Source organism: Myxocyprinus asiaticus, chromosome 6, assembly GCF_019703515.2.
Source record: "Myxocyprinus asiaticus isolate MX2 ecotype Aquarium Trade chromosome 6, UBuf_Myxa_2, whole genome shotgun sequence".
Classification (NCBI taxonomy): Eukaryota; Metazoa; Chordata; class Actinopteri; order Cypriniformes; family Catostomidae; genus Myxocyprinus; species Myxocyprinus asiaticus.
In genome coordinates this window covers 13332975-13404217 of record NC_059349.1, presented here as the reverse complement: position 1 = coordinate 13404217, position 71243 = coordinate 13332975, and the positions used below count along the sequence as shown (strand labels likewise).

General features: G+C 39.2%; 5 protein-coding genes across 15 annotated transcripts in view; 4 read left to right on the top strand and 1 right to left on the bottom strand.

Annotated features, from left to right (window-relative positions):
- Nucleotides 1-4374, top strand: part of LOC127442471 (cAMP-specific 3',5'-cyclic phosphodiesterase 4B-like) — a 99697-nt gene extending 95323 nt beyond the window's left edge. For all 3 annotated transcript variants that reach the window (XM_051700529.1, XM_051700532.1, XM_051700531.1), the window contains 5 exons: nt 113-212; nt 378-532; nt 791-913; nt 1489-1671; nt 1799-4374. In XM_051700529.1, the coding sequence (XP_051556489.1) occupies nt 113-212; nt 378-532; nt 791-913; nt 1489-1671; nt 1799-2080 (843 nt within the window). In that variant the 3' untranslated portion in view covers nt 2081-4374. The remainder of the gene's footprint in view (nt 1-112; nt 213-377; nt 533-790; nt 914-1488; nt 1672-1798) is intronic.
- A 24422-nt stretch (nt 4375-28796) lies between these two features.
- On the top strand, nt 28797-35613 carry LOC127442473 (zinc finger protein with KRAB and SCAN domains 2-like). 2 transcript variants are annotated; one of them, XM_051700534.1, is made up of 5 exons: nt 28797-29231; nt 31743-32249; nt 33867-34370; nt 34969-35085; nt 35183-35613. In XM_051700534.1, exons 1-5 carry the CDS (start codon nt 28859-28861, stop codon nt 35461-35463), a joined length of 1782 nt encoding a protein of 593 aa, XP_051556494.1. In that variant the 5' UTR covers nt 28797-28858; the 3' UTR covers nt 35464-35613. The 2 variants fall into 2 exon arrangements, with proteins under 2 accessions (XP_051556494.1, XP_051556495.1); XM_051700535.1 differs by lacking the exon at nt 28797-29231 and adding an exon at nt 29240-30272.
- A 1916-nt stretch (nt 35614-37529) lies between these two features.
- LOC127442481 (uncharacterized) lies at nt 37530-39967 on the bottom strand. Its single transcript, XM_051700548.1, has 2 exons — nt 39509-39967; nt 37530-39436 (listed from the first exon to the last, which is right to left on the bottom strand). Exons 1-2 carry the CDS (start codon nt 39731-39733, stop codon nt 38345-38347), a joined length of 1317 nt encoding a protein of 438 aa, XP_051556508.1. The 5' UTR covers nt 39734-39967; the 3' UTR covers nt 37530-38344.
- Nucleotides 39968-42414: 2447 nt separating this feature from the next.
- LOC127442469 (SH3-containing GRB2-like protein 3-interacting protein 1) lies at nt 42415-67357 on the top strand. 5 transcript variants are annotated; one of them, XM_051700528.1, is made up of 23 exons: nt 42415-42652; nt 47465-47528; nt 48305-48329; nt 48431-48487; nt 48575-48632; nt 50348-50529; nt 50649-50660; nt 51436-51447; nt 52898-52922; nt 53077-53152; nt 53291-53355; nt 53787-53867; nt 54366-54440; nt 57683-58360; nt 60546-60667; nt 60894-61047; nt 61220-61331; nt 61455-61610; nt 61827-61959; nt 62287-62489; nt 62583-62647; nt 64471-64635; nt 65214-67357. In XM_051700528.1, exons 1-23 carry the CDS (start codon nt 42643-42645, stop codon nt 65234-65236), a joined length of 2553 nt encoding a protein of 850 aa, XP_051556488.1. In that variant the 5' UTR covers nt 42415-42642; the 3' UTR covers nt 65237-67357. The 5 variants fall into 5 exon arrangements, with proteins under 5 accessions (XP_051556488.1, XP_051556486.1, XP_051556484.1 ...); XM_051700526.1 differs by lacking the exons at nt 42415-42652; nt 47465-47528; nt 48305-48329; ... (2 more) ...; nt 50348-50529; nt 50649-50660 and having other exon boundaries at nt 51426-51447; nt 64471-64586; XM_051700524.1 differs by lacking the exons at nt 42415-42652; nt 47465-47528; nt 48305-48329; ... (2 more) ...; nt 50348-50529; nt 50649-50660 and having other exon boundaries at nt 51426-51447; nt 53766-53867; nt 64471-64586.
- A 402-nt stretch (nt 67358-67759) lies between these two features.
- dynlt5 (dynein light chain Tctex-type family member 5) lies at nt 67760-71026 on the top strand. 4 transcript variants are annotated; one of them, XM_051700574.1, is made up of 6 exons: nt 67760-68465; nt 68773-68959; nt 69366-69485; nt 69674-69765; nt 69883-70007; nt 70188-71026. In XM_051700574.1, exons 3-6 carry the CDS (start codon nt 69373-69375, stop codon nt 70389-70391), a joined length of 534 nt encoding a protein of 177 aa, XP_051556534.1. In that variant the 5' UTR covers nt 67760-68465; nt 68773-68959; nt 69366-69372; the 3' UTR covers nt 70392-71026. The 4 variants fall into 4 exon arrangements, with proteins under 4 accessions (XP_051556534.1, XP_051556535.1, XP_051556536.1 ...); XM_051700575.1 differs by having other exon boundaries at nt 68770-68959; XM_051700576.1 differs by lacking the exon at nt 67760-68465 and having other exon boundaries at nt 68635-68959; nt 69369-69485.
- Nucleotides 71027-71243: the final 217 nt, after the last annotated feature.

The following is a 71243-nucleotide window of genomic DNA, read 5'->3' as shown; positions in this document are numbered from 1 at the left end:
AAGATAAAGTTGTGTTGTATTAGCAACTTGTCTTTTATCTGTAGACTATTTTATTGGGTGAAACCTACGATCATATAACTATAACACTGGCCTTCAACTTTATTTTTCACAGGCAGTCTTCACAGATCTGGAGATTCTGGCAGCTATTTTTGCAGCAGCCATCCATGATGTGGACCACCCAGGGGTCTCAAACCAATTCCTAATTAATACCAGTGAGTGTGGGCTTGTTTTCCTCCTCCCTGTACTTATTGAGAAATATGAATCCCTATGAATTCAAACTGCTGCAGTTATTGAAATTCAGACCAGATGGAAGAGCAAAGCTTCAACCCTATGACTGTTTCATGTCTCTTATAAACACGTGCCTGTCTTTACTGCAGATTCAGAACTGGCCCTCATGTACAATGATGAGTCTGTTCTTGAGAATCATCACCTAGCTGTCGGATTCAAGCTTTTGCAAGGGGAAAACTGTGACATCTTCCAGAACCTCACCAAGAAGCAGCGACAGAATCTCAGAAAAATGGTCATTGATATGGTAGGCAAAATTTTTGCTGATCGACTAACAATTGACTCTCCTGTTTACTGTTGCCAGTGCTAGGGAGTAATTAACTAAAAATGGTGAAATCTGAAGTGTGTGAGGGGCACAAGGGCAATCTGAGGGTGCAATGCCCCCACCCCTAACCCAAGCCTCCCAGACTTCATTTAAAAATAAGTGTAGCTTATAGCTGCATTTTAAAGTAGCTTCCACATCACTGTTACATGTTTAATCTGAAGTTCCCATCTCTCTCAATAGGTACTAGCAACAGACATGTCAAAGCACATGAGCTTACTGGCTGAACTAAAGACAATGGTTGAGACCAAGAAAGTGACCAGTTTGGGAGTGTTGTTGCTTGACAACTATACAGACAGGATTCAGGTGAGTCCCTGCTTGTGTCCTATTATCAATTTCTTCTTGTGCCCTTAATGCCAATTTATACTTCTGCGTCGAACCTACGCCATAGGCTATGCATAGCTTCGGTGGTTGCAGCATAGCCTACGACATAGCCTGCCGTGCACCTCTACAAAAATGTAACAACGCGTCGCATCAACGGAGAACTCAACAGCTCCGATTAATCCGCTTTGAAACAAGAGAATTTCTCCCAGGATGATGAAAACGATATCTTAGGTAGCATTGCATCTATGCATCATATCACATTGTATTTGGACTAGTATTTGGTTTTAACCATGAGCAGCTGCTTTTTAAAATCTGTTTATAATAATTTTCTAAATACTTTTTAATCCACACATTACATTGCTTTTGTTTATTTTTTAAATGAAGGCATTTCAATATGCTAACAATACGCAGGAAAACCAGCGTAGAACTATAAATGCAAACCACTGTGTTGTCCATACGGTGTACGTTCAGAGCAGAAGTATAAATTGGTCTTTAGCTATAGCTCTTGTTCCTTAAAAACCTTCAGTCTTTAATGTCCTATTTCACAATGTCCACAGGTCTTACGCAATATGGTTCACTGCGCTGATCTCAGCAACCCCACCAAGTCCTTAGATCTCTACAGACAGTGGACGAACTGCATTATGGAAGAGTTCTTCCACCAAGGTGACAGAGAAAGAGAGCGTGGCATGGAGATCAGCCCCATGTGTGACAAACATACTGCTTCAGTGGAGAAATCTCAGGTGGGAATCCAAATAATCCATTACCTTCATGTCAAATCTATAGGTCAAGCCAGAAACCAAGGATGTCTTGGTTTGCTAACAACCTACATAACAATGTTATCTTATGGTGTGTTTGCTTTCTTTTTAGGTTGGTTTCATTGACTACATTGTTCACCCACTTTGGGAGACATGGGCAGACCTGGTGCATCCAGATGCACAGGATATATTGGACACTTTAGAAGACAACCGGAACTGGTACCACAGTATGATACCGCAAAGTCCCTCGCCGCCCTTCTACGAGACGGGAACTGATGGCAAAGACAAGTTTCAGTTTGAATTGGAGGTTGAGGAAGAAGCTAAGCAAGAGACAGAGAAACTCTTAGACACAGACTGCGTAGAGATACATTTGCCTTCATCTGCTGAGACGTAGCACCTCACTATAATGGCTGCTGTATTGGCCACATTTGACTGGAGAAATATTATTCTCATGCTTACTGAGAATCCCTCAGAGAAGCACTCTGTCTTGGGACTTTGCTGTTGTTACAGAGCCCAAAAGGGGAAGAGAACGTCCTCTGGAATCAAGTTGGAATTTTCTGGAATCCATTCAAGTTGGACATTGCCAAAATTTGATGGTCGTACCAAAAGTGCCCATCTGCTTGAACAATTCCCTAAGCTGTAATTTTATAATCAGAGGTTTACAGTCTGATCTGAATGTGGGAGTGGGTTTCTGTGAAGGAGAATTACTGACCCTCGTATAAGAGGGGTTTGTACTACAATGTCAAAGTGACTTTTTATACTTTTTTGTATTTGTGTGTTTTGTGACTTTTTTTGGTGTCACATAAAACTACCCTTTTTTACATGTCAAATGAGAGGAATGTTACAGTGCTGAAAGCAAAAAAAATGGAAATCCCAGGCATGTATTGGGAATGCAGTCTTCCTAAGTTTTGGACAATAGCATAATCTAATACTTGTGCCAGAATACTTCATTCAAATAATACAAAATCTTTGTACTTTGTAACAAATTGTTTCACTTTTTAAAGGTGTTCTTATAAACCGATTCTTCTGGTACAAATAAAGGTACGTTTTTTGGATTTATTAAAAGTAGGATCCAAAGAGTCCAGCATTTTAGTTGTGGACAAACACCAGGAATGTTCCGGGTTCAATACAAGTTAGGTTCTATCGACAGCATTTGTGGCAATTATGTCAGTTACCACAAAAAATTTCAACTAATAATTTAGATCCCTCTGTTTAAAAAATAAAAATATCAGTTACAGTAGTGTAGATAAGGTTGAATATGGACACGGACAAAAATAGCAGTTATATTAAGACATTTACATTACATTTATTCATTTAGCAGATGCTTTTACCTAAAGCGACATACAAATGAGGAATATAGCAAAAGCAATTCATCCTAAGGAGGTAATAATAAAAAAAAGTGCTCATATTATTGCCTATATTATTATATGCCATTATTCTATTATTATTGCCTAAGACACTTGCAATGGAAGTAAACAGGACATGCACTGAAGATTTAAAAGCAGAAATGTGAATCTCAGATTGCTGTTAAAGAAATTGCTTAAAACTTGCACTTCCTTAAAAATCTGTTGTATTGGAGCTATAAAGTTGCCTAAATTGACCTTTTAGCATTGGGACTACTGTTTTAGCTGGAAGAACTTCTTGTTATTTGCACTAACATGGTCATAAAAATGTAGTTCTTTATTTCCATTGTAAGTGCATCACTGTTTGTTTGTTTGTTTGTTTGTTTTACAAACTGAGGGTCAAGTTGAAAAGATTTTCTGTGGTAATCAATATTATGCCAATCAATGACAAATGCTATCAAGAGAACCCCAAAACTTTCTTTAAACCACTTTAATAAGGGAGACAAATATCCCAACACTTAATAGTGATATTTAAACGATTTCTAACTAATTGTTTTTTTTTAAAACATTTACGAATTACCTCTTTGTCTCGTTAAATGTCATTAGTATACTGTCATCTCAAATTAACAAAAAAGACTTTAAACACTTAAATCCTTTTTCATAAGAGCAAAAAATTTCTCTTTACATGTGTTATTCGTTCATATCTAATTTCCTAGAAGCTAACCTTTTAACCGTATTCACAGAACGCAGCCAACAATAAACCTCAATTACACAATCACTGATGTCAAACAATTCAGTTCCTCCTGATGTTTGTGCTTACTGGTCAGGAACTGGATGTGGTAAATGCACGTCACTCAAACTGAGATTAGCCTTTAAATCGCTTAATTCTAACTGATCTGAATCTCCATTTCATAATGATATGTATGCTGTTTTTTTTTTTTTGTTGTTGTTTTTTTTTGTTGTTTTTTTGCTTACCCTTTGTGTCAATGCATTTTTTCTCAACCTTTACCAACAGAGGACTATTAGTCAAAGAAGCCTCAATACAACTGACCACAGTTTAAGTGACATTTAGTATGTATAATTTGCCCAAATCCCATTTATGGTTATGGTATGAAGCTGGATATAACTGCAGACATTGTCTGTTTTTTACTTATGTTTGTATCATTACAAAGCTGATTTACATGGACACTGTAGAACATTTGTGATTTCACTGGTGGAATCACTATTATATTTCCTATTATATTTATTATTATACTATCATTTTTAGTAGTAAACTTACATAAAGGTTGTGTTGCACTTTTCTTGTTCCAAAAAGAGATTAAAATGAGAAATAAATGAAAATGTTGCTTTCAGTTTATAATTGTTCAATTGCTGTAACTTGGATATTCCATGTGTAGGGTAGGATAGGATATTTTTTTACAAGAGTGTCAGAGGGTGAGGGGAGACAAGGGGAACCAAACGCAGAGGGAAACAGTCAATGAGTTTATTAACAATTGTAACGAGACAGGAGAGAATGGAGGATCTAAATGCAGCGTCTTTAATAGAAACAAAAGATGAACAAAGTAACTCAGAATAAAAACGAAAGCAAAACACAGGGAACCCGGTACAGAACATGACAATACATGTAAAGGCTGACAAAGGAAACAGGGAAAACAAGGGCTTAAATACACAGGGGCAAACAAGGGAATGAGGAACACCTGTGGAAACAATCAAGGGAAAACCAACCATAAAATGAAACTACAATAGGACTACAAACTAACAGGAAACAGAAACATGGGAACTAAACAAGAATTTTAACATAAAAGTCAATACAAAAAAACAAGGAATTTGACAGAGCCCCCCTTTTAAGGAGCGGATTCCAGACACTCAACAAAAACAAATTGTCCATGGGGTGTGGGGGAAAACAGGTAGTTCAGGGGGGCACAAGGGGTAAACAGGCAGTTCCAGTGGGCACAAGGAGCAAGGGGAGCAGAGGAATAAGGCAAAGTCAGGGAGGCTTGAAACCAAGGCGGAGCCAGAGGGATGGAGAGCCAGGGTGACGCTGCAGGTTCGGAGGACCAAGTAGACCAGAGCAGATCAAGCGGGCGGCCGGGAGACCAGGAAGACCAGAGCAGATCAGGTGGATGACCAGGAGACCAAGGAGACCAGAGCAGATCAGGCAGATGGCTAGGAGACCAGGGAGACCAGAGCAGATCAGGCAGACGGCCAGGAGACCAAGGAGACCAGAACAGATCAGGCGGACGGCCAGGAGACCAGGGAGACCAGAGCAGATCAGGCGGACGGCCAGGAGACCAGGGAGACCAGAGCAGATCAGGCGGGCGGCCAGGAGACCAGGAAGACCAGAGCAGATCAGGCAGATGGCTAGGAGGCCAGGGAGACCAGAGCAGATCAGGCGGATGGCCAGGAGACCAGAGCAGATCAGGCGGACGGCCAGGAGACCAGGGAGACCAGAGCAGATCAGGTGGATGGCCAGGAGACCAAGGAGATCAGAGCAGATCAGGAGACCAGGGAGACCAGAGCAGATCAGGCGGGTGGCCAGGAGACCAGGAAGACCAGAGCAGATCAGGCAGATGGCCAGGAGACCAAGGAGACCAGAGCAGATCAGGCGGATGGCCAGGAGACCAGGGAGACCAAAGCAGATCAGGCGGATGGCCAGGAGACCAAGGAGACCAGAGCAGATCAGGTGGACAGCCAGGAGACCAGGGAGACCAGAGCAGATCAGGCAGATGGCCAGGAGACCAAGGAGACCAGAGCATATCAGGCGAACGGCCAGGAGACCAGGGAGACCAGAGCAGATCAGGTAGACAGCCAGGAGACCAAGGAGATCAGAGCAGATCAGATGGCTGGCCAGAAGACCAAGGAAACCCGAGCAGATCAGACAGACAGCCAGGAGACCAAGGAGATGACCTCAAGGTGGCGACTCATTCAGGAGTCCTGGGAGGTGGCCGCAGGACCGAGACAGGGTCAGGAGGCCTGGGAGGTGGCCGCAGGACAGGGACTGGTTCAGGCTGTAGGAGGAGTCTCTGGGGGAGCGGGTGGAGCCGCTGGAGGAATAGTCTCTGGGGGAGCGGGCAGAGCCGCTGGAGGAATAGTCTCTGGAGCGGGCGGAGCTGCTGGAGGAATAGTCTCTGGGGGAGGGGGCGGAGCCATGGAAGACTTTGGGGGTGGAGCCATGGGAGGCTCAAGGGGCCAAGCCGTGGAAGGCAGAGCCATGGGAGGCTCAAGACAAAGAGTCCTGGATGAATGGGAAATGACCTCCATGGTCGCAAACATGAGAAGAGGCTTGGGCACAACCTCTGTGGTCGTGGGCATGGGAGGAGACTCGGGAACGACCCCTGTGGTCATGGGCATGGGAAGAGACTTGGAAACGACCTCCGTGGTCGTGTACATGGGAAGGGACGTGGGAACAGAAACTTTTCTTCTCTTCCTCCTCCTCTGGATGGCCGAAGTTGGCAATGCCGGCTCTGGGATGGATGAGGCTGGCAACACCGGCTCTGGGACGGACGAGGCTAGCAATTTGTTGGCCACGGCAGGTGTGGGCATTGGCTCGTTGACCATGGCAGGCGTGAGTGCTGGCTTGTTGACCGTGGCAGGCGCGGGCGCTGGCTTGTTGACCGTGGCAGGCGTGGGCGCTGGCTTGTTGACCGTGGCAGGCCTGGGACAATTTTTGAGGTAGGGTCTTCATGGAACTATGCACCGACATCAGTGGCGGATCATACAACTTGGAGACAATGGCCATGGAAGGCTTCGAGACAGGGGCTGTGGAAGTCTTCGAGACAGGGGCCGTGGAAGGCTTCATGACAGGGGCCGTGGAAGGCTTCATGACAGGGGCCGTGGAAGGCTTCGAGAAGGGAGCCGAAGACGCAGGTTTTGGCCCAGGGTTCCCACCATAATCCACTTTATAAAAGGAACCGCAAAGTCCAGAGCCTTCTCCACATATTCACTGAGCGTCTAGTGAGGATCAGCCAGAGGCATCAGTTCCCTCAGTGCACTATTCAGACCAGCCCAGAAGAAAACCACCAGAGAGCGATCTGGATAGTGCACTACATTTGCCAGCTCTAAAAACTCACGGACGTGATCCTCAACTGGATGGTCCCCTTGTTGAAGGAGCAGAATTCTGACAGCCACTAGATCCATTTTTTGAGGTCAATCTTTCTGTAATGAGACAGGAGAGAATGGAGGATCTAAATGCAGCATCTTTAATAGAAACAAAAGATGAACAAAGTAACTCGGAATAAAAGCGAAAACAAAACACAGGGAACCTGGTACAGAACATGACAATACATGTAAAGACTGACAAAGGAAACAGGGAAAACAAGGGCTTAAATACACAGGGGCAAACAAGGGAATGAGGAACACCTGTGGAAACAATCAGGGGAAAACCAACCATAAAATGAAACTACAAAAGGACTACAAACTAACAGGAAACAGAAATGTAACAAATTAGCTTAAAAAGGGAATCATTTATAATTAATTATAACTGGTTATAATTAATAATAAATATTTAGATTGGATCTTAGAATTAACTGTAGCAGAATTGATATTACAATTACTTGATCTGTCCGTCCACCGAGCAGACAATATAATTATTTATCAATTCTAGGAAGATTACTTTCCTGGCCAAGGAACAATAGCCTTCCTACTTATACAGTGCTAGCAGTAGTTTAGCTTGTAGCAAGGAGCAACATTCAGTGACTTTGAATTGTGAGCGGAACACAGAGACAATCAATTGTGAATATAAGGGATTTAATAAATGAAACTATAACTAACATACAAACAAACTAAGCAAAACATACATATATAGAATGAAGGAAAGGAGAGAGAGAGAGAGCAAAGAAGGCAGTATTTCACATCAGTTAACCACAACCTAAATGAGAATCATCAGAGGCACAATTCACCTTAAAAGGGGTTCAAACTTAAACACGCATCTAATCAGTTGTAAATGGTTACTTGCATTGGTTTGTTGCTGAATAAGAGTCTTGATGCGGTAGACGAGGTTCTCGACGATTTCTTTAGGATTGAGTTGAAGAAGTCCACAGGAAATCCACAAAGTTACTTGAAGGTAAACACTGCCAGAAGGTTAAACTCAAGAGGAGAGTTTTTGGAGTGGGTTGGTCTCAAGAAGAAGAGTTTTGAGCGATGATTAGTCTGCGTTCTGGAGTTTTGATAGTTCATTGCCGCACACATTTTGTGGGTGGAGTGGCCAATCAGAGGCATGCATTTTGAGCGGGAGAGACATCCTTTGTCTCCATTTATGGCCCATTCGCATTTTATTGCTGATCTGGACCGCTAGTGCAGCTTTTAATTCAAAACATAGTAAGAATTGTTCGATGCATTTCACGATCACATGGTGTACATTATTGTGTGAGAAATAAAGAGAAGATCATTTTGATACCAAGAAGGTAACCTCCAGACGATATTAAAGCAGAGATACACTCATACACTTGAATATAGGCATTTAACGTCTAACTAATACAAGTAAAGGGTTTTAACTAAGTTAATATGATAGGGGAATATACATACAACACATGCATATAGCAGATACATTTATAACTGCTTACTATGGCCTAAATAGAGAAAATGTCTTTAGGTGTGTGTGTGACGTGTATTGGAATTACTGGAGACAGACAACTGCTCTGGTGCCTGGCACGGGGGTCACCCATTATGGTGTGAGAAATAAAGAGAAGATCATTTCGATACCAAGAAGGTAACCTCCAGACGATATTTAAGCAGAGATACACTCATACACTTGAATATAGGCATTTAACGTCTAACTAATACAAGTAAAGGGTTTTAACTAAGTTAATATGATAGGGGAATATACATACAACACATGCATATAGCAGATACATTTATAACTGCTTACTATGGCCTAAATAGAGAAAATGTCTTTAGGTGTGTGTGTGACGTGTATTGGAATTACTGGAGACAGACAACTGCTCTGGTGCCTGGCACGGGGGGGTCACCCCCCTTTCTGTGGAATGTGTTTGAAGCTTGATGGAGACACTCCAGAAGCGACCTGTTTTAGCATCCTTTTGATAGTGATAAAGACCATCTGCAATTTAGCACCCATATAAATGTAAACGCGGAGGCCAGGTCAGTAATTTATATGCAAATGTCAAAAGGCTAAAAGGGTTTTTTTTTAAACAAAGTGTAATTAACCATCACTGATCTTACACAGACGTTACAGAAACATGGGAACTAAACAAGAATTTCAACATAAAAGTCAATACAAAAAACAGGGAATGTGACAACAACAACGTTAGTAAACAAGGACAGGCGCACCCGGCACCGGCTGCAGTGATGAGCAGAGTCAAAAGCTATAGCCACTCAGCAGGCTAAGAAATTAGTGTGTTAGTATGATGAGTGCGTGTGTTGTGGAAGTCAGGAGCAATCCGAAGAGAGTCCGTTGAAGCTGGTGTGGTGCGAAGTAAAGCCCAGGCAAGTTTCTCCCCTGTCACGTGGGCAGAGACCGAGGAATCCTCCTCCAAGGGAACTAGGTGACAATACAGGCGAAGGCAATGGTGAACAGGAAGGTAACCACACCTCTAGATACAGGAAACCAACAGACACACGAGCAATCTCTAACTCAACAAGAGAGCACGGTTATCACTTGACAGCAAACAATAAACTGGCAAAGAAAGAGAGAAAACTCAAGGAATAAGTAGGGAGTGCAATCAGTGAGAAGCAGGTTGACTGTGCGAATAAATCATTGCCATGATCAGCGTCTTCCCAGGAACGATCAGCGTTCCCATGGAAACGCTGATCACGCGTGCCAGCTCCACCTGTGAGACACAAGGGAGAGAGAAAAACAAACAACAGTATGAGCTGGTACAAATGCTGGAACCATGATAATATCCCCCCAGGGGCGCCTCCTGGCATCCCCAGAAAAGTTACCTTGCTGACGATGGAAGCGATCGATGAGGGCGTGGTCCAGGATATCCAGTGCTGGGACCCAACACCTCTCCTCAGGTTCTTAACCCTCCCAGTCAACCAAATACTGTTACCCTCTGCCCCTACACCTAGCCTCGATCAGTCTCCTGACCAAATATGCCGGAGAGCCCTCAACCAGATGCGGGGGGTGGGGGGGTAGTGATTGGATGCAAATTAGAATGCAAAACGGATTTATTTTTGGAAACGTGAAAGACGGGATGAATGCAACAGAGGTGAGGAGGTAATTTGAGGCGGACCGCCACTGGACTAATGACCTTGGCAATAGGAAATGGTCCGATAAACTTGGGACCCAGCTTACTTGAGGGGAGATGGAGTGGAATGTCCTGGGAGGACAACCAAACCTGCTGCCCGCACATGTAAGTGGGGGGCTTAGACCGGTGTCAGTCCACTGACCTCTTAACACAATTGCCAGTCCGTAAGAGGGCTTCTCTGGCGACGAGCAAGTTGTCGATGGCAACGAGTTACGGGCATACTCAACCCAAACTAAACATTTGCTCCAAGAAGAAGGGTTATGGGAGGCCATACATCGCAGGATCTTTTCCAGTTCTTGGTTAACTTGCTCCACTTGCCCATTTGTCTGGGGGTAAACCCAGAGGACAAACTCACTTTAGTCCCCAGCTGTCAACAGAACTCTGCCCAAAAACCTGACACAAACTGGGGGCCTCTGTCAGAAACCGTGGCGACCAGGAGGCCATGGATGCAGAAGACATGATTAATGACCACTACCGCTGTCTCCCTTGCTGAGGGGAATTTGGGGAGGGGAATGAAATGAGCTGCCTTTGAGAACCGGTCCACTACAGTCAAAACGACTGTGTTGCTATGGGAGGGGGGAGACCAGTTAGAAAGTCCATGGCTATGTGCGACCAGGATCTCGAAGGGACTGACAGCGGATGGAAGAGCGCGGCCGGGGGGTTACAGGAGGTCTTATTAGTCACACAAACTGGACAAGCGGCAACAAACTGACAAACGTCCCATGCAAGCGATGGCCACCAGAAACCCTGTCTAATGAGCATCTGGGTACGAGTAGCCCCTGGGTGGCAGGTGACGTTAGACGAGTGACCCCACTGAAGGACGTGCGTTCAAACTGATTGAGGAACAAGCAGCTTACCCATTGGGTGAAATCAAAACGTGTGAAATACAATGCCCAGCGAGCCTGCCTAGTTAAGACATTTAGCGCTATGGATGTACTCTAGGTTCTTGTGATTAGTCCAAACCACGAAAGGTATCCCCAAACCCTCTAACCAATGACGCCACTAGCCCAAGGCCAACTGGAAAGCCAATAATTCCTGGTTATCGACGTCGTAATTCCATTCTGCCAGTGTTAAGCGGTGCGAAGAGAACGCACACCGATGCATCTTTCCATCCGAAGGAGAGCGCTGCGAGAGGACCGCTCCAACACCAATCTCAGATGCATCCACCTCCACCACGAACTGACTAGCAGGGTCAGGGGTAATTAAAATAGGTGCAGTGGAAAACCACTCTTTAAATTTAGAAAACACGGCTTCAGCATGCAGAGACCAACAAAAGTCAGTGTGCACAGAGGTGAGATCTGTCAGGGGCATGGCAAGTTGGCTGTAATTTCTTCTAAACCTCTGATAAAAGTTGGCAAACCCCAGAAACCTTGCAAGAATCTGGGGTTGGCCACTCAGAGACAGCTTTAACCTTGGCCGCTTCCATACACACTCCCTCGGATGAAACGATGAACCCCAAGAACAGAATCGACTTTGCATGAAAAGTGCACTTCTCCGCCTTGACAAACAGCTGATTCTCCAACAGCTGCTGAAGCACCTGCCTGACGTGCTGCATATTGTCCTGCATATTCTGGGAGAAGATCAGAATATCATCAAGATAAACAAAAACAAAAACTAAACAATCGACCATGTCTCTAAACACGTCATTCACAAGCCCCTGGAAGATGGTGGGTGCATTGACCAATCTGAAAGACACAACCAAATATTCAATGTGCCCCCTATGGGTGTTAAATGCCATCTTCCACTCATCCCCCTTCCTGATATGGACCAGGTGATAAGCGTTGCATAGGTCCATCTTCGTAAAGACGGACGCCCCCTGCAAGAGTTTGAAGGCTGAGGACATCAACGGCAAAGGATAAAGGTTCTTCACCGTGATGTCATTCAGCCCCCGATAATCCATGCAGGGTCTAAGCGAGCCATCCTTCTTCTCCATGAAGAAGAACCCCGCCCCTGCGGGTGAAGAGGAAGGGTGGATGAGACCGCTGCTAAAGACTCATTTATATACCTGTTCATGGCCTCCCTCTCAGGAGCCGAGAGTGAATACAGCCATCCTTGAGGAGGAGGGATGCCAGGAAGCAATTCTATAGCACAGTCATACGGGTGATGAGGAGGAAGGATCACGGCATGGGACCAGCTGAACACCGTCCTCAAGTCATGGTACACCAACGGTACTCCAGACAAATCTGCCGGCTCATCCTGCAACGAAACAAAAGACTGGACAGGGGAGACAGCAGAGTTAAGACAATGTGAAGAACAAAAAGAGCTCCAAACAGGGACTGTGTTGGTTGCCCAATCTATGTGTGGGTTGCACGTTACGAACCAGGGATGTCCCAGCATGACTGGGGTCGATGGGGACTGGATGAGATAGAAGGACAACTGTTCAGAGTGGTTGCCAGAGACAAAGGTGACTGGTTTCGTGGAATGGGTGATGACTGACAGGGGTGTTCCACTATGTGTGTGGGCAGTGATGGGCTCATCCAATCGGACCCTGGGGAGCCGCTATTTGGAAGCCAAGTCTGTGTCAATGAAATTCCCTTCGACACCAGAATCTACCAAAGCCAATATCGTATGACTGTCCGTTCTATTCTGCAGCCGGGCCGGGAGAAGCGTGCAATGTTCGGGGGCTTTGTCCAAGGGTGTCGCGCTCACCAGTAACCCCCTTACTACTGACGAACGTTGTCTTTTACCTGGCATGTTGCAGAGAGGTGGCCCAATCGGCCACAAGAAAATCATAACCCCTTAAGAAGCTGCCGCTGCCTTTCCTTATGTCACACAGGAAATCTATCCACCTGCATGGGCTCAGAGTAGAGGCGAGAGTCAGGTGATCTGGTAGAAGGAGCAGGTCGTGGGTAAAGATCAGCTGCCCGAGCAGGCGAAGAGCGGTGTCAACGATGATCACAACGCTGAGTCAGGCGTTGATCGACTTGGATGGCCAGGTCCACCAAATCATCGAATCGAGGGGGAAGATCCAAAGGATAAGTCTCATCCTGGATAGTATCAGAAAATCCCTGCAAGAACAGGTCCCACATAACGTGATTGTTCCAGTCACTGGAAGCAGACAGGGTGTGAAACTCTATCGCATAATCAGCTACTGATCAATTACCCTGGGACAGTCCTGATAAAATCCTCCCAGCCTCCTGACCTTAAGCTGCATGGTCAAACACTCTGCGAAGTTATGAGGAGAGAGCTTCATAGGTGGAGCAGCACGGATGTCGGTTATCCCACATTGCTGTTCCCCATTCTCCAGCCCTTCCAGAGAGGAGCGTGATTACACATGCAGTCTTCATCGTGTCTTAGGAAAATGTGGAGAGCTGCAAGGAGAAGAACAGTGAGCATCGCGAGAGAAAAAATCTCTAACAGATCCCTCATCTGAGAACGGAGCTGGAGGGAGGATGCATGCCTCTGGGAACCATGGGGCGTGGGAAGCTGCCGAAGAAGATAGGGGTGTGTCCTGCGTGGGACTGGGATTGAGAGGAGGGCGGAGCTGCTGGACCACCGCATTGAATTCCGCAAGCTGCGAAGCCATCAGCGGTTAGGGGCAGAGATTTGATCTTGGTGTCGTCCAAGCAGAGCTCCTTGTTGTTAAAAATTGGATTGAATAGGATTGGATTGGATTGGATAGGATAGGATAGGATAGGATAGGAAAGGATTATATTGTATTGTATTGAATAGTATAGGATAGGATTGGATAGGATAGGATAGGATAGGATAGGATAGGAAAGGATTGTATTGTATTGTATTGAATAGTATAGGATAGGATTGTGTAGAATAGGATATTATAGGATTGGATAGGATAGGATAGGATAGGATTGGATATGATAGGACTGGATATGATGGGATAGGATAGGATTGGATTGGATTGGATTGGATTGGATTGGTTTGGATTGGATAGGATAGGATTGTATTGGATTGTATTGGATAGTATTTTATAGAATAGCATATGATAGGATAGGATAGGATGGGATAGGATTGGACTGGATTGGATTGGATTGAATAGGATAGGATTGGATATGATGGGATAGGATAGAATAGGATATGATTGGATTGGATTGAATAGGATAGGATTGGATATGATAGGATAGGATAGGATAGGATAGAATGGGATAGGATAGGATAGGATAGGATGGGATAGGATTGGACTGGATTGGATTGGATTGAATAGGATAGGATTGGATATGATGGGATAGGATAGAATAGGATATGATTGGATTGGATTGAATAGGATAGGATTGGATATGGTGGGATAGGGTAGGATAGGATTGTATTGGTTAAGATAGGATAGGATTGTATAGAATAGGATAGGATATAATTGGATAGGATAGGATTGGATGGTGTGGCAGGGTGAGCAAGAGACAGACACAGTGGGTGTGGTGTCAAGCCTCGGAGAGGCATTTATTGGAAACAATAATAAATGTAAAAATGTCCAAAAGGGGTAATAAAGTGGGTCATCCCCTCCCCCCCAGCATCACCCCATTGGCACCTCCTCCCACGCTCACATCCAATCATGGAATACAGAGCCGGAGGTGCACACTCTTTAGCTGCCCACACGGGAATGCTACTTCCTCAACCAGGCCTACAGTCGGAGTGGACGTATGGGGGATACCTGTCCGGGCCAACTCCTCCTCTCACTCGCACCCAGGTGGGAACAGAGAAAAAACACGAATTAATATGACAGCCTCAGCCAGCTAAAGGGAAAATGCTTATTAAGTGCGGGGTAGTGTTCATAGGAAAGCCCAGGCACGGGCTGGGTCAGTCGGCTGCTCACGCTCCCCTGCAAAGTCCAAGGCACGTGGGGCGGCGGCGTCACTGGCAGTCTGTCTTCCCAAGCCCACGGCAAGTGTGAGGGGAAGGTGGCCTGGCATCTAGCCTGTCGGTGGCAACGTGAGCAGTTCAACCCCGGCGACTCATTACGGCATCCGGGGATCCGAAGAACGGGTCCGGCAGTGTGTCCACTTGTTTGATCCCTCCCAGCTCTGGTCTTGGGCGTGCGAGGATGCCAGTGTGTGCACACATGGAGATTTGAAGCCGGCTCCCTGAGAAGAGGTGCGCACTGCGTTATAAAGACAGCAGTGATGAAGAATTATCCCCATCAGGTGTGCTTATTATGAGGCTTATTAATTATGCACCTCTTCTCGCTCTCCCGCCCAACTCCATCATGAGCCTGGCTGAAGGGAGGCCCTAAGAGGTGGGGCGACGATGACGAGCCAGAGGGGCAGATCATTCCGCCACAATGGATAGCACAGGATAGAATAGGATAGGACTGGATTGGATTGGATTGGATTGGATTGGATAGATAGGATAGGACTGGACTGGACTGGACTAGACTGGATTTGATTGGACAGGATTGGATTGAATAGGATTGGATTGAATAGGATAGGATAGGATTGGATATGATTAGATAGGATAGGATAGGATAGGATAGGATAGGATAGGATTGAATAGGATAGGATAGGATAGGATAGGATAGGATTGGATTGGTTAGGATAGGATAGGATAGGATAGGAATGGATTGAATAGGATTGGATTGAATAGGATAGGATAGGATAAGATAGGATTGGATTGGACTGGATAGGAATGGATTGGATAGGATAGGATAGGATATATTATATAATAGGATATATTATATTTATATAAAAATACACTGCCTGGCCAAAAAAAGGTGCATATTCTAATAATTAGTTGGACTGCCTTTAACTTTGATTACGGTGTGCATTCGTCATGGCATTATTTTGGCAAACTTATGCAACATCACAACATTAATTTACATCCAGAGATACGTACATTTTTGTCCAAAAACTTGTATTGATGACGGAAGAGTCAAATCACTCTGTAAAGTCTTCTCCACCACATCCCAAAGACTTTCAATGGGGTTAAGGTCAGGACTCTGTGGCGGCCAACTCATGTGTGAAAATGATTCCTCATGCTCCCTGAACCACTCTTTCACAATTTAAGCCCGATGAATCTTGGCATTGTCATCCTGGAATATGCCTGTGCCATCAGGGAACAAAAAATCCATTGATGGAAATACATTCAGGTAGTCAGATGACTTTATTTATTGCTGCATAACGTTGCTGAGCTTAGACCTGACCAGTTGAAGCAACCCCAGATCATAACACTGCCTCCAGAGGCTTGTACAGTTGGCACTATGTATGACGGGTGCATTGCTTCATGCGCTTCTCTTCTTACCCTGATGTGCACATCGCTTTGGAATAGGGTAAATCTGGACTCATCAGACCACATTACCTTTTTCCATTGCTCCACAGTCCAATCTTAATGCTCCCTAGCAAATTGAAGTAGTTTATTCCAATTAGCTTCACTAACAAGTGGATTTCTTGTGGCCACACAGCTGTTTAGTCCCAATCCTGTAAATTCTCGTCACATTGTGCATCTGGAAATGCTTTTAATTTCACTATTAAAAATAGCTGTGAGTTCTACTGTCGATTTTTTACGATGTTACTTCACCATGCATTTTAGTGATCTCCAATCATGATCATTCAAGGTTTTTTTCCGACCACATTTCTTCCGTGAAGCTGACGGTTCACTACTATCCTTTCAGGTTTTAATAATGCATTGGACAGTTCTCAACACAGTTCCAGTGATTTCAGCAATCTTCTTAGCTTGATGCAGGCAAAATAATTTGCCCCTTCTAAAAACACAGTAACATCTTTTCCACAACCACATGATACGTTTTCCAACATGGTTGTTTAAGAAATGAGAAGCTACACACTGCATCAGTTAGGGTTAAAATAATTGTTGCCAGATGAAACATATTAATCACTGCAATAATGATCCAATCATAGGTTCTTAAGTAACTTTTTATTTTTTTATTTTATTTATTTATCACACATTATATGTTTGCACATATACAGTGAAATTCTTTTGTTCACATATCCTAGCTAAGCTGGGGTCAGAGTGCAGGGTCAGCCATGATAAGGCACCCCTGGGGCAGATAGGGTCAAGGGCCTTGCTCAAGGGGCCAACAGTGGCACCTTGGCAGTGCTGGGGTTTGAACCCCCACCCTTCTGATCAGTAACTCAGAACCTTAGCCACTGAGCCACCATCCAAACAGCCACTTTTTTTTTTGTTGGGCTAGGCAGTGTATAAATTTGATATATCGATGTGAAAGTAACTTTATATAGGTCCACAACAAGAAAATTCAGGCTTATTAAATTTGAAATAATAATAATAATAATAAAAAAAAGCTTTAGTATTCATTTAAATTTTAAGCTAAATAGAATGCAATACTTCTAGAAATTAATACAATATTGACTAAAACAAATGTGAGCAATTGGAAAATGAGTAGATGCTCTAATAATACTTATTTGTTCTCTTTCTATCTATCAATATGGCACACAATAAAGAAGTTTTTGGTGTGTCAGTGTGCTTTTATTTAACTTAAAGTCAAATATATTCACACTATTCTGACTGGGGCATGACTTTAAATATTTTAAAATAGATCAATTATTATTGATATGCATTGCATTAATCTATTTTACTTGTAATTATGTAATTATTTTAGGTTTATTTTTTCATAGATATTTTATTGCCTGTGTGGAAAAATGCCAGGGGAAAAAATTTAAGTGTCTTAAGATAGTGGTGGTGGTGTAGTGGGCTAAAGCACATATTTAGTAATCAGAAGGTTGCTGGTTCAGTTCCCACAGCCATCACTGTTGTGTCCTTGAGCAAGGCACTTAACTCCAGGTTGCTCTAGGGGGACTGTCCCTGTAATAAGTGCACTGTAAGTCACTTTGGATACAAGTGTCTGCCAAGTGCATAAATGTAGATAAAATGTAAGACTGCCAAACATATATAACATATATTGCAAATAAGTAATCGTCATAAACAGATGATTTTGTGGATTTCTAAAACTGTTTCTTTGATGTGCGCTTTAAATTGGAGTGAGAGATACAAAGGGAGTGACTGTCACTGCTCACAGCTTACCGGTCCAGTACCTGTATGAGATCTCTGATAGGGAACATAACCTGCCCCGGAGAAGGTTAGCCATTTCGCATATGTTACTATGACGATGAAACTCAATTGAAAACCTATCCACCTTACTGAGTGTTCGCTCAAACTAAGCTTTGTGACATAGGCCACAGGAGTTTCCGAGTGCCGCAAATGGGTAGGGGGTCTCTGGGAAATTTCAGGGGTTACTGTTTTTCTATGCTTTCAAAAATTACAAATAAATGTAAAGGAACTGAAATTGAAAATGATTCTCTTCAGGTCTGTATATCTAACATAACAGTAATAGTGGGCAGAAAAAAAAAATATGCTTAATAGATAGTAAAGATTTTCCAAATAATATTTTAATAATGTATTTATTATATTTTTTTATACTTTTAATGACAATATAAAAGCAAATCATTTAATTTAGCAAACAACATGTCTTTATAATATCACAATTTCTATATTCCTCACACAGTAAAAATGGGTCTTTCTTTATACATGTAATATATATAATTGCCTTAATAGTTTAAGAAGGGGATCATCGGGCCTGGGTAGCTTAGCGAATATTGATGTTGACTACCACGAGTCACGAGTTAGAATCCAGGGTGTGCTGAGTGACACCAGCCAGGTCTCCTAAGCAACCAAATTGGCCCGGTTGCTAGGGAGGGTAGAGCCACATGGGGGTAACCTCCTCGTGGTCACGATTAGTGGTTCGCGCTCTCATTGGGGCGTGTGGTAAATTGTGCATGGATCGCGGAGAATAGCATGAGCCTCCACATGTTGCGAGTCTCTGCGGCAACTGAGACTTGTCCTCCACCACCTGGATTGAGATGAGTAAGCGCACCACCACAAGGACCTAGTAAGCAGTGGGAATTGGGCATGCCAAATTGGAGGAGAAAGGGGGGGGGAGAAAAAGAAGGGGATCATCATAAATTTGGGTTTTGAATATAGACAATAATGTAGCTAAAAGAATGAAATAATATTGGCAATTTGACTTTACATAATAGTCAAGAGGATTCACGTAAATATTTTCTAGGTGGCTGTAAGATGCATGCTTGAGTCATCAGGCTTTATCTGCTTAGTTAAAATGCAATTTTGTAGGATTTTTGTCTGTAAATGTTAATACACAAATATCAGTGTAAATATATCAAATAAGTATACTGTATTTGCCCTTACATAAACATAAAACCTTAATTCCTTAATGGAGAAAAAAAATTGAGAGGTTATTGATATTGAGAAACTCTATTGCATTGTATAACACTAAGCAAATTACAAGCAAATAAGCTAGATCATTTATGAAGAGTAGTAGAATAAGGTGATTTTTTATTGTTATGTATCACTTGTTTCTTACGATCATGCAAGCAAAATGAACAACAACAGAGTGAGTCTATGCACTCATTCTACCATGGCCGCCTATCAGACCAGATAGAGATCATGTCGACGTGACAGCTACCACCACCCAGATGGAAAAAAACACTGAAGTGTATTCTGCACAACAAGACTTTGGTTTTATTAAGTAACTTTTACCCTAAAATGTACAGATAATGATCTGCTTAAGCAAGCTGAAATTTGTGTAGCAAACATTTTGCACTGTTTGCACTAACTGAAAAATCATTATAATGCCTGATTGGCTAGCACATAGGGTGCCATGTGTGCCATCTTAGATTTACAAAATATTTGATGGGTATCAGAAAGTAATTGCTGTGGACGTCGCCTTAAGGATTTCAGGGTTTGTTCTAAATCCTCCCAGCCTGGCTAAAATGGTGTTCAGTTGGTTTATCTGGTGAGCAAGCTGGTCTCCCAGTCTGACCAGCTAAAAAGTGCTCAAAACTAATCTAAAACCAGCCAACTGACCAACCTGACCAGGCTGGGAGACCAGCTTTTCCAGCAGGTGAAGGAGGGACCCATGGCATATCTAGGGACCAGAATATCATTAAGACTTGGGGGTGGGCCCTACTAAATTGGGCCAGTAAGCAGCATCCTTGCAACCATAACACCCTAGCAACTGCACAATAATGCCCTGGCAACCACACATTGAATCCTCACATTGGGTCATTAGAGTGTACTACAGAAGAAAATTGGAGAGGGTTAGGGCAAGAAAATATAGCTGTTTACTGAACATCCTGTGACACTTAGGTTAACTTTTTTCCATTGCACTCATGTCAGGAGCTATGAAAGCTTGGGAAGTTTTTTTGGAAGCGCCACAAGACCTTTGCTGTGTAGAATCAGTTTGACGTCAAAGTGTTTGTTGTTCCAGAGCGTAGCATGTGGAAACCCAATCCATGAGGGCCACTGGAGGCTTTTGTAGGGCCCGCAGGTCCAAAGGAGGAAGTTATTGAGCTTCTTCATGCCAAAAACAAGTTTGACCACTTTCCCTTCACAGGAAAGGCCCAACTTCCTGTTATCAGGACTTGTTTATCATGCACTCGAGATGAGGGACAAGAGCCAGGTAGCATATCTGATAATGGTTTCAGAGAATTCATTCAAGGGGAATAAAACAATGAGTTTGTTGACAGAAAGGAAGGCAGCCTATTCCAGATACTGACTGATTATATATCTAAACCTTATGGTTTTATAAGTCATTCATTGATTTAGAAATCTTACATATAAAATAGATCTGAGATAAATTTACATGTTACCCACAATAGATAACAAGTCCAACAGCAATCTCTTATCATTTTATGGACACATCTGTCTTGCTAAAATGAACAATATTCAAGCAATATTACACAAGCAAGAGTGCAATTGTTTATCTCATATAACACTTCTATTCTATTGTTGTGATAAATCTTGAATTGAGTGTATGCAGATGTACATAAATGTGTTTGCGGGTAAATGTACGTGTAGCAGAGGTAGTAGTTTACAAGTAAACGTGTCTCTTTCCTAGGTAATCTTTTTACCAAATCTTATCTTCACTCTTGCTTGCTCTCTCACTCAGTACCACAAACATATTCTGTCAAAAGTTCTGCAGAACTCAAACAGTAAATAAGTTAATCTTAATAAATATTTACACATTGCTAAAATGCTAAACATATTACCCAAACACCCATAATCATTTTGCTTAAGTTCTTTTACAAAAACATTGACATTTTTGCATACTTTTTTTTTTAAAAGAAATCAGATGCTTTGTACAAATACTCAGCACATCAGTGTTTGTTAATGTTCTTTATAACCTGCTACACTTCAAGCACAATGTAGTACCTATAATATAAAGTTAATGTCACACTTAAATCTGATATGGTAAATATTTTGACAATAGTATTAAGGCATGTTCAAAAATGATTGATTGAAGGTGTAATGCACTGTTACCTTATTCCTTAATGTAATACACTTTTTTTTAAAAGTAATCTGAACTGCATATTAATTGTTATGTATGTTTACTTTATAATACACTATAACCTGTGTATGTTCTATTAATATTTTCAGTCAGTTTTCCTGTAAAATGTAGAATTTAAATATCATTGAATCTTACTTAAACAGGCCTGTGAGTGTTTTTAACAAAGTGTTAAAACTGGAACCCAAACTGTAACAGTAACGGGGTGAGACAGTCTCAACCGCCTCACGCCACATTCAAATTTCACAATCAAACGATGTCTGTCTACTGACAGAATGGGCAGTAAGACGTGTTCGGTTGCTATGGCAGTGATATAAGCATATAAGCATATTAAGCGGGTAAGATGTCAAATCGTGCCCCACGCCTGCGTGAGTAGGGCCATTCTGTCGCAACTAGCAGTACAGTTTCCTCGTCCTCCCAAATTTTGCACCATACTTATGCATACATACCTCACCAGGGGCTCTGTCTCCGTTTTCCTTGGTGGCAGTCATTCAATGGCGAAGTGTAGAAGTCGGTGATTGCAGGAGCACCTCAGGGAGTAGAAGAAAACTCTGATCTACCCACTGTGAGGTTGTGTATCTTGACGGCGATTCAGTAGAGAAAAGTAGTGCAGAATTGGAGTTAAAGTTATCGCTACCCTGAAGAAGAAAAATTCTGACGAGATAGCACTGTGTGACGCCATAGATATGCCCGATGATGTGGAGCACAAAGCGCTATCTGCCAATTAAAACTGACGAGATTTTAAAGAGTTTCAGGGATTTGTTACACCAGCGGAGATAACCCATAGCATCAGCTAAAAGATGACACAGCATTGAAATGACCGACTTGAAAGGGAACTGCCGAACATGCCACAGTGTGCAAAAGTGGCACAATTGTTCAGTGAATTCACCCCTCTTATGTTTACATACTTAAAGGTGCTGTAAGTGATTTCATGGAAAAGTATGCATAAACTGTTCCTACTCCCTTAAAGATATTAATTAAGTGTCCTGAGATAGCTGTAGACTTTGTAAACAGCAAACAAAAAGGTGTACGCGGACATTGACGCTTTTCAGCTGTCAATCATTTTGCTTGTTGTCATAGTGTTGTATTTAAAGCGGTTCATTAAGGCTATGATTCATAATGTTTGTCAGTTGAGGCCGCTATTGTGCTACTGTTGAATTTGACAGCCACAGAAACAAACAATGCTGCTTTTTTGCTTGGTTTTGGTCTCAAAATGATTTTTTCTGGGTTTTGGAATGAGGGGGCGTGGCTATTTCAACGGCTCAGTCACGTGAAAGCTTCAGAATGCTAAAATCTCTTACAGCAACTTTAAAATACTCATGGCGCAGTGCTATTTCAGCACATTTAGCACCTAGATTTACTGGATTGCGAGTGGTCAGTCAATAAGTTTTTGTGCTGAAATACTGTGCACAAAAGGCGTAATGTTTTTTCCCAAACCGCAGTCATGGCTAAACCCATAGGAACGTTTTCATTGGTCATTTCAATCAGTCGTGAATGGATCCGATGCCGACCAACAGTAAGATAAGCTTTCCGGTAGTTTTCAATAAGGCCTTGGTTTGGGCTCAAGTGGTTTGGGGAAAAAGTGTGAATTCACCCCTCTTTGTTTTGAGTTTTGCAAACGTAGTCTCAAATACTGTTTCCTTCTGTGGTTAATAGAAGGAAATGTAAAACCACACTTGTAGAGCATCTCTTTTTGAGTCAGTGAGCTTGTAGAAGATTTGCATTTACATATTCAAGACAATTTTAATTTTAAAGTAGATATAAAATTACATTTAATATCTACCCATAAAATTGTCTAAAAATATTTTCAAGAAGCACACAATTAATACTAAATTAGAACAAACCTGTGTTTGTGTTACAGATGATGTGTGATCCAATCAACAATTTTAAGGCAAGTGACTTCCTTCATTTGTAAAACCAATAATGAAATGGTTTTGTAGTGCGTATATCTGGTTGCTATCACATCGGAATATGGGGACATTGCAAAGGAACAGTGTTTCTACCATAGGAAACACTTGATATTGAACAATAGCTTTATCTTCCTTGGCTGCGATGGTATTCCATTGGCTTTTCCAGATGTAACCTTATGTAGGTCACAGGTCACAGTAAAGGACATCTCATCACATGACATTGCTTTCTTAAATCGCTCATCCTTGTTTTGTAGCCCCCTTGCAGTTTTTGCCAGCCTGTCTGTGAATATTAATCACAAGGATATTTTGAAGGCCATTTCCTGTTTGGCACCTTTTCAACTCAATTTCCTTTGTGTAAAGCAATAAAATCACGTTCTGTAAGTCCATTATTCTTTGTTGAATTAAAAAATGCATTGTCTAGGCACTTTTGAAGCTAAATAACTATTTACACTTTTACCTGTGTAACAGCTTTTGTTATTTAGTTCTTTATTTTATTAGTTAGACTGTTGTTCATGTGTTTTACCATCAGAATTGTCAGTAAGCCTCAATAAGTACAGTATGTAAAATGTCCAAGACAAATGATCAATCTTAATCCAAGTAAGTGTACATACTGAGTAACAACAATGGTGGCAAGGCCCTCTGAAAAAAGACATATTTACATGAGCAGCAGATGGGATGTTGATTATTGCTTAGGAAACTATGTGTCTGTTATGTCCATATGCCTATGAAAAAAAAAAACAACATGAATGTATGAAAAAAAACTGAATTGGTATACATTGCATAGGTAACTTTATCTTTAACAAATGAAGTAATTTGAAATTAAATCAATCATCTGTCCCAAACAAACAACATAACAAAAATAGGATATTAGGATATTATATTAAGATATTCATGGCAATTGCAAATATGAAACTGGGTGCTAAGTAAACTTTAGGTCACTTGTAAATTGTTCACCTTTCATTTAAATTCAGAACTGAAACCAAAATGCATGATGTCCAGTTCTTCTAATCTATATGCTTTCACCTTCTAAAAACTAGCCAACTGCAGAGGCCTACAGCTAAACTGAGGTTACTGAAGGCCAAGAGGCATAATAACAACATACGATTGCCGTTAATACTATTTGCAATGCTTGATAGCTAGATAACCTTTAAGTATTTCTAAAGAATCATTATCTTTAGTAGATGTAAGCTAAAGCTAATTCTTAATGTCAAGATAATAAGAAACAAATCTGCTTCTTTGCTCTTTGTGTGGCTTATTTAATAGTTAAACAAAGAGCTCGGGACAATCTAATACTGTAATCATATAAAATGGTCTAGGACTGGATTGCCTGGAGCCAGTGGCAGTTCTAGTTGGTATGGCGCCCCGGGCAAACCCCCCCTTCAGATACCACCCCGGGCGGCTGCCCATGTCGCCCATGCCTACATCTGCCACTGCCTGGGGCATTTCTCATAGTAAGACTATCAGAAGGGAGAGTTTATTACATGGATGAGTAATGAGTCACTCTATAAAATCAGAATGATTTACACAGATGTGAGGCTGCAATGCAGTTTTGGAGATAATTGGAGCTCTTTTAAATGAACACTATTTTAAATGAGGGACTTAGCATAGAGGAGGATTTAAGAACACAAAGATGTTAAACTAGAGATGTATAAAAGTATTTAGAAGCCCTGATGGATTGGTCGTTTTGCTGTGTGTACAATATTAAAGTGACTCTACAATAGTGGGGCCTGGGTAGCTCAGTGGTAAAAGACGCTGGCTACCACCCCTGGAGTTTGCTAGCTCACTAGTTTGAATCCCAGGGTGTGCTGAGTGACTCCAGCCAGGTCTCCTAAGCAACCAAATTGACTGGTTTCTAGGGAGGGTAGAGTCACATGGCTCTACCCTCCCTAGAGGTAGGGCGTAACCTCCTCGTAGTTGCTATAATGTGGTTCATTCTCAGTGGGGCACGTGGTGAGTTGAGCGTAGTTGCGGTGAGTTGAGCGTAGTTGCCGCGGTGGATGGTGTGAAGCCTCCACACGCACTATGTCTCCATGGCAACGCGCTCAACAAGCCACGTGATAAGATGTGCGGGTTGACAGTCTCAGATGCGGAGGCAACTGGGATTCATCCTCCGCCACCCAGATTGAGGCGAATCATTACGCAACCACGAGGCACATTGCACATTGGGAATTGGGCATTCCAAATTGGGAGAAAAAAAAAAAGTGACTCCACAATGATCCTCAAAATCACTAGAATCCAATTATCCATGTGCCAATGGATGGCTGACATTCATTGGGAACGTTTATGTGTATAGATACAGTCTGCAACACATCATACACTGGGGACATGGATTATCTTGGGGAAAAGCAAAGTAGTTAAAGTAGATGAGAAAAACACAGGAAATATCCGATAGATTTGACCATTTTAACCAAATCTGTTTTTTTTTTGTTTTTTTTGCATTTCAAACAAAGGTTTTGGGTGGACATGAGGGGCATAAGTACAATCTTTAGCATTTCTAGGACTAGGGTCAGATCTACGATATGGGCAGTTGGGCACAAGCGCAGGGGCACCATGTCAGTTTAAATCTGGCAAGCTCATACAGTGCAGAGCATTTAATTTTGAATTCAATGTTTACGTTTTTCAGTATCGTTATTTGAGTGTATATTATTGTCCAGAGGTCCAGACGTCCTTTTCTCAAGGCTGGTCAGAATGTGTCAGTCATTGTTACTGGATGAGGATTTTTTTTTAATTGTATTAGAGATACTGCTAAGGACGATTTCAATCCGCAGGTATGAATCTTTGCAATTATTATTATTATTTTTTTAAATTAAAATTACACCAATACCAGTAATACATCTTTATTTTTAATAGATAAACAGGACTGTTGTGTTGGTGAAAAAATATAAATATTTATTTATTTTTAATACTTTAATGCATACCATGGGACTTTAGTGACCTGGGACCTCGCTTTCATAAATCATATTTTCATGATTATTTAATATCTATATAAGTTTCCTATCAAAGTATATCTATTTCTTTGTTTATTACGAGACATATGAGTACTGCATTCATACAAATAAATACTATATCACGTTGATTTTCTGTGTGACAATGGTGAATTAGCATTATTCCATATGTGTGTACACATACATATTAAACATGCTATTACTTACTCAAGGTGGCACTGTTGTTTCAGTGATTTACATTTGACATTGCTATTTGATGAAAAAACAACATGAAAGTAAACTACAGCAAGTACAACACATGAACAGTATGATATGACTATTGTTATTTGGGTGTACTACTGAAATTATGCAAGTTGTGCACCTATTTAGACTCAATAAGTGCCTGAGGAAATACATATATCCTATGTGTATCTTGTATTATGTGTAGCCCAATATGTTTTTGAAAGCCAGTTGCATCTCATGAAATTTCAGTGTGAAAGTAATGAATCCTGTTCTATATTTGTCCTGATTTGTTGCAGTATCTCTTTGATATAAGAAAAATAAAAACATCAAAATATATTCTATTCTATTATTTTCTAATTGTCTTGAAAATGTTTTTAAAATTGTCCACTATCTGGGCAATTTGTAGATCTATTTTTGATAGAAATACGGGCCAGGTCTCTAAAGACCCAAGTATGTTATAATGTTTGGCGAAAAACCCATGCATTAAAGGGATAAAATGTAGAAAATATTATGTGTAATGAAGTGACATTGTTGAGACCTTACGAGGTAGCCTAATGAAGAAGACAAATAAGTTTCAAAATGGATTTTAGGGACAGGTTTAAAAGACAAAGTAAACCAAACAGCAAATATGGCGTTTTTGCCTTGTTGAAAATAAACAAATAATAGAAAACCTCAATGAATTTTACTGGTGTGAATGCTTACCTGTATAATGGGAATAATGGTCCTTGTGGGTCTCTTATGTGTTGGCTGGCATGTTTTATCTAGTCGATACCATATACACCTTATTCCCTCACAGAAGCGCCATCTTTGACGGGAATGAAAACGAGGCTGTGAGGGGTAGACATAACATCTCTTCAGTGACATGCACTGTATTAAAGGTGCATTCAGCGATTCCTGAAAAACACTGCTGATATTCGAACTCAACTGCCAAAACAAACACATCACTCTCTTCAGTGCTCCTTTGGAAGCTCCGCCCCCCAAATTCATGCACGTGAGACGGTTTTACGCACACCAGCTCCAGACACTCACAACTCTCCTGCTACTAAATCTAACATCACAACAACAGCATATGTGTGTTCTGTGAAACATAGCAAAATGTATGTTACCCACCTTTCGAGAAGAAAAAGAGCAACTTCTGCATCCGTCTTCAAGCCTTTTACCTCTCTGAGGTCTCTCCACCGCTGAAAAGCCTCGCCAATGTTGACGCGGCTCCTAGACCTCGACTTATCATAATCCATCTTTTTTAGTTTATATTCGTCTGACCTTTTTCTCTTGATCTGTTTATCAGCCATTTGTCCTCCTTGGAGTTTAGAAAGTTCACATCAGCCAGATTTGCTATCGCTCTTCTCCTCTCACTCTGCCACCACCCCCCATCCTGTGCACACGCAAGAACCACCCCCTGTTGCTGAATGGCTGGAGTAGTGTTGTGTGGATCGGTCTGATCCACTTTGTTTTTGTCCCATTTACAGAGCCAGGGCTGTGTACAAATACTAGATTTTTTTTTCAGCCCACCCACAGAATGGACAGCTAGCAGACTGTGAGGAGATATTTGCCGAATTTGACAAAAAGTGTATTGGATTAGAATTTCTGGGTGCACCTTTAAGCTAACAAAAAGCTCAGATACTGCTAATTTTCCACAACTCATGTTGTCTGGAGGTTTTTTGTCCACTAAAATTTCCTGGAAAGATATTTTTAATGTTTCATCAGCAGAACGATCCAAAAACACTTTAAACAACTGTACAACCCACTGAAGAGACTGTACGTCTATCACTCGCAGCCTTTTTGTCATTCCCATGAAAAAAAAAAAAATGGTGCTGCTGTGAATAAGGTCTATTAGGGACCAATACATATCTGTAATAGAAACCAATGCGAAACATTAAATACTAATCCTAATGAAATATGACCCAAAACACAGTACGCTCGTAATAAAATAAAAAATATATTTAAAAAAAAAAAAAAAAAAAAAAACTAACTTAGAATTTCTAAGGGGTCTGAAAACTGGGTTCGACACAGTTATTTTATGGCACGTATAATGTTGTAAGATCATATAATATATAATGGCACACACTTAAGTAGATAGTAACGATGGCACTCACGTGGTGTGTTCTGGACATGGGAGCTAAACACGCACAGTATCACCCATGTTGTTTTCACAGTGAACAGCAGGTGGCGGTAAGTGGCTAAAACGCGATTTCCACCAACAACTCAAAGAAGAAGATGAGTAAACAAACTTCATGTAGCTTCTTCTTTGACGAGCGCGGAAAACATGGAGAAGCATTCGGATAAGTGGACCGACAGCGAGGTACAGGCGTTATTTAGCATTTACTCATCGGAGGAAATCCAGAGAGGTTTTGAGTCGTCGAAGCGTAACAGCAAAGTGTACGCAAATATCTCGGCACAGCTGTGTGAGGTCGGGATCCACCACAATGCTAAACAGTGTCGGGAAAAACTTAAAAAACTGAAGCAAGACTATAAAAAAATCAAAGACCACAACAACCAAAGTGGGTCTGATCGCCGGACTGGAAAATGGTTCGAGGCCATGGACGCAATCCTTGGTCACAAACCAGCATACACTGGAAATGTGGGAAGAAAGGCATCAACAGAGCTCATGGCCAGCGACACAGACACGTCTGCTGAAGGCAAGTGATGTATAGATATATTTCCTAGTGGAAAAACCAGCTTAAGCTGGTAGCTGTGTTTTGGAACATAGTAGCTGGTTTAAGCTGCTCATAAGATGGTCTTGAGCTGGTGGTCTCCCAGCTTGGACCAGCTTAAACCTGCGACCATGTTCCAAAACACAGCTACCATTATCCCGCTTAATATAAGTCTACTGTTCAAATAAATAAATAAATAAATAGATATAAAATATTAATTTGACGTGAAATTACTACCTTACTTGTAGAGATCACAAAGTGATACGAGTAGTAGTAAAGATGGCTTGCAATACCTGGATGTCCGGTCTGATATCACTTAATTCAAGGATATGCGGTTTTCATACAGAAATATCAGACTGCTAGATTTACCAAACAGAATCAAGTATGCCAGAGAAACACCGTTCAAATGATTGGAATCATTAAGACATTTTTGTTTTATAAAGTAATTGATGCTTCTGTTCACCAAGGTTGCATTAAATTATGGCAAGCCGAATTGACTTTTAATCATGTGCAGGAAATTAATGACAGATATTTAAAATTAATTTTCAGTAGTTACAATGCAAATTCTTTTTTTTTTTTTTCTCCCCTTTTTCTCCCCAATTTGGAATGCCCAATTCCCAATGCCTAAGTCCTCGGGGTGGCGTAGTGACTCGCCTCAATCTGGGTGGCGGAGGAAGAATCTCAGTTGCCTCCACGTCTGAGACCGTCAATCCACGCATTTTATCACGTGGCTTGTTGAGCGTGTTACCATGGAGACATAGCGCATGTGGAGGCTCACGCTATTCTCCTCGGCATCCACACACACAACTCAACACGTGCCCCACCAAGAGCGAACCACATTATAGCGACCACGAGGAGGTTAACCCATGCGACTCTACCCTCCCTAGCAACCGGGCCAATTTGGTTGCTTAGGAGACCTGGCTGGAGTCACTCAACACGCCCTGGATTCTCGCGACTCCGGGGGTGGTAGTCAGTGTCTTTAATCGCTGACCTACCCAGGCCCCACAATGCAAATTCTTGATATCGGTAAATGCATTACTCGCAGATATACACATCCTTGATATAGGGCTGCGTTAATGCACAGGCCTACCTGGGCTGTAGTCCAGGACCCCATTCACGGCATCTGCCACCGCCCGATAGAGCGCAACAGTCTGGTTCCAGGAGTAAATATCCCATTTAATTTTTCATAGGCTAATTGATTTTCAACAATAACTGATGAACATTTAAAGACAGATCTACTGTGAGCTACGAGGTCGTTTATCGATGGTTTATGTTTCCGTTAAAGCCATCCGTCTGCGTTATTTCAAATTCATTGTTTTAAAATTTTGTTTGATAGCAGAATTCATGGTAAGCAACTACATTACCAATGGTACAGCAGAGAAAGATCCATCAATCAGAGAATCACGGCCAACCACCCACTCCCATGATGCACTGTGAATGATGTAAAATCAATAGTTTTATATATCCCCATAGTTTTTTATTCAATGACGTAATTCGCAATGCTTCATGGGATCGTAGTCCCTGCCCTCATGAATGACGTTAAGCACACAGTTTGTACCTTTGACTTTTTGTACAATTTTCAAATAATTTCTTGCCTCAAAACAAAGTCTGTGATGTTGTGATTTACCTCGGAGCTGGTTGGTTTGGTTCATGCTTAACAACTCTTTAATGAAGGATATTATGAAAAGTCTATGGGAAAATGAATGGGGGAAAAGTTCCGGAAACCAGACGGCTGAATAAGTGGGCGGGCACTGTTGCGCTCTATTCTACCCCATCGACAGTCGTGGGAGGAGTGCATGTTAACGCATTCAGTGGGAGATGCTGATATAAATGAGAAAGCCATCCGTGTAGCACGTTCATAGCGAACCACAGATCGTTATTCTATCCTTAATTTTGATATCTGTAAATGTATTTTAACATGTTAGATTTGGTTTTTCAGATATCTGGAAATGGATTTTAGACATCAATAAATTGAAGAGTATTAGTTACAATAAAATTATAGATATCCTAAATTATAATAGCCACTAGTAAATATCATATTACGGATATCAAAAATTGCATTTTTACTAATTCAGTTGTTGATATCAGGAATAAACATTTGCACTAGTAACAATATAATTATTGATATAAACAAATATCGTTTTTACTAGTACGTAGTAGGCCACATGTCTGATATGTGCAACTGGAATTTCAACTTGTAAGAAATAAGGAACTATCAAAATCTGTAATTATGTTTTGATCAGAAGTAAAAGGACATATTGTTTTGAAATTCTCCTTCAAATTCAAAATTCTATTCAGAAAGTCATTTGTAACATTAAAAATGTCTTCACTGTAATTCTTGGTCAATTTAAAGGATGCTTAGTGTGTAACAGGCAGGCTAACAGCCACTTAGCAAGGAAACAACAAGTTACTAAGAGCTAGAAAGACAGTTTACAAACTTCTCACTTCTCACAAAGTTTAAGACTAATTTTATCTTTGTTTATCTGTTTTTTTTAGAACCATCTATTGATTATGTGCTCACAGACAGTAATGAAGAAGAAGAGTCACCAGCCACCATGAGAAAACAAATGTCTTGTAGCTGGTACTCCGACGATCATGCTAATTCTACACAGATACAAATGGAGAAGTATTCTGACAAGTGGACTGACACTGAGGTACAAACCTTACTTGGCATTTATTCGACGGAGGAAATCCAGAGAGGTTTTGAGTCGTCGAAGCGTAACAGCAAAGTGTACGCAAATATCTCCGCACAACTGTGTGAGGTCGGGATCCACCACAATGCTAAACAGTGTCGGGAAAAACTGAAAAAACTGAAGCAAGACTACAAAAAAATAAAAGACCACAACAACCAAAGTTGCTCGGATCGCCGGACTGGAAAATGGTTTGAGACCATGGACGCAATCCTTGGTCACAAACCAGCATACACTGGAAAGGTGGGAAGAAAGTATCCAGCAGCCGACCATTTGGAGCCCGTGGCCAGCGACACCGACACGTCTGCTGAAGGCAAGTGACCTCTATAATTAGTTACAACTAATAAACATATCAAATGTAGCTAAGGTGGCAACACTCACATTTGATTCGTTGCTGACATGAAAAAGCTATTGAACAGTGGTTCTCAACCCTGTTCCTGGAGCCCTCTCCCCCAACACTGCACATTTAGTATATCTCCCTTTTCTGACACACCCAATTCAGGTCTTGGAGTCTCCACTAATGAGTGGATCAGGCTGATGAGTTGAATCAGGTGCGTTTGATTAGGGAGATATCCAAAATGTGTAGTGTTGGGGTAGTACTGCGTAAGAAGATGTTTTCACTGCTAAGCATCAGGAGACGAATGTAGAAACAACAACAGTGGATGTACATGGCTAGAGTGTTTGTGAGAAGGTCAGGAGATACCTGCATTTGTATAACTCATGTCTGAAGGAATATAAAGACATATGTATGGGTCTAAACTGCTTAAGATAAATAGTCCAGTATCTCATAGCAGTTGTAGTGAATGTGCCATCCGCCTGTGTATGCGCACACAGTCAAATGAAGTATAATTTCAAAGGCTAGTGTTCCAATGTACGCAGACACTAAGCGCTCGCGTCAAAAGCTAAACATACTTTTGGTTAGCTACTAGGGTTGTAAAGGGCCAGTAAAATTCTGGAAACTTTCCATGGGAAGTTAAGCTGGGGAATTTTGGAACTATTGGAAAAAACTTTGGGCACCTGGCTATATGCTGCTGCATCTTTGTGGCATTCTTAACATAGGTCTTTGCACAGTATTTGCAAATGTACACAGCCTTTCCTTCTACATTGGCTGAGGTGAAATGTATCCACACATCAGATGGCGCACGTAGCATTGAAAAAACAATAATGCAATACCATGCACAGATATATAAATAGTTAGCTAAACAATTGGAATATTCTGGAATGGTAAAAATATTTTTACAATTGATGCTGGACAAATGAATAGAAATAGGCTAGATGAATAGATGAACACTCCTCAATCAGCATGCTAAATCAAACTATAACCTATGTTCTTGTATGATAACAGAAAACTGGCTAGCAGAAGAAACAGCATCGCAGTTGAGCTAGCACCATGATAGCTAGCCTCTTAAATTGTCAATGAAATGGTGTTAGATAGCTTACATTTAGCATATCTGATTTACTGGCTAGCTAGCTACTGTATAAACACATTTTGATTTAGTATTTGTTAGTTAAACTTTAATACCATAGATCAAATACCAATATCATCAAAACTTACTTGACTGGATGTAGTCCTTTGGCTCACATGCAGTAAGTAGTGTGCTGTGTGCATGTGATTGAGGAATGCGCAGGGTAGAAATTCAACTGAATTTGCATTAAATCTGGTTGTTTTAACCAAGATTATGCTGCAAGATGTTTTTTTTTTCAACTACATTTAAGTTCCCTGTTATAGGCTAACTTGTAATTTTGCAAATTTCCAGTTTATTCCCATTAATTCCCATATATTCCCATTAATTCCCATTGAGAGTTTCCAACTTTGAAATTTCCTGGAATTTTGCAACTACAAGCTACTGAGAGCCATAAAGACAGTTTACAGACACATCTTTTCTCACAAAGACTAATGTTATCTACTGTATGTTTATCTATTTTTCAGGACCGTCTATTGATTATGTGCTCACAGACAGTGATGAGAAAGAAGAAGAATCCGCAGCCGCCTTAAGTGAAAAAACACCTTGTAACTGCCACTCAAGCGAGTGTGCTAATTTTTTACATGTAAAAATGGGGAAGTATTCTGACAAGTGGACTGATTTTGAGGTACAAGCATTGCTTAGCATTTACTCATCAGAGGAAATACAGAGAGGTTTTGAGTCATCGACACGTAAGAGCAAAGTGTACGCAAATATCTCGGCACAGCTGTGTGTGGCTGGGATCCACCACACTGTAAAGCAGTGTCGGGAAAAACTTAAAAAACTGAAGCAAGACTACAAAAAAATAAAAGACCACAACAACCAAAGTGGGTCTGATCGCCGGACTGGAAAATGGTTTGAGGCCATGGACGCAATCCTTGGTCACAGACCACCATACAATGGAACTGTAGAAAGAAAGGATTCGACAGCTGTCCATTTGGAGCCTATAGCCAGCGACACCTCTGTAGAAGGCAAGTCACCTCCACATATAGTTAAAAACAAGAAATATAAGGGGGCCTGGGTAGCTCAGTGGTAAAATACGCTAGCTACCACCCCTGGAGTTCACTAGCTTGCTAGTTCGAATCCCAGGGCATGCTGAGTGACTCCAGCCAGGTCTCCACCAAACTGGCCCAGTTGCTAGGGAGGGTAGAGTCACATGGGGCATACTTCTTGTGGTCATTATAATGTGGTTCATTCTCAGTGGGGCATGTGGTGAGTTGGGTGCAGTTGCCACAGTGGATGGCGTGAAGCCTCCACACGCGCCATGTCTCCATGGCAACACGCTCAACAAGCCATGGATTCATCCTCCGCCACCCGGACTGAGGCGAATCACTATGCATTATCCAAATTGAAAAAAAAAAAAAAAGAAATATATCAAATCTAGCTCTATATTATGGATAAGTACTAGTATATTGGTACAATAGGTACATTACTCTGGTCTTTTTGTACATTACTCTGCTTGTAAGCACATAAGCTTACTTGTAGGATATCGTTTACAAACACAACTCTCCTTACAAAGCTAAAAACTAAATAAAAATAAAGTTATCCATGTTTATCTTTTTTTTTTAGAACCATCTGTTGATTCTACTGTGCTCACAGACTGTACTTTTGCCAGCGATGCCCCTTCGGCCTCCAGCACCCCCCACCATCCAATCTCTACTCCTGCTGGCTCGCATGTGAGACCAGGTAATTATAAACCCACACCCATGCATTGGTGTGTATTGTATTGACACGAGTTCATGTTGAGTGTTGTGATAAGCATGTATTTCTTTGTCTTTACCAGGAAAGAGGAAAAGAGATGCACTTGTTATGGCACTTAAGGAAATGAGAGAGATGGAGGAGGCAAGGCAGAGAGAAGCCAGTGCTGCTATGGAACGTTTTTTACAAATGATGGAGGAGCATGAGTCAAGAGAGGCTGCAGCACGGGCAAGGGAGCTGGCAGAGCATCGGGAAGAAGCCGCAGAGGCAAGGCGCCAGCAGGCCGCATTTCAGCAGAGCTTTCTGGCCCTTTTTGCAAAGCTTGTGGAGGGTGGACAGCCCCCTGCCCACCCAACACTGGACTAAACCTGCTATTAAATAGTAGCTAACAAGTTTCTGTTCATTTAGCATTTTTAACATATATTCTGCACAATCTGAAATTTCTGTTATATGTTCTAATTGATTGTTTCTGTTTTTCTATTGGTTAACCAACATGTTTGAATAAAGATTTTATACTTTAAATTAAAAACGTGTTATTTCTGCATGTACTCCTATTACACTCAAAAATGATATTAGGGTTTAAACAAATGTTTAAAAATTTGTTCAATTCCAAAGCAAAAGTAGTTGCTTTGCAAATTACCAAACTGTATTGTTAAAAATTTATCAATTTTATTCTTTATTCTATAGTTTTTAAAGTGCAATCTCTTCATTTAAATTACATCACAAGTTTACTTAAATCAGTTTGATGGAAATTTGTCTTTCAATTGACAAGCATACATCTTAAAAATAGCGAAATCAAGAATGTATGAAGCAGTAAGTTTTATATAGTAACCACAACATTTACCATTGTTTTACTACAGCAGCAATAGTTCAACTATGATATTTGTAGTACAACCATAACCCCAAAATGTACCATGGTTTTACTACACTAACCCTATTTTAGCTTTGATATACAGGTGCATCTCAATAAATTAGAATGTCGTGGAAAAGTTCATTTATTTCAGTAATTCAACTCAAATTGTGAAACTCGTGTATTAAATAAATTCAATGCACACAGACTGAAGTAGTTCAAGTCTTTGGTTATTTTAATTGTGATGATTTTGGCTCACATTTAACAAAAACCCACCAATTCACTATCTCAAAAAATTAGAATATGGTGACATGCCAATCAGCTAATCAGCTCAAAACACCTGCAAAGGTTTCCTGAGCCTTCAAAATGGTCTCTCAGTTTGGTTCACTAGGCTACACAATCATGGGGAAGACTGCTGGTCTGACAGTTGTCCAGAAGACAATCATTGACACCCTTCACAAGGAGGGTAAGCCACAAACATTCATTGCCAAAGAAGCTGGCTGTTCACAGAGTGCTGTATCCAAGCATGTAAACAGAAAGTTGAGTGGAAGGAAAAAGTGTGGAAGAAAAAGATGCACAACCAACCGAGAGAACCACAGCCTTATGAGGATTGTCAAGCAAAATCGATTCAAGAATTTGGGTGAACTTCACAAGGAATGGACTGAGGCTGGGGTCAAGGCATCAAGAGCCACCACACACAGACATGTCAAGGAATTTGGCTACAGTTGTCGTATTCCTCTTGTTGAGCCACTCCTGAACCACAGTCAACGTCAGAGGCGTCTTACCTGGGCTAAGGAGAAGAAGAACTGGACTGTTGCCCAGTGGTCCAAAGTCCTCTTTTCAGATGAGAGCAAGTTTTGTATTTCATTTGGAAACCAAGGTCCTAGAGTCTGGAGGAAGGGTGGAGAAGCTCATAGCCCAAGTTGCTTGAAGTCCAGTGTTAAGTTTCCACAGTCTGTGATGATTTGGGGTGCAATGTCATCTGCTGGTGTTGGTCCAATGTGTTTTTTGAAAACCAAAGTCACTGCACCCGTTTACCAAGACATTTTGGAGCACTTCATGCTTCCTTCTGCTGACCAGCTTTTTAAAGATGCTGATTTCATTTTCCAGCAGGATTTGGCACCTGCCCACACTGCCAAAAGCACCAAAAGTTGGTTAAATGACCATGGTGTTGGTGTGCTTGACTGGCCAGCAAACTCACCAGACCTGAACCCCATAGAGAATCTATGGGGTATTGTCAAGAGGAAAATGAGAAACAAGAGACCAAAAAATGCAGATGAGCTGAAGGCCACTGTCAAAGAAACCTGGGCTTCCATACCACCTCAGCAGTGCCACAAACTGATCACCTCCATGCCATGCCGAATTGAGGCAGTAATTAAAGCAAAAGGAGCCCCTACCAAGTATTGAGTACATATACAGTAAATGAACATACTTTCCAGAAGGCCAACAATTCACAAAAAATGTTTTTTTTATTGGTCTTATGATGTATTCTAATTTTTTGAGATAGTGAATTGGTGGGTTTTTGTTAAATGTGAGCCAAAATCATCACAATTAAAAGAACCAAAGACTTAAACTACTTCAGTCTGTGTGCATTGAATTTATTTAATACACAAGTTTCACAATTTGAGTTGAATTACTGAAATAAATGAACTTTTCCACGACATTCTAATTTATTGAGATGCACCTGTACATAGTACAACCTAATAATACATAAAAACCAAAACTATTGTAGTAAAATCCTCATCCTGCCAAATAATAATAATAATGTTTTACTGCAAATTAACAGTGGTGTTACTAAAAACTAACCACTTTTTTTTTTTTTGCAGAATGATTAGGATTTATTAAAACCATAGTTTTGGGTTTACTGTTTAATTACTACAGTTTTGCCACAAATATGGTTCAAATTAATTTAGTGTAGTAAAATAATGTTAAATATCATGGTTAAAATATGCTTACTGTTGTAAAATATTGGTACATTTTGTGGTTAAAACATGCTTACTGTAGTAAAATAATGGTAAATATTATGGTTACTGTAGTAAAACAATGGTACATTTAATGGTTAAAATTGGTTAGTGTAGTAAAACAATGGTACATTTTGTGGTAACTAAGGTTTTCAAATATTTATGAAAATGAACTGGTTTTACTACAGTAAACATAGTTTAAACAAGGCATTTGTAGTAAAACCTTAGTAACCACAAAACAAACCATAGTTACTACAGTCATGTTTATTGCAATAATACTATAGTAAAACCATGGTTATTTTTTTTGCAAGGAAACCCAAAACAGAACGTTATTCTTGTCCTCTGAGGGGCTCTGTATGAAAGAAATATGAGACAAACTAAAATCAAATATTTATTAAGAAATGAACAATAACAAAGATTTGTGTGTTGTGTTAATTTAGTTGTCAACAGTGGTCAGATAATGCACTAAGGCTGCACGTACTCCCATTCCTTCAGTCTCTGCACCAGGTGCAAGCGGCTCATCCGGCTGGGCAAATGGGACTGATTTATCCCATTCCTCCCTGTACTCCTCACCATTGCTCTCACAGAGGTTATGGAGCACACAGCTGGTGAGCACCATGGACTTCACTCTCTCAAGGCTGCAGTCATTGCGTTCCAGCAAACATCTCCATCTTCCCTTCAGTCGGTCAAAGGCATTTTCAACAACCACCCTTGCCTTGCTGGTCGTGTAGTTGTACACGTGTTGTCCTTCAGTCAGACGGCCGTCGTCAGTAAAAGGCGTCATGAGCCAACTTCTTAGTGGATAGTCTGCATCTCCAAGGATGTAGTGGTCTACGCCTTGCCCACCAATGCACCTTTGTTGTTGTGGAAACAGCATGCCCCTTTCGGCCAGTTTCCACAATGGGGACAAACGCAGTACTCTGGCACTGGGCAAGCTGCCAGGTAGTCCTGCAAAGACATTCCAAAAGAGCCCATTCCCATCAACTACTGTCTGCAATAAAATGGAGCACCATCCCTTACGATTGATATATTCGGTGTGAAACTCCAGTGGGGCCAAAATGGGGATATGTGAGCTACCAATGGAGCCAACACATTGTGGTAGCCCCCACCTTTGCTCGAAGTACAGAGTCATTTCGTTCAGCTTCTCTGCAGTAGGTACCTGAATAACTTCGGGCATTAGAATCTCTAACACAGAGGAGCAGAAGTCTCTCACGCAGTCACAGGCAGTTGCAATGCCAACTCCGAAAAGATGGGCAACAGTCCTGTACTCGGCGTTTGTGGCTAGCTTCCACAAGGCAACAGCAACTCTTTTTTGGAGTGGCACAGACAGACGATACCTCGTATCCATCTTCTCCATCGCAGGCTGCACACGACGACAGATGTACTGAAACGTTTCTTTAGACATCCGGAAATTCTCTATCCACTGGTGGTCAGTAAAACTGGGAACGACGGTTTTCCACCAGTCATCTTCTCTTTTGTAAACCCAAACAGATGGTGAGGAACGTAGTGCACACAGACGCAACAATATCTGAAACACAAATAGCACATTTACCATTTTGTTAATGTGCCTATTGTAATCCATAAAATACTCGTAACATACCTTTCTCCTTCTCCTGAAGCAATGCATTTCTCTTTGGGCCATCGTGATATAAAATATTCCAAACTTTCGCAGCAGTTTTCGCCTCTTCGCTCTCCTCTCCCTTGCTCTTTGGGTCGATTGTCTCAGGATTTCACGCCGTCTATCAAACTCCAATGTTAACATCATAAAACCAACTAAGTAACCACAGAGTAACAAAAGTGCAGCTCCGATCTTGGCGTCCTCCATCGTTGTTTTACATGCATACAAGTACAATACAAATGGAAATGTTCAATCAAATGTAGGCTAAATTACCTCATTTAATGCTTTGTTTCAATCGCGCAAACCATAAAATAACTAAAACCAAAATAAACCGCTGCAAGGATACAATGAGGAAAGGTGCCACTTATGTAGCAATACAGCCTTTTGCCATCGTTGTTGTTGTTGTCATTGTTTCGCGCGCAGAAATAACGTCATAAGATAAACGGTCGACAGTATATTACGTTACTAAGAGGTTCCAGTTGCAGGCGCAAACGCAAGAGGGCCATCCCGTCACTTCCACATTTCAAAAATTAACTTGGAACGTTTAGAATGTCCCTATGTACAGTCTCAAGGAAGAAAGCCATTACACTTGTGTAAATGTTAAATTATTTAGGTGCATTACAATATGTTATTACCCCATTGTAACTTGTTTTATTTATTTATTTATTTATGTCATGTTGTTTTCATTTCTTTATTTGTTGATTTAATTTTGGATAGGTATGTTTATGTGTCATTTGCTATACAGTATTTACGTTGTGTAACTTGCTAGGATTAGTGTATGCCTTGTCAGAGGTTTGACTTCTACAGTTGCCTTGTTTGGTTATACATTTTTCAATAAAAAAGCAAACGCAAAAGGGAAAAGTCTCAAATAATTATATTAGAAATATGATAAATAACATCATATATCCTCTAGCTCATTTTTCGTTCTAGGTCTTTAATGTTTAGATATTTTCTATGTCAATAACAAAATACAAATAAAAAGTTTCATACAAAAATAATGCACTGAATATATCCTGTAAAATATGTAGGCTAGTGGAGCATTTAAAATTGAACATTGATTACTCTTGTGATTTCTGGTAAATGACAAGGAAACAATTGATCATTTATTTTTTCTTTGCATAAATGCAAAGATGCATGTTTTGAATTGATATTGAGTTTCATTAAAGGGACAGTTCACCCAAAAATAAACATTCTTTCATCATTTATTCACCCTCATGCCATCTCAGATGTGTATGACTTTCTTTCTTCTGCTGAACACAAATGAAGATTTTCAGATGAATATATCAGCTCTGTAGGTCTTTACAATGCAAGTGAATGGTGATCAGACCTTTAAAGCTCCAAAAATCACATAAAGGGAGCATATAAGTAATCCATATGACTTCAGTGTTTTAATCCATGTCTTCAGAAGCGATCCGATTGGTTTTGGGTCAGAATAGACAAAAATGTAACTCCTTTTTCTTGACATCAGCAGTCTCCTTGGTAATCATGATTTCAAGCTTGATTGCACTTCCTTGCGCCATCACTAGGAAGTGTAATCAAGCCTGAAATCTTGATTATGCCTTGAGACTGCAATGGCAAGATGTACAGTGAAAAAGGAGTTATATTTTGGTCTGTTTTTACCCAAAACTGATCGGATCAGTTCAGAAGACATGGATTAAAACACTGGAGTCATATGGATTACTTTTACGTTGACTTTATCTCTTTTTTGGACCTTCAAAATTTGGGTCACCATTCACTTGCATTGGATGGACCTACAGAGCTGAAATATTCTTCTAAAATCGTTGTTGTGTTCAGCAGATGAAAGAAAGTCATACACATCTGAGATGGCATGAGGGTGAATAAATGATGAAAGAATTTTTATTTTTGGGTGAACTGTCCCTTTAATGAAACTCAATATCAATTCAAAACATGCATCTTTGCATTTATGCAATGAAAAAATACATGAAAAATAGTTTTGAGATGAAACTAAAAAATGTTTTATTGCTGGGTGTAATTGACATAAATGTACTTTAATGGCCAAGGGATAGATAAAGATAAAGCTTATTTTATACAATTATTAACATCAACGGAGAAGTTCCATATACATAAAATAAAATGTTCTGGCTAAAAACCTAACTTTATAAATGACTTCAAACAATATTGTAGTATTTGTACATATGTAAATGCAAAAAGTCTATTAGAGTCTGTAATATCATTAAGTAGCCTATGATGTTGATATGGGGCACCTTTTACCTCTGTTTTTTTTTTTTTTTTTTTTTTTTTCTATTGCAACATTTTATTTATTTCTTTATTGGCTTTTGTTATTTTATGGTTTACACAATTAAAACCATGTACTGTAAATAAGGTCCTGTACATTTGAAAGAACATTGTTTTTGCATGCATCAATTAAAACAAGAGAAAGGTCTTGTATGTTATGTAGATCCTCTTAAAAGTTCTTATTTCTATTCACTATATTCACTCAAATAGGCTACTGTCTGGTGGTATGAACAAGGTCACCAGATCTGACGAGGCACAATTAAAGATTACCGAAATCTGTTACCCCGTTTATATCTAACCAAGCTTTTCTAATGTTCATTAAAAATCCCTCCCGTCCCTCCCGTGAATGTACAAATCCTACTATGATGAATGCGAGGCTCATGAATATTAATTACGTAACGTGACGTTCGCCAAGGGCCCATACCTGATTTGCCGAAAGGCTGACACTGGGCTCAGCCAGCTGGTGAATCTATGAACACTACTACCTTTAAGGCTTGGCTCATGAATATCAATATAGTTCATGACTGGACGCTCAAGGCAGGTTACTTCCGTACAAGCATCGTCAGCGTGACCTTATTAATATTAACGAGCCAAGCCTTCGCCATAGTATGTTATTCGCGAGCCTCCCACACTCTCATTCTCCCTTCATCGGCTGTCCTCAGCATCTCCGCTGTGATGATGGCATGTGTGGATGCTGATGCGGCGGTGCCCGGGGCCTAACCGACCGGTTAACGGGAAACCCGAGAGACGAGGACGTGCGGGTTGGCCATTATGCACCTTTCCTTTAACAGCCGGATAACTGCTGTTTCTCGTGTCAGTCTGTTTGCTCGCGTGAAACTGAGGAATGAAGTGCTGCAACCATGATGCAAGGTAAAAATGCACTTTAGGCCCTAATTCAACGCTGTCTATTGAAATCTACATAGCAATATTATTTCATAGCATGTAAAATCATCGCATTGATTTCTCTACCCGACTGTGCATGACACCCAAATGCAGTAGGTTTGTTTTGGTGTCTGTCTCCTTGATGGAGGTGAAGGATTATGTGTCTCTCACGTTGTGTGGCCGCGAGTTTTGCGTGTGTCTTTACACCGTGACACACAAAACACCCTTATGACATATTAAAATGGTGATTCAAGGGGTCAGGTGCAGGGACTAAAAACGGTTCAAGGAACGAAAACCGAAAACGAACGAAATTTTTAGTAGAACGTAACCGAAAACCGGACGTAATGATTTTCAATTGTTCTGGAGTGAAAGCCTTATTTTTAAATGCTGGTAACTGGTTATAATCGGTTAATTTTGTTCTGTTAATTTTTTCATGAAACTAAAGGCCAAAGGGTTTATCACAGTAAATGTTTGGAACTACACCACTTCATGCTGCCCGAAAAAATTAAACATATGCTTTGATCCTGAAGGAAACTGCTGTATCACACAATTCTTTGCCTAATCACCTGTTGTGGATGTCACATTCTGTAAATGAATACCTTTTTAACAACTATGTATAATTGCTACATATACATGCATGGCTAATCCAGATACAAGGAAAATATTATTAGAGGTAAAAGTACATTTCTCAGTTGTTTCCAAGTCTTCACTGAATTATTGTCAGATATGATGCATTAAAACAGATTTTATGCTGCCAGGTTTTTGACTCGGAAGCAGATCTGTAAATAAAATAGACTTAACTGTTAATTAACTGTATGCTTGTTATGATTTCTGTGCTGATAAATCCACCACACAGGGAACAAATGGCTTATTTTTGCTTATTTTGTTGAGGCAAGTGGCTTATTTTGGGCTTGTTTTTCCAGACTATGTAGCTTGCTTCTCTTTCGAGATCTGGCAACACTGCAATTGGTATTTCACCCACCCATTAGCATAGAGTACTGTAATTTTAAAAAGAACGTTATTAACTGTTCTTTTATTTTGTTCTAACCGGTAACCTTTTGGAAAGGAGGCTGCGGAACTTCTGAACCGGAACGAAAAACATTTTGTTTTTAGTCCCTGGTCAGGTGTGCAAAGTGCTCCTGTGGAATAAGGAGGAGATGAGACTGCCATTGAAATCTGCCATCTGGATGTTTGTGTGGTTTCTGCTCAGCGGTTCACTGTCCCACCCTCATGATCTTGGGTCATTTCATATCTGTTATTCCATGTACTTTAAAGGGATAGATCCACCAAAAATTACAATTCTGTGATTATTTACTCATCCTCATGTTGTTCAAAATCTGTATGACACAAAACATTTACATATTAAAGAATATCCTACCCGCTCTTTTCCATATATTAAAAAGGAAAGGGTATTAGGGCTGTCAAGGTCCAAAATGCTAAAAAAAAAAAAAGACAAAAGCACCATAGAAGTAATATAAAGTGGCTCATAAGACCATATTACAAGTCATCCTAAGATATATGATAGCTTTCTGTTAGGAACAGACTCAAATTTAAAGCTGAAGTTTGTCATTTCTGCTACTACTGTCACCAAATGGAATTGCAAAAATAGTCACCTGTTTCAGACAGATTCTGGAAAATGTCCCCCATCTTCGATTTAGTTACAAACAAACAGTCCTGCCCTAAACTCACACTTGAGCCAGAGCCACGGTGATTACACTTTTACAAGTAGGTATAGCTGCAGGCCAGAGATCTCCAAATAGGGGCAGAATCTCCAAAAGAGGGTGGGGTTACTCCAGAAGGGGGTGGGGTTCTTACAAAAAAGGGGGTTGTATCAACTCTAAAAGGGGGCGAAACTTCCACACATGGTTAAGGTTAGGGTAAGGGTTAGGTGAGGGGCTCCCTATATCTTTGCTGGCAGTTTGGAGCTCTGCCTGCAGCTATATCCTTCTCCACTTTTAGGTTAAATCAACCAACAAATGGCTAACTTATAGTCTCTGCATATTAAACTGGGATACGAGAAATAATTTTGAAATCGAAAAAACACTTGTCGATTTAACACTTTAATTCAGTGTGATTAATTATAAAAAAATAACGCATTCAAACAATTAACACAATTAATGATGTTCCTTGACCGAAATAAGGATAATTCGTGCCATCGGAGCAATTCAAGCTTGAAGTACCACCTGTTTTCAGCAAGGGGCAGTAAGCGGATTTACAACTGTATAGGCAACTCGTAGCTATACAGACAACAAACCACACTTCTGGCTTGCTTGACACTAGCGACAGCACAAGATGAGAACACGTTCTTGCGTTCAAACATCAATTGACGGAGCGCAATTCTGAATGTAGGGACCTCGAGATGTGTTTTTCTGAATGCATAATTAACTTGACAGCGATTTTGTTTATGACACGACTCAACCAAAGTGAGAAGCATTCGTCTGATGCATGTGTACATTGACACGTCATAAAAAAGCCTTATATTAAGTCAACCTGAGATATTGACAAATTCAGTTGAAAAATAGATTGCTGTGGAGTGTGGACCAATGATTGTCTTATGTTAAAAAATAATATGGAAATAAACAATATATTGCCTTCTGAAGCCACTTTTTTGTATTGTCTTATCAATGCTTTACTCGTCTGCCACAAAAATATAATGTATTTTAATTTGATGAATTATTACATTCATAATATATTATATTTATAATTATTTAAATATAACTATAGTTATTTAATTGTTATATAATAAATCATTTTTATTTGAGGGCCTTAGCAAATATTTATATATGTGATTGATTTGATAAATTAATCAGCATATCATGTAATTAATTCAATAAAAACATTTTATCAATTGACAGCCCTAACAAAGTACATCAAGTCCTTATTCACTGATAATCTTCACCTCCACCAAAGCTCTGAAATAGACTGTAACAGTCATATGGGCGACAAAAATGGCAGGCTTATGCCTTTTGATGTCAAATGCCATTGGTTCTCGCATGTCTCATTTTCAAATATGTATAATGGTGCCATATTTGATTGGAGAGCTACAGCCGAGGGGAAGATTGTTAGTGAATATCGATATAATTAATTGATTTCAGCCTGTTCCTCACACAAAGCTATTGTATGACTTTAGAAGGCTTGGAATATAGCACACAAGTGACATGGATGACTTTTTTGTCACTTTGGAGCTTGACAGTCCCAGACCTCATTCACTTTCATTATTTGTAAAATATCTGGATAATATTTCAAAATGAATCATCATTGTTCCACAGAAGAGAAAAAAGATATACAGTAGTTTGAAACAGCATGAGGGTGAGGTAAATGATGACCTTTGATCCTTTTTTGTGAGAGCTATTATTTCCTTTAAACTAATCATAATACACCATGCTTGTTTAAAGGGAATCCAGCATTCAAGTGAGGAAGTGAACAAGATGCAACCAATTTCATTTGCTTGTATGTGTTGTTAGAGCAACTCAGCGTAATTGCATGACTTTTAGCCAAGCAGGAGAGGGATTTTCCCTAGAGGTCTTCTCGACTGGAGGCATGATGGTTGATTTTACACTGGCACAGTTCTCCCACACTGAGACCCTGAAGCGCTCCCGTATGCCATCATGCCAACATCTCAAGGCTATAAATTCTCATGCTTTGCCTGTTAATATCCATCATGATGCCGGTCCGTGGGGGTGCTTGTTTCTGCATAGACTGACAGATTGAGAATTTATTGAAAACATAAGCAATAGATCATGCATTTTTATTCTTTCTATCAGTGCACGACAGCATGGCGTCATTGCAGATTTGGTCATCCAGGTCAAACTTGTGCAGTGAATCTCAGCACAGAGTTAATTTGTAGGTCTTGATGAAAAAGAACAGCTTTCATCATTTAATTCAGTCCACTTAGAATGAGGCCTTGTAAAAAATATTTTTTGCAGTTGCAGATGTTGAAATACCTAAATAAATCACTCCCTTGGTTTCTGAACTCAGAAAGCATTGGTTTTACAGATGTTTGTGTATTTCATACTCTTTGCTGTATTTAACTATGCACTGCAATTTACTATTTTGTATTTATTGTTTATTGACCGACAATTAGATTGATTGGCAGATGTTGCACCATGATTCTAGAGGAACTGTATATTTATGAAGATAATTTCATGTCAGAAAGATTTGTGAAAGTGTAAATAAAATTGCAAGCATAAAAACATTTTGCATATGCACAGATCGTTTTGTAAATCCGTGTAAAAAAAGATTTGCAGTATTTTAATGCTTTGCATAAGCGTTGTGATTTTTCGTGATTGTTTTTGGCGAAAAAGTTTTCCAGAAATAATTAGATATACAGTGTCTTCCCTTTTGTTGCGCTTACACTTGGGGCATGACTTTCTCACTCAGAAGAGTTTTGCAAGCGCGAGATGGAAGGTGGGTCTACCTGCTTCTTGTAACCAATCAAATGAGGTTGACCAGTTTTCTCTGATCTGATTGTTTATTTTTACACATACAGACTGATTCTACACAGTCAATCAATTTTGCTGTTCATGACACCAATACTTTGCTTGCATATTGCTGTTTGCAGTGTATTTGGCCATTTTTAGGTGAGAAAAATGAGAATACAGGTCAAATGTATTTAATCACACATGATTTACACTTATGCAAATACACTTGCTCTGTGTGGATGCAAAAAAAAAGAAAAAAATTACAATTTCAAAACAATTTCACAAATCTTAATCTTTTAGGCACTAATTTACCTTCATATTTATCATTTATTTATTACACTTGACTGTAAGGGAAAATGATAAATATGACTTTTAACAGGATTGAAAAAGCGTACCCGAAAGGCCTTCGGGATACGGAAGAGAGAAAAGGACACTGACACCACGTGAGTAAGAACAGTTAGTGATGTGATTATGGACACCAGCTCTATGCACTGGATCTCTAAACAACATACAATATTGTTATTATTAGCCATGTTATCACGTGACAGATGAATTTGTGCCCAAATACTGTAGAGTTAGATTTGGAAACAGTCTTTAACGTGTAGACAAAAGAAGTCTTCTAGCTTTTAAAGTTGATTAGCCTATTTGTTTACTATCCTTACTTGGCTAGGTTTTAGCATTTTATTTTTGTTTCTCCCTGCTTTCCGTGACCCCATCAGAACAGACCTGAGAAGCATTTTTAGGGTCTCTATATCATCTTTATTAGTGATAGACCGATATATCGGCAAGGGCTGCATTTCCCAAAAGCATCGTAAGCCTAAGTAGATCGTTGAAACCATTGGCGCCAATGGTCACTACGATCAACTTAAGCTTGTGATGCTTTTGGCAAACGCAGCCCAGGCCGTCAATTGATAGTCAACACTTTCTGTTTTCAAGGTTTTTTCTTTTCATGTTGCATAAAATAAGTGATTGTTTCAGTTTAAAAATGTTGTGCACATCTGATTTGCTGTTGTTAGATTGTATTATGTTTATCGGCATTTATATCAGCCATCCTGCCCACTAGATATCGGTATCTGCATCTGTCATCAAAAAACCCATTTCGGTCAACCACAAATCTTTACACTCGTGATACCATTCTAGGTAAATTTGATGTAAATTGGAGTTAGACAGCATTCTATGTAGAAGGAAGATAATAAACCATTGTTTTCTCCTCTTTTAGGGGATCACCAGACAAAGAGAAATCTGTGAGTACAGCCTAGCCCATCAAGTCAAAAAGCAGTCTACAAACTTAATTTAGATAGTGTCATGAGTTAATATTCATTTTGGTGGTAAATTTGATTTCCAGAAAAAAGCCAATGGTGCACGCAATGGTTTCTATGGTGAGATCGACTGGGATCGATATGTACGTAATGCTGAATTTACATAAGCATAAATCTCTTTATAGTTAAAGTGAATGTAGTGCCTCATTTGTTTGTCTTTTCCATGACAGAACTCTCCTGATGTGGATGATGAGGGCTACAGCGTTAAACCCGGAGAACAAGGAGGAAATATCCTTTCTGCCTTTGCAAGCATATTTGTCTGAACTGTTTCAGCAATCCTAGTTATCTCTTATGCCATTTAATTTATTAAAGGAAAAGCAAAAACTATAGAGATGGAATGTTTTAAAAGTATAATGTTTAACACAGCAATCATGGTTTTGAAATTGTGAGTTTCTATAAATTACAGTTTTTTTTCTTCAACCACATTGACTACGTTAACACGGACACCAGAAAGTGTTATTACTTATTGTGAGAAAGCGGCGTATTGTGAGAAGGCAGCATCTTTGTTTACATGCACTGTATAAGGAGTGAATTCATTACTCTTGTAAACATGCGGCTCCGTCAGTAAGCAGCTTTCTCCACAGCAACGTAATTTCCCCGCCATACTTGTGTAAATAACAAACATGGTATCCGAGGAAGACTTCACTATTTTATTCTCTGTTGCTTTATTTCCAGATATTCCAGAGTAGTTGCTGTGTTTGTTTCCTTAACTTTCTATCGCGACCTGCAGTGGAATTGCACTTGAATAGTGGGGTTTCCCTTTACGTAAAACTCCAGGATTCCCTCAATATATGAGCACATAAAAGCGAACATGAGGGTCCATCAATATTTTACAGTGGTGTTTATAAATGGGTATAGTTTATAGTGCACTGTACTCCCAGAAATGTTTTGTTGACTTGTTGTTGGGCTCCATCCTATGACGTTTGTTATTTGGTCTGTTCCACGTTTATATGTTTACATGGCCACATAAGCAGCTTTCTCCGTGAGAAACCTAGGTGTGTTAAAACGCTTTCTCTTAATCCCTTAAGTGGCATAAGGAAATCAGCGTTCTCGTTCAAATGTGTTTCAGAATGCCACTGTTTTCTTAAGTGCATGTAAACATGGTCATTATAACAAAGAAGCACAGTACCGTAGCAGTGCATTACTTTCATTTATTCAGATTCCCAACCCTAAGTTTGAACAATAATAATAGTTATGCTTGCCTTAGTTTTTACCTTTCCTTTAAAGGGGTCATAACATGAGGAATAACATTTTCCTTGATCTTTTGACATATAAAATTGTCATTGTACTATATAAACATACTGTAAGTTTCAGAACTCAATTTCCTCCACCGCAAAAAAAGAACATTTGTTGAAACCAAGCTGCCAAAACGACTCGTTCTCTACTTCCTCCACATTGTGATGTCACAATGACATTTGCATCTGACTGCCTCCACAACAATGCCTACTTTACCTTTAATCAATTCAGTTGCCCCGCCCAGTATCGGTGAGCAGTGAGATGACAAGTAGAGAGAGCAGATCAGTCAAGAGCAGAGAGCCAATCAGAACAGTGGGCGTTTACTGTCAAATCTTAAAGGAGCAGCAGCAGAGTGTTTCTGAAAATTATAATGTTTTACTAATATATGACTGTTTTTTGTACAAAAACTTTACTAATATTATAAGCGTTCCTCAAAGAATATTTTAAACTTATAAAAAGAGGCATGTCATGACCCCTTTAAGAATTCTATCAAAAAAATTACATTTGAGATCTAAATATAAAAAATGTTGATCTTTAAGTTTTATTTTGTCATGCATATATTGATAAATTAATAACTTTTATTTAATCACAAATGGATAATGTGCTTTTAGATGTTTACAAGCTACTAGTAACCTATTGACGTGTGCTTCTTAGTTAAGTGTAGTCTGCTCTCACTTTCGAAAATACTCTTCCTTAATAAATCTCACCAGCTCCAAAAGTCCAAAAAATGTTGTGCTCCTCCAGTGAGTCAGAGGGTGAGGAGGAACATGAGAAGAAATTTAAGATCAAGATCAAGCCCCTGGCAGCAAATAGTGGCAGCTGTACAGTGTCCACTATGGATGAGCTGAAGGCCTCAGTGGGGACGTTGGCAATCTCTCCTTCTCCTCTGGTACATCTCACAGTTTTACTTTCCAGTTCTGAACACAAAATTATTTTAGCTACAATTTATATCACTTGTAATCAGCTGAGATGTATTTCCTCTGTTCTTCTGTTTGATTCCTCACACAGAGAAAGAGTCCGGTAAGTGAAATGGGCTTTTGTTTTTACACTCCTTGAAACTCCTTGAAAAATGAAGAATGTGATGAGCTAGTGTCTTCAGGCCTCTTCATTCTTTCAGTTTCAGTTTGTTTCTCATACATCACATCAGTCTGTACTTGTTAAGAAAAACATGACTCTTGCATTTGTGTCAGGGTTCCCACGATCATGCAAAACCTGGATATATCATGGAATTTTTTAATGACTGGCCTGAAAATTAACAAAACATTTGCAGTCATGGGCATTTCTTTTTTTTGTAGTTACGCTTTGCTCTAAAATATTTCATCACCTAAAAATAGTTTTTTTAGGTAGAGCCTGTGTAAAGTAGAACTTGCTCACAAGACAAAGTGATTTGTTATTGAATCCTTCTTTTGAGTAATTGGTTGAAATGGTTCACAAGTCGGTGTGTAATGATTCATTAGCGAATCATTGGTGTGTGTATGTCCACAACATTACAAATTAATTCTATGCATTATCCTATCAATAAATGTGAAGCTTATGCACTTTTATGTCTGTTCATAGATATGAGTTCAGAGCTATTCCTGAATTAATGCTAGCTTAGATATGTGTCAATACAATTATTAGGATACCCAGTTCTATTTATTTATTAGACCATTATTTATTAGACTGTCACTAAATATGAAAGACCCATCAGCATGTTTTCTTCCCCTTTTGAATGTTTTTGTTAATATTTCTGATTTACTGATCTGTCACTCGCTCTCTGACCAGGTCTGTTTTTCTTCCTTTATGCTGACCACAGAGGCGAAGTCCAGTGAGTATAATTTATTTTATTTTTGTTCTGTTCTTTTTGCGTTTTGTTTTGTTTTATGGTTTGTTTTGATTTGTTTTATGTTTTTTTATTTATTATTATTTTATTTTTTTTAGGCCTGGATTTATTGTGGATTTTTACATGTTGGCATGAAATCAGATGTGGCCTATTGATATAGTAGAACTTAATTAGTCATAGATAACGGTGTATGTTTTGGTTGTTTTAGGTTGATGTATTGTATTGTTGCATGCTCATTGATCAATACGAGTGATCAACAGCTTTCAGTGTGTTTTTGCTGTGATGTCAGGTAATGTTCAGTGTTGCCACTTGGACTCTGTTTTTCATTAGCTGAAGATGTTTTTCACTCATCTTTTGTGTCAGAGAGACTTTATCAATTGTGATGAATGAATCTAATGGAAAATAGCATTCAGGTGCCAACTAATAGCCTCTGCCTGACATTCTCTGATGACCTCAATGAGTGAAAACCTGTTAGGTGTATTTAACTACTATGTACTAACATTAAAATAAGTACAATACAATGTATTTATTGTGTAACTACATTTTGTTCTGCAAAAGTTTCACAAGATTCACATTTGCTGCTTCTGAGGTTGAGGTATGGGTAGGTTTAGGGGTAGGGGAAGGGTATAGGTTAGGGGTATTGGTTAGGTTTAGGATCATAGTTGGATTAGGTTTAGGGTTAGGTTTAGAGTTTGGTGTAAGGTTAACAGTGAAACTACAGATGTAATTAAATGCAGGTACTTTAAATGCATTGTACTTTAAAAAAAAAAAGTACAATGCAACCACACGTATTTACATAAAAAGTACATTGTATTAATTACTTCAGTAGTTAAAGACACCTAATACACAATGGGTCCACTTGAGTTTTTGAAACTTGTTTTGTGGCAATGCATGCATGAAAGGTCAAAGCAAGGAAGACCTTTCACCATCAAACAGGTGTTAACTGTATAAAACCGACTGTTACAGCTTTAAAATGAGACTAGAAGACCCCAGTCACAGCTGTTGTAACATAGCTGATATATGAAAACCTGTAAGTGCACATCAGTTGAATTGCGCTGTATATTAATGCACCTAGTTGCTATGTTGCCACTGTAAACAGCCTGAAGTTCTAAACGTACAAAAGCTTATAAACTTACTTGGTGGAATAATTGTTTATTGTTACTGTTGTTTTTCATATATCTATAATTTATGGAACATTTGGTATTTTTATCATATTGCTGTTGCTTTATAAAAGAAATAAGATGCTTGAGGCCATGTTTCACGGTGACTAAGGGGCTAAAATTACTTTGCATCATACCTAATAACAACATCCCTTAACCATGGTAAAATCAATGTAAAACACATCCTCTTGTGGCTTATTGCTTTGTTCTATTTCTTGTGGTTTTGAATTGTCTTTGTTTTTCACCATTATCTGCTTTTATATTCTTTAATACAGTGTCCGATGAAACGAAATCTGTCAAGTAAGTGTTTGGACTTGTTGATTTTTCTGAGCATTTACCATCTATACAGTACATTTTGTGAATCATTAATAAAATGAATGAAAAGTAATATTAATAAATATTAAAGTGTATGTATAAATTCGCACATTAGCTCTTATAGACTTGCATTTTCCAGGTGAGGAGATTGCCAGACCAAGGCGATCTACTCCAACACCCACCACAACCCCAGGGCCTGGTTCAGAGACACCCAGGTCAGTATGCTGTCTGCAGAACCTCATGGAGCTGTTTATGGTTGTGTTCACTTTATTAAATATAATTAAATTACTAATTCACTGTCTGGCTGCCATGGGTGTGGTTTGACCTTCTTTTCTACTATCTTACAATAAAAGAGAAAACACATCAGCGTTCTTCAGTCCACCATTTGAGACCAATTTTGAAGCACACAACTCAGAAGGTAAACCTTATGCCTGATCAGCAAGCTTAAATGAAGTGAATGACTGATAATCTGTTGTACTATTCCATACTTATCCCTTTGGATGAAAGTATCTCCAGATAATTGAATGTAAATGTAAATAGAGACCATAACAATTAACATAGTGATTTTCCTCAGACTTAACCGAGAAATCTACGGACTCCACGTAGATAAAATATAATGACCTGCAGTTACTTTATTTGTCAAAGTGTTATTCTTTGTTTAAAAGATTTGCTTTAGATGAGATGATAACCTTTATCAGAAGCTTTATAAAAAATGTCGTCAAACGTTGTCATTCAATGTTTTTCATTATCATGACTTTTCAAATTTGTGTTTTTAGTTAAGAATTGTCTGGACGGATATTTATTTCATGTATTAAATTGTGGTGTTAGTGTTGTCCTCTTGCACTTCAGTGTTTACGGTTGAGCCGGAGCTCTGGTCTCAGACTGCCTCTCTCTCTACCGCTGCTCTGAGCAGATCTCTTCCCACTGGAGGTACTGCACCACACATTCACCATCTCAAACTGTTCTCATTCAGGATGTGGATGTCAGATGTCCAAAATGTGTCTGTTTTTGATAATGAAAGTTTAAAGCATCAAAATTGTCCATATATATTGTGTGATTCATGATTTATTAGTAACCATATTGGTATTGGCCAATGTTGACATTTAAGTTATTGGCATCCATGTGAATTGGCTGATATTTGATGTAAATAATATCATGTCTTATTTTTTCCAATTCAAACCAAATACTCTTTCTATACCAAGTTACAAAGCTATTAAACAGCTGTTCATCTTTTCTTCTGCACATTATAATGTTTGATATTATAATATATTGATTGGTTGTATCCATCCATACCATCCATCTAAATATTCAATGCATATGGAAATTTTACATACTGTGCTCAATATCCATACTATACACTGCAGGAAGAATAAGAAAAGAATGGTAGTATGCTATTCTGAACTTTGCTTACGTCATCTGTCCTTTCAGCTCCGCCTCCACTTCCTCCAAAGAATGTGCCTGTTACTCCGCCTGGACGCAGTTCTAGTTCTTTAGGATCCTCTGGTATGTATACCTTAAGGTGAAAAAAAAAAAAAAAAAAGTCTTGAAAGAGCTTTATTTCCAGTTAAAGGAATATATAGGTTATTGGAATTTTTAATTGAATGTTTATTTTCTAGTTTCTGTTCATTTTTATTTTAGTTTTAGTTTTTTTGGGCTACCAAAGCTAATGCGCAACCTAATGCTAATTCTCAGCTAATGCTTTGGAAGCTAAAATTTATTTACATTTATTCAAGGTCATTTTTATTTTATTTTATATTAGTTAGTTTTGTAGATATGAAAATGTATTTAAAAGGGCATGTCAATATAATGCGTTAATTCAGTGTGATTAATTATATAAAAAATAACGCATAAAACATTTATGCAAATAATCATTCACCCGGACCGTAACAATTCATACCATCTGAGCATTTAAAGCTTAATGTACCACATTCCTGTTTTTATGAGTCTCAGTCAGCAGGGGCAGTAAGGGCAACTCCAGCTACAGCCAATACTGATAGCAGACAGTAAAAGATGAGGATGTGTTTTTCATTTAAACGCAGCTGGATATGGTGCAACTCCAATTGCAGGGGTCTCAAGACGTGTTTTTTTTTAAGTTTCAAACTACGTTAAACTTGACACAGCATTGTAAAAATACTGTGTTTATGACGTGACGCGACCAAAGTGAAACGCTCCAAAAGTGTCACCCTGACGCATGTTTACATTGATGCATTAGAAAAGCCCTTATAAGAAATATACCTTGGACAGACTGACAAATTCAACTGCAAAATGGATTGCTGTGGACTGTTGGCTAATGATACATACACCTTAGCCAAATACATTTAAACTCAGTTTTTCACAGTTCCTGACATTTAATCGTAGAAAGCATTCCCTGTCTTAGGTCAGTTAGGACCACTACTTTATTTTAAGAATGCGAAATGTCATAATAATAGTAGAGAGAATTATTTATTTCAGCTTTTATTCCTTTCATCACATTCCCAGTGGGTCAGAAGTTTACATGCACTTTGTTAGTATTTGGTAGCATTTTGGGTAGCCTTCCACAAGCTTCTCACAATATTTTGCTGTAATTTTGGCCCATTCCTCCAGACAGAACTGGTGTAACTGAGTCAGGTTTGTAGGCCTCCTTGCTCACACACATGCTTTTTCAGTTCTGCCCACAAATGTTCTATTGGACTGAGGTCAGGGCTTTGTGATGGCCAATCCAATACCTTGACTTTGTTGTCCTTAAACCATTTTGCCACAACTTTGGAGGTATGCTTGGGGTCATTGTCCATTTGAAAGACCCATTTGCGACTGAGCTTTAACTTCCTGGTTGATGTCTTGAGATGGTGCTTCAATATATCCACATAATTTTTCTTCCTCATGATGCCATCTATTTTGTAAAGTGCACCAGTCCCTCCTGCAGCAAAGCACTGCACAACATGATGCTGCCACCCTCATGCTTCACTGTTGGGATGGTGTTCTTCGGCTTGCAAGCCTCACACTTTTTCCTCCAAACATAACGATGGTTATTATGCCAAAACAGTTAAACAAAATTCATTAGACCAGAGGACATTTCTCCAAAAAGTAAGATATTTGTCCCCATGTGCACTTTCAAACTGTAGTCTGGCTTTTTTATGGTGGTTTTGGAGCAGTGGCTTCTTCCTTGCTGAGCAACCTTTCAGGTTATCTCGATATAGGACTCATTTTACTGTGGATATAGATACTTGTCTACCTGTTTCCTCCAGCATCTTCACAAGATCCTTTGCTGTTGTTCTGGGATTAATTTGCACTTTTCGCACAAAACTATGTTCATCGTTAGGAGACAGAATGCGTCTCCTTCCTGAGCGGTATGATGGCTGCATGGTCCAGTGGTGTTTATACTTGTGTACTATTGTTTGTACAGATGAACATGATACCTTCAGGTGTTTGGAAATTGCTCCCAAGGATGAACCAGACTTGTGGAGGCCCACAATTTTTTTTCTGAGGTCTTGGCTGATTTCTTTTGATTTTCCCATGATGTCAAGCAAAGAGGCACTGAGTTTGATGGTAGGCCTTAAAATACATCCACAGGTACACCTCCAATTCAGTACACCTATCAGAAGCTAATTGTCTAAAGGCTTGACATAATTTTGTGGAATTTCCCAAGCTGCTTAAAGGCACACTTAACTTAGTGTATGTAAACTTTTGACCCACTGGAATTGTGATATAGTCAATTAAAAGTGAAACAGTCTGTCTGTAAAGAATTGTTGGAAAATGTACTTGTGTCATGCACAAAGTAGATGCCCTAAACGACTTGCCAAAACTATAGTTTGTTAATATGAAATCTGTAGAGTGGTTAAAAAATTAGTTTTAATGACTTCAACCTAAGTGTATGTAAACTTCTGACTTCAACTTTAACTTCGCACAGCGAAATTATGCAGGCGAAATGGGAATTCGCGGTATCGTGAATTTTGTGTGATGGACTTCCGGTGGTGAAGAATTTCCCACTCGTGGATTTCGCATGGAGTTCAAGTTTGTTGAAATTTGACTGCCGAATTTCGCTGCGTTGACCAATGGGAAGTTACTTGGTTTGGCAGTGACCTCTGTGTGGGTGGTGCTTCATACACAGCTACATTAAATATTCATAATGGACAAGGATATCATTTTAGTGGTGAGTTTCTTTTTAACTTAAGACTCACAGAGTATAAAGTGCAGCATTAAAAAGGGGCTGCTTGACAGTTATATTTTTGCTGGTTTCACATGCGCTCAATGTCTGTCCATGCCATCTTCGCCCGTGGATTTTTGCTGTGCGAAGGTTTGTGTGACCACGTGTTTATGTACAATAATATGGAAATAAACAAAATATCGCCTTCTAAAGCCACTTTTTGTGTTGCCTAATCAATGCTGTACTTGTCTGCCACAATAATGTAATGTATTTAAATTTTCTGAATCATTATATTTTTTTACATTATATTATATTTATAATTGATTAAATATAATTCTTTAATCATTTATATATTGCATTATTTTTACTGGGGACCTTTCTATACAAATATTGATATGTGATTTACTCAATTAATTAATCGGCATATCATGAAATTAATTTGATTAAAGATTTTAATCGATTGACAGCCCTAATATTTAAGTTTGGTTTCAGTTTTCTTTAGTTTTCGTTATTGATAATAACACTGTTTTAAGATTGTCTTGTTATAGAATACTTGTATTTATACAGCTTTTTTTCTGTTTTGGCTAAAAAGTTTCAACTTGTTATTCTTTTGTCTGAGCAGGTTATTATAGTGTGGTTCCTAGTGTCAGAGGAGACGGCTCAGCCTCGGCCTATCAGGATGCTCTGTTATCAGACCCAGCAGGAGGGGTGTCTATTCCTATCCTGGACAATGTTTTTGGACCTGTTGAAACCCCCAAGTCTGGTTTAGACATGGTGCAGTGTACCTGGGTGAGCTTCACTGAAGGCTCAATAGCCAGACCCCCTCCACCAGATGAGCCCGCACCATCTCCACCTCTGGCCTCTTCCTCTGCGGACTCAACCCCAACCTCGCCCCTCAAACTCCCGCCACCCTTCTCATCCCCCCCACCTCTACACCCTATCCTGCCTCCAGATTCACCTCCTCCACCCCCACCCACAGAGTCCCCCCTGAGCCCCCCGATCCTTCCCAGCTGCTTTCAGCTGCCAGAGTCAGACCTCGTCCAGGAGGCGCCCGTTACCCCCACCAGCCCTGGACTACCCTTCATGCCAGCGGAACTCCCTCCATATGGAGCCATACCTTCTCCTCTTGCCTTAAGAGATAACAGCAGAAGAACGCCTGAGTTGTCTGGGATGAGAGAGGAGTTTGCTGTGTTTGGCACATCACCCAAAGACATCGCAGCAGGAGGGTTCAGGGGAACGCCACCTCCACTGCCTCCTCCTACCTACAGGAGCGTGTTTGGCTCCCCAGGGCCTGGTAGTGGTGAGTTATCTGTTGTGACTTTTGCAAAAATGGGTGAATGTTTTATTGTTATGAAAACAATGTCACAATGCAAAGAAGCCTTTTTAGCTTTGAAATAGGCCTAATTTTCTTTGTGCAAAATAAAATTTTGTTTTTGTAATTTTCTAACATTTCATGACATTTTTCATGAGATTCACTCTGATACTATATTAAAGTAGTTCTGATGATTGATTCTTATGAAAATAAAAGAAAAAGGTTCACAAATGTGTCATTCTAGACCACTGGACTCTTCCCTAATGGCAGTTCAGAATGGTGTTGGATGCTTCAGCTCCCTGGGTCTGTTGAGTTTTAAAGTGCTAATGTTAAATGTTAAAATTATGATAGTTTATTTTGTCAAAACCTGTTAGTGGTTTTGATAAAAGTATAATCAAGTCTTGTTGCTTTTGAGAGAAAAAAAGAAACATTTCTCAATGTAATTACGACATTTTTCTTCATTTCAAATTTTACTCCAATCGAAAACATGTATGCTCTGGAATTAACTAGCACACCTATATTTCTTTGTTTCCTTTGTCCAGAATTAATGCTAACAGTAGATTTAAAATTTGAATAGTGATTAATCCCATATTTTTTCGTAGTTATATTGACATTTACATTTAGTCATTTAGCAGGCACTTTTATCCAAAGCGACTTACAAATGAGGAACACAGCAAGCAATTTATCATACAAAGTTCAACAACATCTGCAGTGTTGTACTGCCAGGTTTTCAAGGTGGCTGGAGTAGTATAGGTGCTAGTGTCCATATGTGCAGCATATTCAGACAGAAAAGGTCTAATTTTCCTGATGTTATGAAGTGCAAATCTATAAGACCAGGCGGTAGATGAAATGGTGGCGGTAACATTAAGCTGGTCATCTACCACCACTCCCAGTTTCCAAGCTGTTCTGGTTAGTGTTAGTGTAGTTGAACCAAGATGAATAGTGAGGTTGTGGTCAACAGATGGGTTGGCTGGGATCACGAGGAGTTCTGTCTTGGCAAGGATGAGCTGAAGGTGCCGTTTTTTCATCCAGTCCGAAATGTCCGAGAGGTAGGCAGAGATCGAGCTGAGACAGTAGGGTCATCAAGTTGGAATAACAAGTAGAGCTGCATGTCATCTGCGTAGCAGTAGTAGGAAAAGCTATGTTCCTCAATGATCGGTCCGAGTGATGTTGTATACATCGAGAAGAGGAGGGGTCCAAGCACTGATCCTTGAGGAACACCAGTAATCAGCAAGTGCATCAAACCTAGTTAATCGCGATTAATTGCAGATTTTGAAAGTGCTCAAATTTGACTCTAAATATACATATTTTCCTGTCAAAATGCATTTATTTCCTTCTTAGGAAAGAATACAAAACAATATGTAACAATATAATGCTTTATTAACATTTTACAAACAAAGCCTTCCACAATGTAAAGATAGAAATGCACTAAAATTGCACCAATTCAGGTAACATTAAACGTTTCCCGAAGTCTAAGTGGGAGTTTTACTAATTGAAAGAACTAGTCTCCCATTAGGTTGCATATTGATTGCAATGGGAATTAAATCTCTTAAACTCTCACCCTACAGCAATCGTGAAGCCACGTTCTTGATTTGCATCAGGGCATCAGCGCCGCTTTGAACTCCACATAAAAAGCACTTGCAGACAAGAAGGTCTCATTCTGCATTTTGGTGATTGGTACGACTTGACGTGCTTCTGTGGAAATTAAAATGCATGTTACACAGACTGAAAAATACTTGATTCCATCTGGGCTTGTTTTGTACAGCAAATAGCGGTAAGAGGTCCTTTCTCCATCATTTTATCACTGACACTAAATCACTGCTGTGTGTGTTTGTGGTGGGCAAACACATGACAAAGGTTTCACCCTTTTAACCAGTGTTTATGCTGGTTTATGCTGTATTAACGGTAAATGCGTTAATCGCGATTAAGAAAAATGTAAAAGAGTTTTAAAAATCATCATACATTTTTTCCATCCATTCAGGTGGGGTGCAGTGTTGGCACTTTTAAAAGTCTGCTTGTGCATCAAACCTTCGTCCATACACTAAGTTCTCAGAGAAATGTTAATTATAGTGAACTCATTCTGTATTATTATTAGTCCAGAGAGCTAAATGAGAGCCTGTGCATGTATAAATCTTATACATTTATTCGAGTTTTGGATTCTTGTGCTCACCAGGGCCATCCTCTCCTGCACGGGCTGGCCCTCCTCTGTCTGCTGGTAGCCCAGTCCCACCTCTACCACCAAGACCATCTTCAAGACCTAAACTACCACCTGGAAAACCAAACCTAGCAGATTTGGTACGACTGTTCTAGTGCACTCTTACTCAAACAAGTGAATTCATTACTCTTGATCTTTGTTGAAATCAAAGGCAGTGATTTTGCTTTTTATATGCTTATTTTTAAGCAACACCAAATTGTCTTTGATTCTCTACCATATGTGTACACTACTGTTTATACCCATGTTATGCTGATTCATTTAGATTTATAATGTCTGATTCAAGCCGTTATTTTTGTTTCTTTTAAGGCTCGTCCCTTCAGTCCTCCAATCCACTCCTGGAGTCCTCCACCCTTTGCTCCTCTGGCCAGAGCAGAGAGCACCTCCTCCATCTCCTCTGTCACCTCTCTAAGTGCAGCCTCCACACCCACATTAGGCCGAGAACTCAACTTGCCTGTGTCAGGTGAGCCACAAATCAGAACTGTTCCACAAACAGCTTCAATCAATTATTTCTTTTTACTTTGCATTATTATTAATCAAGACAAGGCTGCTAATATTGGTCCTCCATTCATGTTTATTTCTTAGTAATTTCTGGCTGATGTTGTAGATGTTGTAGATCTATTACTGCATTTCAGCATGTTCCAGAGGTCCGAGCCCCCTCACAATGGGCCCCCAGGACACTCTACCTGTGGCAGCCGCCTTCACAGAGACCGTCAGCGCCTACTTTAAAGGAGCAGATCCCACTAAGCAAGCATGCAACCACAATACAGCTCTCTTTTGTCATCAAGATTCAGAATTTTGCCGAACTGGCTTTTAGTCCTGACTTCTGATTTTCGGACACCTCCAACTGTGTCTTACTCTATGTTGTAGGTGTTTGGTGAAGATCACTGGTGAGATGGTGCTGTCCTTCCCAGCAGGAATCACCAGACACTTCTCCACCAATCCCACCCCACCAGTGCTGACCTTCACCATCAGCCAGTACAGTCGACTGGAGCAGGTCCTCCCCAACCCACAGCTCATCTGCTGGTAATACAGACACTCACTCTATTGAACTGGTTCTTTTTAATAATTCAGTCACACTGATTTGCAAAGTGTTTGCAAACTCGCCACTTTCTGAGAACTTTGGGAGTGTCTGGATGCTAATTGTAATAAAAAATGGATCTTGTTTTAAATTAACACACTTTTTTTGAAGCCTTTGTGAGAAACTTGCGTTTGAACTTTGAAAATGTTTATGTTGTGCAGTGACACCACGCCACCTACAGGTGACTCAAAGGAGTTTTGGATGAACATGCCAAACCTAATGAGTCACTTGAAAAAAGTAGCTGAGCAGAGACCACAGGCCACGTATTACAATGTGGACATGCTCAAGTACCAGGTAAGGTTTACTATAAGAATATGTGAAAGCATTAGCTAAAGAATACATTCACATTAAACACTGTCTAGAAAGCTATTGAAATATTCATATGTTAATGTTAATCATCAAGAATTCTAATTAATACAGTCATATTCCAGCTCTTATTTCCATTTTTAGAAACTGGAATATTGTCTTAACACATTTACCTGATGACCTTACATAATCCGAATATGAACAAATTCTAATTCATATCAGAATATCATTGTGCATATAAACGCGACCACTAAAAATTGAACCTAGAATTCAATGTTTGTAGAAGTGTGTGATATCTGAGAATTGTCCTCACAGGTGTCAGCTGAAGGGATCCAGTCCACTCCACTGAACCTGGCGGTGAGCTGGCGTGGTGATGCCAGCAGCACAGACCTCAGGATAGACTATAAATACAACACAGAGGCCATGCCCACACCCACACCCCTCACCAACATCCAGTTTATGGCAGCTGTGGACGGTGGCGTGAACAAACTGCAGGCCATGCTTCCACCTGCCACCTGGTGAGAAACAATCAAAAATATCAAGCAAATCATTATAACAGCAGTGTATTAAAGTGTAGAAATGAAATGTTTGTACATGCATTGCTTTTTAAGGAACCCAGAGACGCAGAAAATAGCATGGAATATCTCAGAGCTGTCACAGCGGTCTGAAAATGGAGGTAATTGTTCTTTAGATATTAATTGATTGGAAAGCTTTGCTTGACTTAGCTTATGTTTTCATCTGTATGATGTGATACACTTAGCAGAATGCCCTAGTGGTAGTAAAGGTGATTATTCAAAGAAAGCATTCAAAAAGCCAACTGAATAAAGGCCTATTCACACCAAGACTGAATTATTTGTGCGAATGTTCCTTCTGAGAAAGCTTTTGAATTGGAACAATGGATTCCCATGGCACTATTCACACTGGGTCCGACAAATCGTCCGCCGGCAATCCGAACGTTTTTTTTTTATTAACGGAGAGCGGTCGTTTATTTATTTATTTAGTTATTTAGTTATATTCCTTCGGACTGCAATGAAAACTGACTGACCAATGAGATATGAGCTTTTTGTCATTTTTCCAGAGTCGCTGCTGCTGCACAATCCAGCACGTTGGTGACGCTAATCATCTGGCAAACACAGGTGCTGTGCTCTTTTACTTGTATCACAAACAAAAACTGTAATGCAGTAAATATGTAAATAATATAGAATTATTTTATATATATATATATATATATATATATATATATATATATATATATATATATATATATATATGTATGTATATATAATATTTATGTAATGTGCTGGTACTGTAATGTGCATTATTTAATATTTATAATACTGTGTCTTATATTATCCAGGCATTCAAAATAGCATTGAAGTTTGGTCATTCGTTTGTCTACACTCGTAGTAAAATAGGACATAAAAAGACTCTTTACATGCAATACTTCACTAGACAAATGAATTACCTCACTGCTGTTTGTTTTGCATGGATAAAATAACACAAAGTATTCCTGTAATTGTGCTCTTTTTCTCAACACGAACAAGAAACCCTGAATTCAATACAAATATGCAATAATTATGTAAAGAAAAGACCATGAGTCTGTGTCTTCTTTTATATTATTTTAAATGTTATGCATCATATTTTATGCTATACTTGTTATATTATCCAGGCATTTAAAAAAGAGAAGCTGGGTTCGGGTGTCCGTTTGGAATATACTTGTAGCAAAATACATGCATAAATATAAAGACAGAAGACACAGGACTTATGCAACAGTGCTCTTTACTCATCCCACTCGCAGAAAAAACACAGATTCTATATTCCTCTAAATGCATCAAAAACATGGAAAAGTACATAATAAAAACGTTATGGCAAATGAGGTAAATAAATGCCTTAACTGAATTAAATATATTCATCTCATGCATTGAAAGCTGAATGCTTAAAGACTCATGCAGCACACCAGAATAAATGTGTGTAGAACTGCGCCACCTACTGTACAGGGGTGAAATAGTTTTTCATTTTATTCGTTTCGGTGTCGGTGTGAATAGACCTTTCGTCTGCAGTTCGTCTTGCAAATTTGTCACAACTTTGGTGTGAATAGGCTTTAAGCCCTGAAACAGTTTGAAGCACTTAAATACATGATCATTAGTAAAAAAAAAAATTAAGTGCTGTCAAGTTAGTTGAAAAGTCTTGGTTCACAGCAGAGTGCTGATGTCTGCTTTCACTCCAACTATTATCTTCTTCTACTCAGAAACATACTGTAATTGAATGGAAAAGCTCTGCTTATTGCGTTGCATGTGATGCCATATCCTAACCAGATGCAAAGTGACAAGTAGTGTCTGCCACACTGAAAGCAATAATGCTGCAATACACTCAGAGCCAATTATAAAGATATATGGAGCAGGATTTCTTTTTTTTAACAATTTAGTGTCTTTACACATATACGTAAAGCTGTGATAATTTGCCATTCTCAATTGTCCTGTTATTGTTTCATATCCATAGGGGTGGGCGCTCTACTGGCTCACTTCCAGTTAGCTGAGGGCCCCAGTAAACCATCACAGCTCACAGTGCAGTTCACTAGTGAGGGCACCACTCTGTCTGGCTGTGATTTCCAACTTGTAGGTTCAGGCTACAGACTTTCCCTGATTAAAAAAAGGTTTTCAGCAGGTACATCCCTAAAGTGATATCTTTAAAGAAACATGTTTGTTTTAAGTACCAAATACCATATAGTGTTGGTTTATAACATATTAATTCTGGTTTTATATAGTGTGCTATACACTAGGGATGCATTGGTACCACTTGGACCAACTCTGGATATCGGCAGATAACGATCCGATACAGTGTTCTTTTTGTGTTGATAAGTTTAGTGACTAAATCTCTTTTAAATACACATTTCATTATAAAATAGAGTAAATGTAAAAACATTTACATAGAAAATATGTAGCCTTGATGAAAAACTGTATTGTTAACTAGTCTAGTGGAGAATGTAGCTTCATGCTTAACAGTAATTCCAGTGAAGTTCTTCAGTAGAAAAGTAGCCAGTTTTATAATAATAATTATTATTATTATAATTATAATAATTATTATTATTATTTTTACTTCAGTAGTCTCATCTGTCCAAAACCTGATCAGTTTATAAAGGTCTGTATTGGAGACAAAACTGATCCAGGTATCTGATTGATGCATCCCTACTATATAAAGATGTTTGTTTCAGGGTTATTATTATTATTATTATTATTCTACAGGTAAATATTTGGCAGACAACTGACTATCTGCAGCAAAGGCCGGCTGTGTGGACCGTGAGTGGGATGTTAGGATGCTCTTTTGGCACTAAAAAGACTTTGGATTTTTTTTAATTAAAATTCCAGAAGTACTGCACTCAGAATCTCACATATAATGTCTGGTGTACAATATCATCAGTGTGTGTGTGTGTGTGTTTATGTGTTTGTGTGTTTGTGTGTGTGTGTGTTTGTGTGTTTGTGTGTGTGTGAATATTAGCAAAAACTTTTGTGTATATGATACAACTTCAGGACAAATGCAATACTTCGACTTTTCCGATGGCACATTCTCTCATTGAGAAAATGTCTCTCAAGTGACATTACATAGTGTTTTATTTCCTTATAAATGCATATGATTTCACAGTAGTTCTGTGCAAGACTTTCATTCAGAGTTTGATCTTTCCCATATAGTGGCAACATATCGATCCATGGTTGTACAGAATACAAGAATTAAACAAAAAACATGGAAAGCAACAGTTTAAATGATTTTTGCCACCATTTTTAACTAAAGAAATATTAGCGACCAGATATTAACATGATACTCAAAAAAAAAAACTATTAAAGAGAAATACAGAGACACACAGTTACATTAGTTTCTGTTCGATATCATCGTAAACTGCATCAGTGTTCATTTGTTTTTATAAATAAAGGCATGTTAGAATGCATCACTTCTGTCTAGTTGGCCGTTGGATACTCACTTTTTTTTGTTAATTTAAGTGTTTAAACTTTAAACTCTGAAATAGTTCATGCAAAAAGTGATGCCAATATGTTTTGTTTGTTTGTTTGTTTTTTATGATTCATTTATTAAATTGAACATTCTAGGAAAATGAGACTCCATTTGTGTCAGAGATGCAAAATTCCTTAAATTGAAATCAACTTAAGGAATTAGTCATATATTTTCCGATTGGTTTTCCACAGTGTGGATTTTCTTTTCCCAAAATGTTTTTCCTGTAGCTATATTTAAAGATAATATGTAAAAATGTAAAAAATAAAAAATAAAGAAATTGTTATACATGTATCCAAATGGATATAGAGTTTCTATGTATTGTCATTGAACAAACTTCATGTCAAGTTATTGTTAGTATTTTAAATTCATGACCTGCACTTTATTTTTATTTAATTTAAAATGTTTGTGATTTATTAAATGCCTAGTTATGTGGTTTGTAATGGATTCTGTACACTTACTAGACCGTTTTTTTATTGTTAAATAAGAGTTTTTAACTATGTATGGAGAATCTGAAACATTTTTCACCTCCTTTATTTTTTTACTATGTCAGGATACTATGTATTTCCAGCCATTTCATCATGTCTTGATTTCTGAAGTATATAGACCTCTTCACAACACACATATGTGGATCATTGCCTTTGAAATTTTGAGATTATCCATAAAGGCAAATGTGTAGAAATGTTCACTAGAAAGCCTCAAATCACTCTAGTTTGTTTTTAATAATCTGGTTTTATTTAAAGGGATAGTTCACCCAAAAATTTTTAGAAGAATATTTCAGCTCTGTAGGTCCATACAATGCAAGTGAATGGTGACCAGAACTTTAAAGCTCCAAAAAGCACATAAAGGCAGCATAAAAGTATTCCATAAGACTCCAGTGGTTAAATCCATGTCTTCAAAAGAAACAGATCATTATTAAGTTTTTTTTTTTTTTACTATAAATTCTCCTCCCTACTCAGTATGAGGGTGAGTAAATGATGAGAGAATTTTCATTTTTGGTTGAACTATCCCTTTAATTATTGTATTATTCCTTCCATTAATTAAGTGTAATTTATTCATTCATTTCAATTGTTTGGAGGCCTTACCTGACTTTAAAAGTGGAGGGGTGGACAGACAACTGCTGCTTGTGGATGGTTCTGGTTGAAACATGTCTCATTTTTTAAAACCGTGTTTATATTTATTTTTATCCCACTGTATGTGTGATATTGTGTTTGTCAGATAACTTGCATCTTGTTCATACATCATTCAGAAAATGGAATATGCAAACATTTCATGTATAGAATAACGTGTCCTCAGATTTTAAGAGAATATAGAGACTGAAAATGGTAACTATATCAAAAGTGAAAATAATGTAACAAAAATAAACTCAAGAAATTAATGTTTAACATTCTTGGCTGGCTGTTGAGTTCATTGACACACAAACACTTGTCATTAATAATAAAGTAAACGTCTTCTTTCATCCTATGAAAGTGATGCAGTGAGCACCTAAATAATACAGACTTATAAACATAGTCTCTGCTTTCCCTTGAACAAAAAACTTTTCGACATACTGTAGGATGACGATGTGATGTAATGAAATAATTAAATTGAAATGGTTCTTGGAAATGTTTTTATTTCGTCATAAAACACGGCTACTTTTGAATGGCAGTCTTTGGAGAAACATGCTTTTTGCCATCGGGTGGTGTAGTTCCAGCAGGTGCTAACAGGGACCCGCTAACCAGCCCATTCCTGACCCCCTGACTGTAGGACCTGTTGGTAATTGACCAGAGGGAGGCGGCGTTACTCAAAAACGTAATTCACGAATCCAACGATGGTGAAAGTGTAAATGTTTACGGACGTAAATGTAACTGAACGTTCCAGGACAGATACCAAGAAACGTAAATATGGATTCATTCATATTCTTAAGCTACAACGTCGGAACAGCAGGATCAGAGACTATTTAGCCCCGAGGCGGAGCACTTGTTTACAAATGAATGGGAGAAATCGGAACGCCCAATATGGCGGATGTAGAAAGGAAGTCCCGCCTTACAGGTAAAAGAGCCAATCACTTTTTAGATACAGACATCCCCTATCAATCATATAGAGAAGGCGCATGCGCATTAGCTGGACCAGCCTGAAAATAGCGTTTTTTTTTTAGCGTGATCTCAGCTAAAGAAACACAATTTATAATGCCATTGTTATCAGATTTTACTGCTGATTTGAAACGTTCTTTTATCGTAATATTGACTAACTGTTTTGAAGATTTCAGTTTTTCTCCATTCAAGTAGATAGGCTGTACTTTTAATCCGCATGTATGCATGGAAAATAGCTGCCTGGGAGCGTTCCAAAAATGGCCGCCGAGTGGAATGACTTGGCTTTAAAAAAGGACTTTGTTAGGATTCGTACTTGTCAAACAGAAAATAGAGTGTAGTTAGCAGAGACGGGCCACTTCTATCAAAATGAATGGGAGAAATTGGAACGGCCAACGGATGTAGAAATAAAGTCTCGCCTTACAGGTAAAAGAGCCAATCACCTTTTAGATACAGACGTCACAATCAACTCGAGAACACGCATGCGTATTAGCTCTCTCTCTCCTCTCTCTCTCTCTCTCTCATATATATATATATATATATATATATATATATATATATATATATATATATATATATATCCTGTAAAATAGATTTTTTTTGCGTAATCTGAGGCAAAGAAGCACAATTTATGATTTCCAGTGTCATATTTTACTGCTTATTTGAAATATGTTCTTTGATCGTAATCCTGACAAATCATTTCGGAGATTTTGGTGTCCCTCCATTGAAGTAGATAGGAGCTGCTCTTTTATGAGCGTTCCAAAGATGGCCGCCGAGTGGACTGACTTCCCTTGAATGGGACTTGGTAGGGTGCGTACTTGTCAAATTGATAAGGCTCTCCACTGTTATCATGGCAACGCTTGGCAACAAGACTGACGGTCTTCAGCATTTCCGGTTTGTGGATGAGACACATCAAAGCGGTAAGTTTATTTCGCTGCGATATAAGTTATGTTCAACTTTGTTTTTTATTTTAGTTGGAACTGTCTACCTAGTTAAAATAATACACGTACACATTAATAGTGGCCAATAAATAATGTAGCGATGTAGAATGGTGATTAAAGAAGTATAACAGACAGACAGTAAAGTTTTTATGTTTTATGCTGTGGCGTCACCATCACAATAACAGATTTGTAGCTAATGCAGATCACTAATTAAGATTTTTTTTTTTTTTTTCAAACAAGAAAATAAATGTGTTTCAAGCATTTACATTTCTATGGAAGTCATATGTTTTCGTGGCATATAATGTATAGGCTAAAATGAAATGTCGAAATCAACAAGGATCTCGTTTTTTTAACATGAAGCATCTTTTCTTTTTCTTTTTTTCAGCAGGAAAATGTCGGATTTAGCGAAAGAGAAAGCAGCTCGTCTGCTGAAGAAGCGAGTAAGTGTGTCATCTCTGGGCAGTCATGAAGTCAGAGCTAAAGAGACCATTGGCAAAACCAAGGAGTAAGTTACTCTCATTACTTAATACTATTGAATGGTGATCTACAGAACATACTAAGAATACATTTACTGTGTCGGATGTGTAATCAGTTGTTTCCGTAGATGATGAGACATCACCTGTTCTGTTCTTTATAAATGTGTAAATATGGTTTGCATCTTTGATGGCCATCATGGTTTATCTGTCTCTGTAGCTCAATCAGCACTGTGTCTTATATTGATGAGCCTGGTCACCATGACGATATTCCACGACCTACAGTGCTCATGGAGAACACCTACCAGCTCAGTGAGTCTCTTTTCATGGACCGACTGAGAATTTATCAAGATATGGAGATGCTAAACTCAACTAACAACTTTTCTTCTTTCTCAACTTTATTTTTAACATTGATTAATGTTTGAGCAGCACCAGCACGACGTTTCCCGGTGTTTACATTAAAGGGTATTCTGAAGGATGTGTTGACCAGCTACCTGCAGGAGGAGAAATACGAAGCTGAACTGTGCCGACAGATGACCAAAACAATCTCTGAGGTCATTTTTCATAAATCCTCTAATTTAAATGAATTACATTACACATTATTACTCTAATTGTAACTGACTGACTCATCAGTTCACATATTTAATTTATTTTCCACATGTTATAAATATATCCAAACATGAATACAAATTAAATATGGGCTGCTAATGTCTTTGTCGTTATTGTAATTTCAGGTTGTCAAGGCCAGAGTGAAAGACCTGATGATTCCTCGCTATAAGATCATAGTGGTCATCAGCATCGGTCAGATCAGAGACCAGAACATGCGCATGGGCAGTCGATGTCTGTGGGATGCGGCACACGACACTTTCTCTTCACATACTTTCAAAAACAGCTCGCTCTTTGCTGTTGCTAATGTCTACGGTGTCTATTTTGAATGATTCCGAAAAAATATCTGTGCTGGGTGTTAGATCAGTGTCGAGTGATTTTAGTCAACCATTGATGTCTACCTGGGTGCAATCGCATCGTTTTGAAATCAGTTCAGTGGTCTTTAAAATTCATTTTGAGGTGTAGAAATAGATGAAGAGAACTTATGAGGCTCCCAGACCATTTCCTCAGTATTTCTCATAAGGATGAGCTCACATGCAACTGCTGTAAATCAAACAACATAATGTTTTAATGTTTGAGAAACAGACTGCAGACTGAATGTTTTTCTATGCATGCACACACAAGATGGCTAATACTGGATAATAATAGATTATAATTTCTGCCTTATTCTAAAATGAGGAAAATATCATTTATTTTACTAGCACAATATTATATCTCACTGTTGCATCATATCATGGTCAATTAGAATGAGATATTTTGTCCTATTAATGCACTTTGTCACTTTGTATTATGATATAAAGGAGTTGCAAATGATGCTCGATAGAAGTGCAGTTATCAAAATGTATGTCATATAGTACCTTTTGGAAAATTAATTTTTACTTCCTGTAAACATGTGAAAATGTCTGACTCTTTACGATTAAATGAAAGCTGTATGCCATTGGTTCTTGTGTTTAATAAACATGTGTCTTCAGTCTTACGTCCCATAAAGTACTTTTCATCTTGTACCAAACTGCAATAAGGTTATTTTGAGTATGCCTAATTATTTTAAGTAATCTAAAATGTATTAATAGAAAACACAGAGACACCACACTCTACCTCTGCTAAGGAAGTCTCTTTAAAAAGTTTTTATTTCTCTAACACAGACAATAAACATTTGTTTCCATTAATGAAGTTCATGGAAAAAA

Coding starts and splice junctions, on each gene's coding strand:
- LOC127442473 (XM_051700534.1), top strand. CDS start 28,859: ATGGAGAAGCATTCGGATAAGTGGACCGACAGCGAGGTACAGGCGTTA. Junction 32,250..33,866: donor CACCGACACGTCTGCTGAAG/GCAAGTGACCTC, acceptor TCTATTTTTCAG/GACCGTCTATTGATTATGTG. Junction 35,086..35,182: donor TGGCTCGCATGTGAGACCAG/GTAATTATAAAC, acceptor TGTCTTTACCAG/GAAAGAGGAAAAGAGATGCA.
- LOC127442481 (XM_051700548.1), bottom strand. CDS start 39,733: ATGGAGGACGCCAAGATCGGAGCTGCACTTTTGTTACTCTGTGGTTAC. Junction 39,437..39,508: donor GCTTCAGGAGAAGGAGAAAG/GTATGTTACGAG, acceptor TTTGTGTTTCAG/ATATTGTTGCGTCTGTGTGC.
- LOC127442469 (XM_051700528.1), top strand. Junction 48,330..48,430: donor CACCAGACAAAGAGAAATCT/GTGAGTACAGCC, acceptor TTTGATTTCCAG/AAAAAAGCCAATGGTGCACG. Junction 64,636..65,213: donor TAAAAAAAGGTTTTCAGCAG/GTACATCCCTAA, acceptor ATTATTCTACAG/GTAAATATTTGGCAGACAAC.
- dynlt5 (XM_051700574.1), top strand. CDS start 69,373: ATGTCGGATTTAGCGAAAGAGAAAGCAGCTCGTCTGCTGAAGAAGCGA. Junction 69,486..69,673: donor ACCATTGGCAAAACCAAGGA/GTAAGTTACTCT, acceptor CTGTCTCTGTAG/CTCAATCAGCACTGTGTCTT. Junction 69,766..69,882: donor GGAGAACACCTACCAGCTCA/GTGAGTCTCTTT, acceptor ATGTTTGAGCAG/CACCAGCACGACGTTTCCCG.